Below are 71,633 nucleotides of genomic sequence, written 5' to 3' on the forward strand. Positions count from 1 at the left end.
AACTTGGGAGTACATTTTCCGAGGATTTCGCCTATTCTTAGGAAGCATAAATAATGTAGATGTCCGTTTCTTAAGATTTAGTTCCTTGATTCAGTTACAATTGTCATCTTAAAGAAGAAAGTTGTACAAGGGACCATCACACCTCTACCTAGGACGATATGGTTAGCTAAAAACGCGACTAATCTGTGTTTAACGCTTTAACCTGTGAGGTTTTTGGAAGGTGTTGGGTGTTTTTTTTTTTTTTTGGTTGTAGGATCCATTCGAAGAAGTGCAGTGGTGAAATATTCAGCTGAGCTGTGGAGTTTTGAGTATGTGATTATACTGTCTATTGATTCTTGAAATGAATTGTAACGTAGAGAGGCTTATTTTATTACTCGGTCGTGTGTTACATAATAAATACTATAAAAGACTAAAAGATTTGAGTTAAATTATGCATTAAGAACTTATTTTCGAGATTTGAACAAGGTAACCAGTCTAATTTTGATATAAAATTTTACTTTTTTAACTTGTTAGAAGTATTCTCAGAAATTTTTCGTTATATTTACAAATAGATTCGATTGTTTATAAATATTGTAAGTGATAACTATGTTCAAAATTAATCGAATACCATCGATATTTATTTATGTAAATTGAATTAACTTGTGACTAAAATCAAATTACTTGTAAGATATTTTAAATATGTGAAGTTCCTGGCAAAAAATGGCCTAATGTTGCAAATAGGACCATTCCAACTGGAAACGGCGTCTAACCCAGACCACCTTAATTTTTTAGAATATAAACCTATTTAGTTTATTGAATTAAATTGTTTATCGTTGATTGGCGCGTTGAATTTGGTTTTGGATGTTTATTAATGACTTGAATTGAAATTTTGAGTATTTTTTCCAATAATTTTTATTTCAAACTTGGTCTTTTGAATATCCAAATTACAAATTGATGTTTTTTGAAATATGGGCGACTTTTAACACATGTTGTGTGCGTCTATGTGGTATTTTTTTTAAAAATATTTTTAATGTAATATTTTTTTAATAATTTTTTATATCAAGAATGATATAATCATTTAAAAATTCAAAAAATTTGAATAATTAAAAAATATATTTTAGCAAGTTTAAAAATTTGAAAAATAAATATGATATTGATAAACGAATACATAAATTTACTAAAACAATTTTTTATAATATTTTTTTTATGAAATAAAAATGGAGTATATTTATAATTTTACGAGGCTATTGTTTTATAAAAATCAAAATTAATTATTTTAAATATCTCAAACTTAATAATATTATCAAATATATACAATCTTGTATTTTCATTTTTGTGAAAATATAAGTGAATTGGACAACTCCATGCATTAGCTATGAGATTTGTTTATATTTTTGCTTCATGTAAGCTCGAACACTCGTTCACTTACTTTTGTTTCTATTATAATTACGTCTAATTTCGATCAATAAAATTAATTATATAGCTTTTTTTTTTTTTTTAAAAAAAAATCCTTGACATGGCTAAAGTTACCATAATAGCTTTCATTATTATCAAAATTCCTGAACTATTATCCATTACTTATCACATGAAAAGCATTTAACTTCTTATTTCCATTATAAAACTAAATTTTATGCATGTCGTAATAAATTTAAAACCCATTTCATTCAAGTTGATACTCACGGGAAATTTCGGGTCCGATCCCAACGAGCGTCACTAGTTCAGACGTGGGCTTTAATATTACCGTGAGCCTGAAATCAAGAATAAGACCGTTAGAAGGGGGCCAGAAGGGTGTCCTGGCGTAGCCCCTCCGACGCTCAAGTCAGAGACTGAGGATTCATGGGGGAGCAGCTAAGGGTGCTGCTGAAAACAATATAGTGAATGCCTGAATTAAACACTCGAACCTGATATTTATAGGAGAAAGGGCCTGTCTTCCATTTGGGCTAGGGATGGACCAGGGGTAGTGGGCCCATCCATGGGGTATCACCAGTCTCCCCCTCCCGAGTCGAACAGAATCGTAGGTTCAAAGTTCGATTAATTGTGTTGTCCTCGATTACCGGGCGCGAATTGTGCGTTTTCTTCCTGCTGCTCGTCAGTTTCATTATCACTTCTCCCATATAGAATTTTCTCCCTGCTTCATTCCATAACTCTCCTTTGCACAGCTGCCGTACGCCCTAGCTCACCCTACACCCACAGCCGCCCTCATGCCCAGTGCCTACCTCACCGTCCGTCTCGTCACTTAGCATGCAGCCCCCAGCGCTCAGCTAGCATTCTCGCCAAGCTCTCCCAGTCACCACGCTCGCCTCTTGCCCTGCCCGCGCGCTCCCTCCCACACACTCACCTCTCGCCCTGCCCGCGCGCTCGCTCTTGCACGCTCGCCCTGCCCCGCGCGCCCTCGGCCAACACGCATCCTTAGCCCGCACACTCATCTCCTCCCAGCCTGCCCTCGCCCAGTGCTCCTTCCTCCAACAGCTCACCCAGCGCGCAGCCTCAGCCCGCACGCTCGCCTCCGCCCTGTGCGCTCGCCCAGCGCGCCCCTCGCCGCCTACACGCTCGCCCAACCAGCGCTCGCCTGGCGCGCCCTTGACCGCTTACACGCTCGTCCAGCCTCGTGCTAGCCTGGCATGCACGTTCGCCTGGCCCGCGCGCTCGCCCAGAGAGCCCCTCGCCGCCTACACACTCGCCCAGCCCCGTGCTCGCCTAGCGCGCCCCTCACCGCCTACACGCTCGCCCAGCCCCGTGCTCGCCTGGCGCGCCCCTCGCCGCCTACACGCTCGCCCGGCACAACGCCTCGCACTCTCCCGTCGCCCGCAACCCTTGGTTCCTGAAGAGCTTTTGGGGGCCCCCCCGACCTGACCGATCAGGTCGATCCCCGCGACCTGAGCCGTCAGGTCGATCCCCGTAATTTTCGCAGCAGCAAACATTATTCGTTAACGACAAACGAAATAAATTTTTCTAACACAGTATGCCCTCGTCGCCCCCATCTTCAAGGTCCTCTACTAAGCTTTTGAAGGGAAATAGTTTCCACTTCCCCGCGCCCTTGATTCCTCTGCTAAAATAGTCCTTAGCAAGAAAAATAAAGCTTCAACCTCTTCACCTTCTAACTCATCTGCTAGGTGATGTCTTAGAAGGAAAATAAAAATTCTCCACCCTCATACTCTAACTCCTTTGTTAGGCAATGCCAAAGAAGGAAAATAAAATTTTTCTCCTCCCCAACTCTGCTCCTCTGCTAGGCGATGCCTTAGCAGGATAATAAAATTTTTCTCCTACCTAATTCTGCTCCTCTGCCAGGTGGTGCCTTAGCAGGAAAATTTAATTTTTCTCCTATCCAACTCTGCTCCTCTGCTAGGCGGTGTCTTAGCAGGAAAATAAAATTTTTCTCCTACCTAACTCTGCTTCTCTGCCAGGCGGTGCCTTAGCAAGAAAATTTAATTTCTCTCCTACTCAACTCTGCTCATCTGCTAGGCGATGCCTTAGCAGAAAAATTTAATTCTTCTCCTCTCCAACTCTACTCCTCTGCTAGGCGACGCCTTAGCAGGAAAATTTAATTTTTCTCCACCTCAACTCTGCTCCTCTGCTAAGCGATGCCTTAGCAGGAAAATAAAATTTTTCTCCTACCTAACTCTGCTCCTCTGCTAGGCGATTCCTTAGCAGAAAAATTTAATTCTCCTCCTCTCCAACTCTGCTCCTCTGCTAGGCGACGCCTTAGCAGGAAAATTTAATTTTTCTCCATCTCAACTCTGCTCCTGTGCTAGGCGATGCCTTAGCAGGAAAATAAAATTTATCTCCTACCTAACTCTGCTCCTCTGCTAGGCGATGGCTTAGCAGGAAAATTTAATTCTCCTCCTCTCTAACTCTGCTCCTATGCTAGGCGACGCCTTAGCAAGAAAATTTAATTTTTCACCACCTCCACTCTACTCCTCTGCTAGGCGATGCCTTAGCATGAAAATAAAATTTTCTCCTACCTAACTCTGCTCCTCTTCTAGGCGATGCCTTAGCAGGAAAATACTCTGCTCCCCTGCTAGGCGATGCCTTAGCAGGAAAATAAAATTTTTCTCCTACCTAATTCTGCTCCTCTGCTAGGCGATGCCTCAGCAGGAAAATATTATTTTTCTCCTCCCCAACTCTGCTCCTCTACTAGGCGATTCTTTAGTAGGAACATTCAATTTTTCTCCTCCCCAACTATGCTAATCTACTAGGCGATGCCTTAGTAGAAAAATTCAATTTTTCTCCTCCCCAGCTCTGCTCCTCTACTAGGCGATGACTTAGTAGGAAAATTTAATTTTTCTCCTTCACGATGCTCCTCTACTATGCGATGCCTTGTAGGAAAATTTAATTTTTCTCCACCTCAACTCTGCTCCTCTGCTAGGCGATGTCATAGCAGGAAAATAAAATTTTTCTCCTACCTAACTCTGCACTTCTGCTAGGCAATATCTTAGCAGGAAAAATGTAATTTTTCTCCTCCACGCTACTCCTCTACTAGGCGATTCCTTAGTAAGAAAATAAAAATTCAACGCCCTCGCTCTCTAACTCCTCTGCTGGGCGAGGTCTTAACAGGAAAATAAAAATTCAACACCCCCACCCTCTAACTCCTCTTCTAGGCGATGCCTTAGCAGGAAAATAAAAAATTCAATACCTTCGCTCTCTAACTCTTTTGCTAGGCGATGCCTCAGCAGGAAGAGAGAAATTTCACACCTCCACCCTCTAACTCCTCTGTTAGGTGATATCTTAGCAGAAAAATAAAAATTCAACACACTCACCCTCTAACTCCTCTGCTAGGTGATACCTTAGCAGGAAAAGAGAAATTCAACACCCACACCCTCTAACTCCTCTGTTAGGCGATGGCTTAGCAGAAAAATAAAAAAATTCAATACCTTCGCTCTCTAACTCCTCTGCTAGGCGATGCCTCAACAGGAAAAGAGAAATTCCACACCTCCACCCTCTATCTCCTCTGCTAGGTGATACCTTAGCAGGAAAATAAAAATTCAACACACTCACCCTCAAACACCTCTGCTAGGTGATACTTTAGCAGGAAAAGAGAAATTCAACACCCCCACCCTCTAACTCCTCTGCCTTAGCAGGAAAAGAGAAATTCAACACCCCCACTCTCTAACTCCTCTGCTTGGCGATGCCTTAGCAGGAAAATAAAAAATTCAATACCTTCGCTCTCTAACGCCTCTGCTAGGCGATGCCTCAGCAGGAAAAGAGAAATTCCACACCTCTACCCTCCAACTCCTCTGCTAGGTGATACCTTAGCAGGAAAATAAAAATTCAACACCCTCACCCTCTAACTCCTCTGCTAGGTGATACCTTAGCAGGAAAAGAGAAATTCAACACCCGCACCCTCTAACTCCTCTGCTGGGCGATTCCTTAGCAGGAAAATAAAAAATTCAATACCTTCACTCTCTAACTCCTCTGTTAGGTGATACCTTAGCAGGAAAAGAGAAATTCAACACCCCCACCCTCTAACTCCTCTGTTAGGAGATACCTTAGCAGGAAAATAAAAATTCAACACCCCCACCCTCTAACTCCTCTGTTAGGTGATACCTTAGCAGGAAAATAAACTTCTCCCGCACGCTGCTCCTTTACTCGGCGCTGCCTTAGTAGGAAAATAAAATTTTTCTCCTGCACGCTGCTCCTCTACTAGGCGATGCCTTAGTAGGAAAATAAAATTTTTCTCCTTCATTCTGCTCCACTACTAGGCGACGCCATAGTAGGAAAATTTAATTTCTCTCCTGCCCTCTGCTCCTCTACCTGACAATGCCTTAGTAGGAAAATAAAATTTTTCTCACTTTCATAATACACCAGCATTCAAGAACTGAAAAGAAGAACTTGATTTTATTAAATTCTAACTGATTACATGGGAAAATGCAAAGATGAAATACATCGACGATAAAATCCAGAATGATACTCCATAAGGTGGTAAGCCTTCCAGGGTCTCTTTAAAGCATTTTCTTGAGCATTCTCCAAGTAATGAGCTCCAGAATTAAATTTATCAATCACTCTGAAAAGTTCCTCCCACTCTGGGTCCAACTTTCCCCTTTGACCTTCTTGTACCTTCAACAGGAGCAATTCACTCACTTCTTCTTTTCATAATCATGTTAACCTTCACACGCGCTCTCTTTCCTTCCTCCCTCACTACCCCTTCATAACACCGACGCGCGAATTTTTGGTCCCCGCACAAGACTCCAACTCCTTTTCCCACATGAAACTTAAGCTTCTGATGATATGAGGACGCTACTGCTCTGAAATCCTTTAGGGCTGGTCGCCCCAGAATTCCATTGTAAGCGAATGGGGTGTCCACCACGGTAAATGTTGTCATCTTTGTTATACGTCGAGGTTCGTGTCCCAAAGATAGAGGGAAGAACATCTGACCCAAAGGCAGGATGGCGTGTTCTGCAAACCCATACAGCGAGGTGGAGACCGACTCAAACTCAAATCCTTCCACCTTCATTTGATCCAACGTGCTTTTGAACAAGACGTTCACGGAGCTTCCGTTATCAATAAATATCCTCGCCACATCATAATTGGCAATGGTGGCCGTCACCACCAAGGCATCGTTATGTGGAGTCACAACGCCTCGGAGGTCTTCAGGCCCAAAGCTGATGACGGGGTCTTGTGGTAAGTCTGCACCCCTAGATATCTCAAAGTTATCCAATCTTCTCCCATGTGCCTTCCGAGCTCGCTCAGAGTCTCCATCAGTAATACCCCCCAAGATCATATGAATCATTCTTCTCGTAGGGTGATTATCCTCATTCATTCCCCTTCTCGGTTCGACGGGCTCTTGAGGAATATCTTGACCTCAATCTTCCCCTCTCTGTTCCCCGACCCTGTTCCCCGACCCTATGATTTATCCATGGAGGGCCTTGACCACGCCTAGGGGACGGGTGAGACCTCGATCTACTCCCGGATGCGGATCCTTCTCGTCTGTCCCGCGAAGACAATCTATCACTGCTCTTAACCCTTCGCGATTTTTCCGACCTCCATCACCTCGTCACGACTCATATCCAGAGGAACATGTGATGCGAATTGTCTTATGTCCCTAGCTTTATCCTCCTCCTTCTCACCCGCACCTCTCTTTCTACCTCTTCTTTCCGCTCTCTCAACTCGACTTCCCCCATGTTGCTGCTCCATCTTCTTATGCCTCTGGACATTTTCTAGATTTATATATTTTTCCGCCCGAGATAACAAATCATCATATTTTGATGGAAGTTTCTTGACCAAAAATTTAAAGAACTCCCCTCCTCTCAGTCCTTGGGTAAAGGCACTTATCATGATGTCAGGGGTAGCCGCTGGTATTTCCAGCGCTGCACTGTTAAAACACTGGACAAATTCTCGCAAAGTTTCTGCATCTTGTTGTTTCACCACGAACATGCTCAAATAGTTTTTCTGGTGCCTTTTGCTGCTGGCGAATCGGTACAAGAAAGCCGTAGAAAAATCCTCAAAAGACTGTATGGAATTGGGCTGCAAGGTGTTAAACCATTGCTGAGCTGACCTCACTAGCGTACCTAGGAACACCCTGCACATGACCCCATCTGAATATTGATGTAACAGAGCAGCATTCTCAAACCTCCCCAAGTGTTCATCAGGGTCAGTATGTCCGTCGTACTCTCCCACATTTGATTGTCGGAAATGTAGAGGAAGCCCTTCTTCCAAAATGGCAAGTGAAAAAAGACTTCCTCTCTTGGGTGCCCGCGCTCTGCTTCCCACCTGCTACCTCAACCTCCGTATTTCCTTCCACATCTCTCCCATCTCCATATTCCCCTCGCCTGGGAGGGGCTGTGTCTCTTCAACCCTGCCCTGGTGGCCCTCAGCATTTTCCTCTCGCTGCTGGCGAGTGGACTGCTCTTCAGCAAACATGCATTCTTGGTTTCTCTTCATAGCTTCACCCACTGTCCGAGTGATAAATTGGCTCAACTGTTACAGGGTCAAGTTCCCCACATTCTCATTGGGAAGGGGTTGCTCGACCCTTGTCTCGTAACAGGGCTGCTCGGCTCTTGTCTCTTGACGAGGTTGTTCCTGTCTCGTCTCAAGATGTCGTTGTTCCTGTCTCTTCTTAACATGAGATTGTTCTTGTCCCCTATGAGGACGCGATGATGCTGAGGTAGCTCTTCTACTCCCTCTCTTGCCTACCATCTCTACGTCTCAACTCAAATTTCTCACATACGGCGCCAAGTGATACTCACGGGAAATTTCAGGTCCGATCCCAACGAGCGTCACTAGTTCAGACGTGGGCTTTAATATTACCGTGAGCCTGAAATAAAGAATAAGACCGTTAGAAGGGGGCCAGGAGGGTGTCCTGGCGTAGCCCCTCCGACGCTCAAGTCAGAGACTGAGGATTCATGGGGAGAGCAGCTAAGGGTGCTGCTGAAAACAATATAGTGAATGCCTGAATTAAACACTCGAACCTGATGTTTATAGGAGAATACCTGGGCCCTTGATGTGCCTGTCTTCCATTTGGGCTAGGGATGGACAAGAGGTAGCGGGCCCATCCATGGGGTATCACAAGTAAAGGAAAGCTTCCCTAAATTAAGGGATGTTTTTAACTATGTCTATCAATATCTACTAATCGGTGTTCATTAATTCCGAGGTTGTATGAAACTACGACAATACATAAAATAAAATATATTGTGAGACTGTATTATATGTTAATTTTGTGAAACAGATCTCCAACTCGACCCAATTCATTAAAAAAATTAAATTTTAAGCTAAAAGCATTTCTCTTCACATTAATTATGAATCTAATTTACCCGTATTATGAAAATAAATACGTGAGATCGTACCATTATAGACCTAAAAATTCAAATTCCTCTCGCAAACCGCAAATAAAGCATTTCCTATATACTGAAATCATCTGAGACATGAGAAAGCTATTTTTAAAACCAAAACACAAAGTGAGTCAATTGACCATAATTTCCTCATATATATATAATTAACATTCTATTAATTATTTAGGATAAGTTATTAATTATTTATTTTATCTAATTCTGATTGGAAAAGTGCAAACAGTGGAAAAGCTAAAGAAAAAATTAACATTCCTTATGGAAACATCATTATTATTTTTAATATTCAATTATAAATCTTATTATTATTCAATAATACTAATAAAAAAGATAAATATGGGCGGGGTTCATTGCTCACCCGACGAGCAACCCTATTTTACGACAATAATCTGGATTCTGGGTTGAATTCCAATAAATGTTACAAAAAAAGCCCCGTCACTCTACATTTAGGCCTTTATTTAGCGTTCCCACATCGCAATTTCGGAACAAATATTTGTTTTATATAAGCTGATTTCCTCAGATTCTCTATCGCCGGGCTCAGTTGCGAGGGCCTGTAACCTGTGCAGGGGCATTAAGGCAGAGGGAGGTGGAGAGTGGAATTCATGTGCCGATGAGGAGTGCTCGCTCACAACCAGATTCATCATCCTTTTGAGCGAGAAATCCATGCGATGGATCTCTGCAGCGTTTATGTATGTCGGCCGGCAGGTGCCCTGAAGTTTGCCGGCCGAGTGTATGTGGAGGCACCCCACTATTGTAAGAGATGTGTGCGTTCTGGCCAGGGCCCCTCCTCTTCTGGCGAGGACGACACACATCGAATTTAAGCTGGCTTGACAGAGCAGCAGCTGCTAGTGGATGGATCTGCTTGTGAGTTTGCAATCTGCGCATGGTGTTCTACTTCTTCGTCCGAACCCCTGACCTTTTGGGTTCATTTTTCAGTCTTGATGATCGATCCTTGTTGTTGTCCAAAACAGACTCAGTTGGTTCCTGATTACAAAATTGATTTTTCTTTTTCATTTGGCTCCATTTAGCATATCTCCATTAAACAAAATCTATTCTTTTCACAAATTTAAGGGGCTTTGAGGGACAGGCTGTTTCCCTGTCAACGTTATTGGGGTGAGCTTACCCGAGACGATACAGTCGAAATCAATCTATATGCGAAGGTGAGTTGCCTCTCACCCTTCCCGTGTTGGATTATTTTACTCCTACAGGAACTGGGGAACCACCACTACAGAAGAAGGGGGTATTGCCATGAGTTTGTGCTATAGACAGAGGAACAATTTGTTAGTTGCACCAATTTAGTGTTTTAATTATGATCACTCGCTACATGATTAACCTTTAAGAGCTATGAATATGCGTGTTCTTGTTTTCAGTCGACTCTTGTAATTTAGACCAAGTATCTGTGGTTAGAGCAGCTGTCACCTAGTGATAATTTCTAAAATACTAGCTCTACAAATGGCGTTCCAGCTCATTTCGACCCCTACATTTTTGTTCAACGTTGTTTCTCCCTTAGTTTTGTCCGTTGAACATGATTCTCTGTTCTTGTCAATAATCGACAGATATTCGTGTGATATATATGCCTTGTTCCAGCAAGACCGTCAATGCTCCGGTCATGATTATACATAATCGATATGCCAGAAGCTTTGATTCGTTTGATTCTATATATGTTGCTTTGAAGCTGATTTTGTTATTTTTCATTTTTAAAGCTTAGATTCTTTGCAAGTTAATTTCCTTATTTTCCTCATTGCCTATCATCGTGTCTCTCTATTTTTCTTGTCCTTGTCTGATTGTAAGCTCCTTTCGCCTTGAATCTTCTGTGATGTTATCCGCGTAAATCGGGTGAGCTGGTTCGAGCAATTTACTGGATCGAGTATAAAATTGATGAGAGATGAGAGCACAACGAGATATATCCAAACCAAAGGCTTTTCTTTTCTCCCGGAAAAAGCCGGTGCTGACCTGCAAATACGAAGTTAATCACGAGAATTCTGCAGCAAAATATTCTTACTTTTTTTGAATGGTTTGAACCAGGAGATTTTTGATCGGGTTTCTATCTGTGACAATCCTTATTCGTATGAAAGATTAGTGAATCGTTGTCGTCAAGAAGATATCAATATTGCTAGGAGGAAGGCTATGCAAGCTAGCAAAAGTTCTAGTTCGTTGAGACCGAGGGATCAATCTTTCAAGAAGTCCGTATCTTATTCTTCCAACTCTGGAGGGGTGCACAGCTTTGGTAGGAAAAAGCTGTAATGTGGCCACTGCAGAGTCAATCACTAGACGGAGAATTGTCGAAAAGTAATAGGTGTTTGTTTCAATTGTGGTGGTTTTGGTACATGAAGAGGGATTGCCCTAATTTGGAGAATCAGAGTGGAGGCGGAGGTTCTATGGAAGGGTCTTACAGTGGAAAATAGTCTGAGGCCACTGTGCAACAGAAATGTTTTCATGCTCAAGGTTCTCGTCGTGGTGGAATATCACAAGGATCTCAGCAACGCCCACGAGTTCAAGAGCAAGTGTTTGCCATAAACCAAGAACAAGCTGAGGAGCAAAACGAGAGAGTCATTGCAGGTAATTTCCTTTTATGTGGTATTCATGCATATGTATTAATTGACACTAGGGGTATCACATTCATTCATAGCATCAATGTTAGTTAAGAAGCATAAACCACCCTACGTGTCATTAGATGTTTTGATGTCGATGTCAACACCGATGGGACAAGAGGTTTTAGCTAAGCGACTTGTAGTACACTATTTGTTAGAGTTTGAGGAAAAATACTTATATGTCAATTTGATGATATTGACTATGAAAGATTTCGATTGTATTATGGGAATCGACCTATTGACTAAGTATAGAACGACGGTAAATTGTTATCAATGTCTCGTTCAGTTTCGTCCAGAAGGAGACAAGAATTTGTTCTTCTTCGGTGAAGGAGCTCGATCTCCAATGCCAGTAGTGTCTGCTGTAAAGGCACAACGGGCTTTAGCGAAAGGAGGAGAAGGATACCTCATTTATGCTGTTGACGTATCGAATGATGTAATCGATGTGAAGAATATTCCAGTTGTCGATGAATTTCCTGATGTTTTCCCCGATGAAATTCCTGGATTTCCTCCGGAGAGGGAAGTGGAAGCGGAGATAGAGTTCATACATGCGTTGATGAAAAATGTATGTCTTGCTCAATTGAATCCAAAGGAAGTTCTCGAAGATCAATTGGAATTACATGAAATGGGTAAAAAAATGTGAGAAGGCAGAAAAAGAAAAGGACAGAGAAAGGCCGAATATGATAAAAAAAAGATGAGAGGAAAGAGGCCAATAAAGACGTGGAAAAAAATACATTGATGTTAAAAAAGAGTGAGATTGATAGATACTTGTTTTTGCATAAACTTATTTGATACAGTCATGGATGAGCCTCGAAGTGGGCACGCTCCTAAGAAAGCGCGGGATCCACTAGTGCGATGGATAAAACTAACCACTAGATGGCCCTAACTAAGTGGGTAAGAGTAACATCTATACGGCCAGGTGGGGTGAGAATAACTGTTATATGACCCTAATACAGTGGAACAATTGGAGGATGAAGAACAAGATTGGTTTTGGGATGGTGTTTAAGCTTCTTATTGTGAAGAAAAGCAGTGTTCTTTCAGTTATTTTTTTAATCATTGTACGCTTCTACACTTTTGTTGATTTCGAACATTTGTACATGTGATTATCTATTTTACGAAATAGATTGATATAATAATTTGATTTACTACGAGGCTTTTTTATGATTATATGATTCTGAAACAACGTTGGATATCACCCGACCTTACCCGGTTTCGGGGCGTGACAAAACTTGGGACGAAAAGGTTAATGAAACCAAATTATAATGTTAGAACTAATAATATCAAAATCTTGTTATAATTTCATTTAATGAATTAAATTAGAACAATGGTTGACCAAATACAAGCGTATATCCCCGTGGAGTAAAAGAAAGCTGCCCAATCCCAGTAGCCGCCGGAGCCTTATTATCCCCGATTAAGCCACCGTCTCCAGCTCCAGAGCAAGGTGGTGCCACCCCCAAGAGCTGGCGAAAACAAAGAGCTCTCCACCACTACCTGCTTCGCCTCCACCTTCTCCACCTGTCGGCGAACATTATTTCTAAGCTTCTCCATCGCCGCCTTCAACTGCTCCAGATCTTTCAGCCCCATCTCCTCAACCGGAGCCTCCCACCACGACCCAACCCCGTGCGTAGCTTTCCTCAGCCGCCTCACTTCCTCTCCCCGCCGCTTCTCCGCCTCCAACTCACCGACCATGTCGTTCAAGTACATGTTAAGTTCCCTCACACGTGCAACACGATGAGCCTCCACGAGCTGCATGGAACTGGTGGCGCTAGGCAGAGTATCTGCATTTGATGACCACGACAAGTAGCGATCTATGATTGAATCGACAGCAGGATGCCCGAAAGAAAACACTTTCTTTCCCGGAGAGAAGACGATGATAGCAATCTCCGCGCCGCAAAGGGTGCATAGTTCGCTCGCTTTCTTGAACAGACCGGTTCGACGCTTCGAGAAGGTAACGAGTAGATTTCTTACTTTCGACATCTTCGCCATTTCAATCTTTTGTCGACCCCTGGTTTTTCCGGTCATGCCTGAGGGTTTTGACTTCCTTTGTAAACAAAGGCAGATAAATAATAAGAAAAATAAATAAACAATATAGGTTATAAATAGGGTTTGGTGTTTCGTAATACTATGTCAATTTTAATTTCCCTTTTGAAAATGTTTGATATTTTTCCTTTTAAGTTTTATATTCATTGTATTTGGGAACATGAATATTATCTATTTAATACACATTGCATCTTAATTTCGAATTATATTTACGTAATAAATTTCATATTTTGAGAAAAATATCAATATTTCGCAATAGTAATATAAAAAACAATAAATCCTACGCACATGAAATGCTGTCCCATAAACAAGTACAATGTACATGTGTTGAAAATATCAAAGATAGCATTTTTCAAGTTTGGAATTTTCATTTCTTGTATTGATTTTGGATTCATATTTTGGAGTGTTTTGTCTTGGAACGAAAACTATTTTCTTTGATATATATAATATATATAACCAAAAGTAGAAATGTCATCAAATAAGCAAGAAATTATTAATATGTTCATGTGTTCTGATACCCATGGATGGGCCCACTAAGATCAGACTCAAACCAGATTTTGGACCTGACACATCCTCAACCAAGGTAGAAGGCCCATGATAAACTCATGTATTCTTCTATAAATACCAAGTTATTCATTCACTATATTGACTTTCAGCAGCACCCTTAGCCGCTTTCTCATTATATTATCAGTCTCTAACTTGAGCGCCTGAGAGGCTACGCCGGGACACCCTCCCGTCCCCGTTCTAACGGTCTCTTTCGTGATTTCAGGTTTAGAGTAAATTTGAAGTCTGCATTCGAACTGCTATCAACTGCTAGAACCGAACTCTAAATTTTCAATGAGTATCACGTTCGTAAGATTATATGTCACATTGTATACATAGAATTGTGTCATCTGTCACAACCTTCTTGATCAAGTGACACCCAAATGTACCAACATAAAATATAAGATAAGGTCTTAAGTTCGATCGAGACTCGTGTAAACACTTCCCATCTCAAATGTCCAAAAAACAGTGTCTTCCAAGAATGGATGATCATGAAGTGATTCAAAAGTTTGTCTATAATCTATATATTGTTCCAAAAATCAATGTATTTGGATGTATCTATTTGATTTAGATATAGATATTTGTCTTGAGAAAAAAAATTCAAATCTGTTTTTCGAATGCCACCTATATCGAATGTATTTAAAATACTAGACAATTACTAATTAAAATGATTAGGGAGAAAATTTTGAAATTAACCTAAATGGACTTGAATGAGTTTTTTCCCCATCTCCAGCAAGTTAAATAAACGTGGAACAATTAGTTTGAATGTTTTTAGCAACCTCGAATAACATCTGTTATAATGTTTAGTACTATTAAAATCATACGATTATCATTAATTTAATTTTAATATTTATAAATATAAAAATAGCAACATGAATGGGTTTTTTTAAATTAATTTTTTAAAAATAATTTCAAAANCGTAGAATCACAAGTTTCTTTACAGTTTTATATGGATTCATGTTTCAGATTTGACATTTATTTCTGATATTTACTGCATGCTTTTATATTGATTATATTATCGCATGTTCGTTGATTTATACTGGGATTATATTCTCACCGGAGTTATCCGGCTGTTGTCTTGTTTGTATGTGTACATGACCACAGGTGGGACAGGATCAGGGTCCAGGAAATGAGGAGAGATCGTGATTAGAGTGGAGACTTCGGACTTTGATGTATATAGGGTTTTTACACTTGACATTAGTAGTTGAACCTTAGTTTGAGATGTTTGTATGTTGTATCAGATTTATACTCTCATACTGATATGTATAGGAGTTTGATTCCATTACGTTCCGCAATTAAAGAAAAAAAAAATTTATGACCCGAATTACTGGATTAGTAAATTGATCCTAATGATGATTAAGAATTGATTAGCGTCCGGGTCCCCACACAAGGATTGTTATATTCCAACTATTATTATTATTATTATTATTATTATTTATTAATTATATTACTAGTAATAATAAAATAAAAATAAGTTGATGGATACACGTATACATTTTTTCTTCGAAAACTAAACCTACACCTATTTAAATAGATACTTTTTTTTTAAAAAAAATAAATTCAATTTTTTAAAATTAAATAAATTAATGTCTATTTTTTTAAATTATTAAACTTGAGTTTCAACTATCATTTTTTTTTTTGCATTTAGTCTTCCTATTTTACTAATAAGATATATATTTATATTCAATAAAAAAATAAAAAATAAAAAACCAGAGACAACATATTGGAAATTGCACATGACAGCTCGGACGCTTGCAGCATCAGATGCTATTAGTGGCGGACGCTACAAAATATATTGTGTGTCCGTCATTCATGGTGGTATTTTGCTTTAATTTTGCAAAACATCGTCATCTATCTTATTTTTGAAATTGCTTTTTTTTAAAAAAAAACCCACATGAATAGTTGTCACCTCTTCTTATCAAACTCTACGCAAAACTATATTATATTGGAGCACACGGTGTTTCAAAAATATTTTTTATTTGATAAATATTAATGTAAAATAAATGTATTTTTTTAATGATTTTTTCTTGCTGTCTATTTAATTTGACCTAATGTAAAATCAATATGTTTTGGTTAATGTTGCATGTTTCAAGGATTATGATTTTTAAAGGATTATGGAAAATAAGATACTTTTGGAATGTATGATGATAAATAACCTCGTGATATNTATATATATGTACACAACTGGCAGTTCACCTAACCACCTTCTTGTAAAACCCGAAAATTTTCCTGATTTTGTAGAAATTCTTGACGGGTTTTCCAAATACTCTTTGCTGGATCATCAGGGAGTTGGGTTCTTGTAGTTTAGTCCTTTCATTCTCTTGATTACAGGAAATCTTTTGTTTTTGTGGTTCATAGTTCTAGATATCATTCATGACTGCTGTAGGAGATTTGGGTTATAAGATTACCCCGATTATGGTTAAAGATACGATTTTTTACTTCAAAAAGGGGGTATTTGGTGTTCCAATTTTAAGACATGAGGTTTGGTCTAGTGCTAGGAAGTTTAGGAGCGGTGAGTTGAGAATTGGAGTTCAGGCCGTGATGCAGGTTGGAGCGGAGAGTGCTGAAATCTCTAGGAAGAATTCGAAAGAGGCTCTGGGGATTGATGTTGTTTCAGAAGAAGAATTGAGAAAGAAGGGGTTCTTGGGATTAAGGAAAACGAAGCTCGTGTGTACGATAGGGCCGGCTTGTTGCTCGTTGGACGATTTGGAGAAGTTGGCTATGGGGGGGATGGTTGTGGCTAGGCTTAATATGTGTCACAATACAAGGGAGTGGCACCAAGATGTAATTAGGAAGATCAAGATGTTGAATGAAGAAATGGGGTATTGTGTGTCCCTTATGATTGATACAGAAGGTAGCCAGATTCACGTGGTTGATCATTGTGCTCCCTCCTCTGTCAAAGCAGAGGTAATTTTGTATGTTCTTTTTCAAAATGATGCTGTTGATTTGTGCGATTTATTTCGAATAAGCAAGAAATTTGGTGAAATCTTGTGGTGTTTCTGTTTATTTTTCATTGTTAGGATGGGTCTATTTGGTACTTTACGAATGAGAAATTTGAGGGCTCGCGTCCTTTTACGGTTCAAGCTAGCTATGAAGGTTTCTCTGAAGGTTGGTTGATTAAATGAAAGTGAATTTCTAAGTTATTTCTTCCGCTTCAGAAGTTTTTTATATGTATGCTGTTGATTTAGGTATTGATGTGGGAGATGAAGTTGTCATTGACGGAGGAATGGCGTCGTTCGAAGTGGTGGAAAAGGTTGGGAATGATCTGCGTTGCAAGTGCACTGATCCCGGTTTACTCTTGCCTCGAGCTAAACTGAGTTTCCGGAGAGATGGAAAGCTAGTAGGGAAGAATTATGAACTTCCAACTCTGTCAACCAAGGTTAGGCACCATTTTAAGATTTATTCGAGTTGATGGATATTAGAGATATTTTCGGAAACATTATATTTGGTAATATAATTATCAATCTTTCATTTTGACATGTAGGATTGGTCTGACATCCAGTTTGGAATTTCTGAAGGCATTGATTTCATTGCCATATCGTTTGTGAACTCTGCAGATGCTGTAACGCACCTGAAGAATTACATTTCCTCTCAAGCTTCTAAGTAAGTGTAGTGAGTAGTTACCTGTCTAGTTTTCCTCAAAGCATGTCAAAGTACCGACATATGGCATAGTATCATTTCTATTGTTTCATTTTCTACAATCTAATCTTGTATCCCGTATAGATTTAAGTTATACTGCATTCGTCTAGAGTATAAATCATGTATGAAAGCTGATCTCCGATCCACAGATCAATAAAAGTTTTGGCAAAGATAGAAAGTTTAGAGTCCCTTCATAAACTGGAAGAAATTGTCAAGGCTTCTGACGGAATCATGATAGCAAGAGGAGACCTTGGAGTTGAAATCCCACTCGAAGAGATCCCCGCGATTCAAGAAAAAATAACTTCCCTGTGCAGACAGCTCAATAAGCCGGTCATTGTTGCTTCTCAGCTTCTAGAATCAATGGTCGAATATCCTACCCCAACTAGAGCCGAGGTGGTCATGGAGCCTAAATTTCTTTCTTTTGAAACCATAATGCTACTGCTCTTCTTCACTTTGAAGGCACTCTTTGTCCTAAAAAAACTGACCCGCGATTTATTTATTTAGGTTGCTGATGTTTCTGAAGCTGTTAGCCAGTACGCAGACGCGCTGATGCTCTCTGGAGAGTCGGCAATCGGACCCTACGGGCTAAAGGCTCTTTCCGTCCTGCGTATGAGTAGTAGTAGAATGGAACTATGTAGCCGCGAAGAGAATAAGCAAAATGTCTTGTTTCAACACTATCTTGGCGCGTCTTTTCCTGATCAAATCGCTGAACAAATCTGCAATTGTGCCGCACAAATGGGTATGTCTGCTGTTATTTATATTTGAAGGCTTTCAGTTACAAAGTCTGCTGTTGCACTTTAAGTAACCGAGTATTTCTACGCTTCCAAACAAACATATAGTCCTATTTTAGCACTCAAAATACATAACATTCTGGTCTTCATTAAGTCGAAAACAGGTGGAGAATGTAAATTGTCGAAATCAGAAATCAAGAATTTGTTTAGATGCACTGTTTTTATATACATCCACGCTTGTTCTTGCTGACTAATTTGTTACATCTGCAGCCAACAATTTAGGCCTCCATGCAATATTCGTGTACACGAGACACGGGCAGATGGCATCTCTTATCTCGCGAAACCGTCCAAACTCTCCTATATTTGCATTTACAAACGACAGCAACACCAGGATGATGCTTAATTTGCAGTGGGGTGTAACTGCGATTCTCGTCGATCTTTCGGATGACATGGAAGCTAATATCCAAAGATCCATTGACCTTATGAAGACGAAAGTACTTATCAAGGAGGACGATACAGTATTAGTGGTCTCGGATATCATTCCGACTTCGGCTACACAAACTGTGTTTCAATCTATTCAAGTGAAAACTATCATGTAGAGGAAATTATTTTCTAATATTGGATCATGAGAGACGAAAAACTTACGAAAACTTCATGTAGATGATGAAGTTTTGTATGTTCATACATGATTATTCTTGCGATTGAAACATTCCTTAACGCATCTATGGATCGTACTTCTCTTCAACAATATACTTAGTTTCAAGAATGCATGTATCAATTGGATACTGTTGTTCTTTAGCGTATAGAATTTTATCAAGAATTGCAGCAGAAACTTGAATACACTGTTCAAGAACATAACTTTATTAAGAAAACCACCACAGCAGTGTCTGAATAAAGAAGAAGATACTCACAGATACATAAACCAATTTGGTTCAAATAATTTTTCATATCCATGAATGGGCTAAAGTTTTATCATTAATGCATCCAAAAACGTGATAATTCATTTTTTTTAATAATAAAATGTAACGGCCCAAAAAATTATTCAAATTAAATTAAGAACGTACGGAAAGAAATATTGAGAAGAACTCACCCTTTTGCTGAATTTGGCATTCCTCCAATGTCTGCATTCGATCAAACATAAAAGACAGCACCAAATTAAAAACACACGCACCCAAAGACAGGATGGGTTGTGCCAGAACAAGAACAAAGAATCATGCCCTATGGACAAAGCAAAATAAGAATCTATAAATAGGAGATGATTCTCGTTATTCAAGACTCTCTTGATTTTATGTTTAAACTCTTTAGCTTTCACATAACATCTTTAATTGTTTTCTTACTTGAACGTCGGACAAACCCCGACTTCTCTGACGTCTGTTTGTGACGCGGGTGATGACCCACAAAATACTCTCCTCCACCAGCTACTTGGATCCGTTTACGAGTTAGCTAGAATATCCGTCTACGATTACTTGGATCTGTTTACGAACCTGCAAAGTAATCCAGATAATCACAATTTTTTGGCTACATATTAGTAAAAATCATAATCATATTCCCGAGAATTGATCTTCTGCACTCTTCCTGTCGAAATAAAATGAAAAAACATTAATAAATCATCTGATAATTACTAAATTTCTTACAAATAAAATAAATTCAAACTTAATTGGTTTTGCATCACCAATAATGTGACACTAATTGAATTTTACAAAAATGTCTATTTAATTTTAAAAAGTAATCTTTCTCATTAAATAAAAATATCATAAAATTTTATTCTAATAAACTTGTATTATTTATTAATAACTACCACATCTCTTATATTTTTTAAAATTTAAAAACTTTCACAATATCTGTAAATATAATATAATTGCATCATTAATTTTATAAAAAAATTCTACCCATTTCAGTAGCACATCTATACATGAAAATTTGAGAATTTGATTTCTAATCAGCCATCTGCCTCCCCCTGCCATCACCAATACTCCAAGTACCACTGAAAATTTCTTCTACAGTCTGGACAGGACTCAATATAATCAGTTAATGTCCATGTTTGCAAGTCAACTCTCAGCTGTGGACAAATCCAGTGACTATCAGGAAGAATCTGGTCCATCATACTCTACGGGATTCTGTAGTTACATTGCCAAATCACACACAAATCGTGGTTAATTTTGTGGAGATGTCAAGCTGAGTTCACAATTAATGATTCTTAAGGATGTCTTATTAATTTGTTCCGGAGTTCAGATTCAACTTATTTTTCGTGAGTTCCTTTATTGCAAGATCACAACTTACTATAAGCTTTTTCATTGACCATTTCATCATCCAAGATCTTCATTTCAAGACGACGATTGGCAAGGGTGGAAAATCTGTATGTCTTGATGTTAATCAAACCCATGTATAGTTTCTTACCAATAATGTCTCATTTTCGGTATAGCATAATCGTCTTGTACACCCATCCCTAAAATCATCGTATGTCTCAATTTCTTTTTGATTTAATACACTGTGATCTAATACTTGTACATTACATGATCAACGTTTCTTTCTAACCCTTGTGGATGATTGCAGCCACTCTACGTGGGTGTTTCTCCTTAGCAAAAAATCTGGTTCTTCAAGTGTTATTTTAAGGTTTTATACCATGGTTGAAACCCAGTTTCAGCGAAAAAATACGGCTTTTTGGACTCATAATGCTAAAGAGTTAGCATTCACGGAATTTTTTCACCAAAAAGGAATTTTGCATCAATTTTCTTGTGTGCAAAGGTCATAACAGAATTCCGCGGTAGAAAGAAAACATCAACTTTTATTGAATGTGGCAAGATCTTTATATTGTCAAATTCTAGGGTGAGTATCTCTGGGTTGCCACATTTTTAATCAATCGAACGCCTTCTCCTTAGCTCAAGCATCAATCTTCATATGAACTCTTGTATAAGAATATGTTCGATTAATCATCTCTCAAGGTGTTTGGTTGTTTAGGTTTTGTTTCCACACTTCCTGCTCATAAGGATAAATTTCAACCTCGAGCACGAATTTGTGTGTTTTGATATCTTGCTTGACCTATTCCCTGATCTTGTGCTTCCGACACCAACAGCTGGTCTTGGTTTATCATATGTTAATTCTCCAGTATCTCAACATGTTTAATGTTCACTTACACAAGAACATCCACATACAGAAACAGATGCCCTAATTCGAGCCTCATCAAGAATCTTATCTCAGAGATTACCAAATATTGTAATATTTTGTCCTGCAATACACTCGATGCCTCTCCTGTCATGTATCCCTTGAGTGATTAAATGTATCTAAAAAATTATTTTTCAAAAATAAACATATGCGTATATATACTTATAATGATTTTTCATTCAAAATATATCTCGTACAGATATGGCTAAAACCACTACACGCACAAGAAACTTAAACTAATATAATGTCAATCTCATGAATTATAAATTGATACTGTTATAATTATCTCATGTATCATGTGAAATCAGACATTAAATCAAATAATTAAATCACTCAACAAAATAGTTTTTTGTATTGTTCAAATATTAATTACTCTAAATAATTAATCAATAACTCATCCAATAATTATCTACCTTCTCACCAATCAAATCAAATAAATTATAAATTAATTGGTTTGGAATCACTAATATTTATTAGACATTTATTCTAAAATATATTTCTTTTGAGTGCATTTGAGGAGATGAATTATGATTATAGTTTTATTCTAATAATGAAACAATATATTAAATTTTAAATTCATATGTTACTTATTTATATATTAACTACAAAAAGCAGAATGAATTACAAATGAAATCATTATTGAGTGAATTTGAAATATATCATAATTAACACGAAACATTATATAAATATGCAATTGTGGATTTGAAGTTCAATGTATTGCTTTTTTATAACAACAAAATACATTTGAAATATATATATATTCAAATGCAACTTTAAAAAAACCAAAAAAAAAACATTTATGATTTATTACATATCTAAATTATATATTTTTCAAAAATATTTTTATTAGTCGTAAGAGTTATTTAGGTCAGTGAGAATGATCGATCATTCTCCCTCCTAATTTACTCCTCATTTTATATTTTTATAAAATGCTTTTTTAATTTAGTTTAACCAATATAAATCTATATCATAATAATAATAACAACAACAATATTATTATTATAAAAATTAAATACCAAAATAATAACCATGAAAATAATAATATTATCAAAAAAATTCACAATCATTTATATATATAAAATAATTATTATAATATTAATAATTAAAATAATAACTTTATGATCACATAATAATAATATAAAAATATATAATAAAATAAAATAAATGTTAAATAATAACTATTATAAAGATGCTCTCATACATGTGTTAAAATTCATCGAATTTGGTCTCACCATCACAGCATGTTATGCACTCATTAGGAACCAAAGTTCGCTCAAAATCGAACATTTTAAGATAGAAGCAAATAAAACTGCTCACATAGATCCGTAAAAACGGCTCTTCAACATTCTTGTTTTGTTATTTTTTTATGTAACTACTAATGTATTAGCACATCATTATCGAAGATTGTAATTCTCCAATTGAATATTAAAAGTTATGGAGTTTTGAGTTAAAAAAAGAAAAAAAAAAGAATTGAATACGAAATTTTTCGAGGGCCAATTTAAGAAATGATTGTGGAAGATTTTTTGTTTATTTATACCTTTATTTGACTAAAAATACATAATTCCAAGCTTGGGACACACCTATTTAATTTAGGGACAATTATTAAGAATTGACATATGTGTAAAGTTGTTGGCCGAATCTCCTTTTTATTAGGATCTCGTATTTGAGAAAAATCGAATTTTATGGAAAAAAATATTAGATGGTTAATAAATATGTTTTTATTTTGTAATAATAATAATTTATATATAATAATTGTGGAGATCGGGACGCTAATCATGTTCTTAATCGTCACTATGACTAATTAATCAATTATAATAAATAGGGTCTAAATTTTTTTTTTAAAATATAATATCAAATGCGGAACGTAATGGAATCACTCTACTATACATATCAATATAAAATTAAAGTACAATTCTTGTACTATATACAATCATTTACATACTAAGGTTCAACTACTAATTATCAAGTGTTCGACCCTATCTCAGATCAAGTCCGTAGTCTCCACTCTAATCACGATCTCTCTCTTCATCTCCTCGACCCTGAACCTGTCCCACATGTTGTCATGCACACATACAAACACGACAACAGCCGGAAAACTCCGGTGAGAATAAATCCCAGTATAAATCAACGAAACATGCAATCATATAATCGATATAAAAACATGAAACAAATATCAATCACATGTATTAAATCCGAAAACATAAATCGATATAAAACTGTAAATAACTCGTGACTCTATAGCTCAGACTAGACTCATTCCTAGTCTAGGGAACCCGGTTTCCAGACATTGGCATACTATATCGAATCTCAGCAATAGAAGTAACTCCACTCCTAAGCAAACATCGATATAAATCAAACATCCAGTGTCTTGATCTATCTGTCAAAGACTTTGGCACATCCGCCAATTACTCCTCTGTGACAATGTGCAATGGGCCAGTGACTACTTTATCACACTCTGGCACCTCTGTCACAAGACCAATCGTCTAAATTATGCTTTCTATAAATCAATAGAACAAGCATATCAATGCAGTAAATTCAAATAACTGAAAACAATAGCAATTAAGTATGTGGTTTAGGAAAACTCAAGTTCTAACTCACTTGAGTCATTCTTCCCGGTTTGACATTGATCTATACCTTTCTTTCGTACTCTCGGTCTGAAGCAATATAAGTGCTGAACTCAAGACTGTCTCTGTAAATCTGAAATGACATATTGGGAATAATAATATCACCATTCCATTCTCAAGTCAATATTGAATCTGATTAATCTGAATTTAATTCAAATCAACAGCATAACGGCACAATCTCGTAATCCCCGTCAATACAATAACAACATATATCAATTACAAACCATAACCCATATCCGTTACAATCTGTAATCAATCCATAATCCAAATCTGTTCAATTTCAATCGATAAAATTAGAAAATCATAACAATTCCAAAATCAACTTGTTCTTCGACCTGACTTCGATTCTACGATGTCTAGTATTCCCAGAACACATAATAATGATCAAATAATAATTCTTCCAAAATCATAATTTCAAATCATGCTGGAACATAATAAAAGTTACGTCCTTGTGTAGCTCTTGACGAGAGGATCTCAGAACTGTGCTCGGATTAAAAATCAGATCGCCGGTACTTGAAAAATCAAATTTCTAACACATGAAGAAGCTTGAGGGTTTAGGCTATGATTCTCTCAATTCTAGTTGCTGGAAATCTAAATGGGATGGATGGGTTTACACGTTGAAGTGCATGGCAAGACATGTGTCCCACTCAACTTCCAATATTTGCACTTTAGTCCCTCAACTTTTCACTATTTGCAAAACAGCCCCCGCTCAATCTTTTAATTCAATTTCAATCCTACTTAATTACAAAAAAAACCGTGGAATCTTATTCATCATTCCAAAATGCGTAAATTAAATAATCTCGAATTAAGGTGATATAATTTCGGGCCTTACAATTCTCCCCCTCTGAGACATGATTTCGTCCTCGAAATCTCAAGCAATCATATCACAAGTAATCAAATCAGAAATACCAGAAACTAAAATAGTAAACTCACATCAGTGGAATAACTCTGGGAATTCCTGTCGCATATCTGATTCAGTCTCCCAAGTAGCATCTTCAATGCCATGACGAGTCCACTGGACTTTCACAAGTGGGATGGTCTTCGTTCTGAGTTGCTTTTCTTTACGATCAATAATCTGAACCGGTTTCTCAATATAACTCAGAGACTCGTCAAGCTCAGCCTCGTCTGGCTGGATAATATGGAATCATCGGGGAGATATTTCCGTAACATAGATACATGAAAGACATCATGTATTCCAGATAGAGAAGGCGGTAATGCACGTCGATAGGCACGATCTCCTATCTTCTCGAGAATCTCATACGGCCCAATATATCGTGGAGATAGCTTCCCTTTCTTGCCAAATCTGACAACTCCTCTGAAAGGTGAAATCTTCAGGAATACTCGGTCTCCTGCCTCAAATACCAACGGTCTCCGTCGAACATTGGCATATTTGGCTTGTCTGTCTTGAGCTGTCTTCATTCTCTTCCGAATCAGTTTCACTTTCTCAGTCATATCTCTGATCATATCAGGTCCAATCTCAGGTACCTCAGAGACATCGTCCCAATACAAAGGGGCTCTGCATTTCTTGCCGTACAATGCTTCAAACGGTGCCATCTCAATACTCGTCTGATAGCTGTTGTTGTACGAAAACTCAAAAAGTGGCAATGCATCTTGCCAACTAATGCTAAAATCAAGCACCACGGCTCTAAGCATATCTTTCAATGTCTGGATAGTCCGCTCTGACTGTCCGTCAGTCTGTGGATGATATGCGGTACTCAGATGTAATTTCGTAACTAGAGCTTGCTGCAGACTCTGCCAAAAGTGCGAAGTAAACCGAGGATCACGGTCTGATACAATCAACTTTGGCACTCCGTGTAATCTGACCACTTCTCTGACATAAATCTCTGCCATCTGGTCATATCTGTACGTCATCTGGTACGGAATAAAACATGCTGATTTGGTTAATCTGTCAATCACAACCCAAATCGCATCACAATCTCTGGAAGATTGCGGTAACTGCGTCACAAAATCCATGGAAATGTGATCCCATTTCCATTCAGGAATAGACAAGTTGTGCAGTACACCTCCTGGTTTCTTTCTTTCTGCTTTTACCTGTTGGCAATTCAGACACTTTGACATAAACTCTCTGACATCAGATTTCATCTANCGCGGTAACTGCGTCACAAAATCCATGGAAATGTGATCCCATTTCCATTCAGGAATAGACAAGCTGTGCAGTAGACCTCCTGGTTTCTTTCTTTCTGCTTTTACCTGTTGGCAATTCAGACACTTTGACACACACTCTGTGACATCAGATTTCATCTGTTTCCACCAAAACTGTGCCTTTAAATCATTGTACATCTTTCTGCCACCAGGATGAATGCTAAATCGACTGCTGTGCGCTTCTGACAATATCCGATGTCTCAAATCTGGAACATCTGGCACAACAATACGATTATTCACATACAGTACATCATCACGTACCTGATATTCTGATCGATGACCTGATCTGACCATCTCAATCGATTTCTGCACATTCTGATCCACTTCCTGAGCCGCTTTAATTCTCAACATCAGCTCTGGTTCAACTTGAATAGCATACAATCTCAGAGGCTGACAATCTGTTTCAAATGCTAATCCAGACAAACAGCATTCTTCTATCAAATTTGAAACACCTATTGTCGATAAGGATAAAGAACATACCTTACGACTCAGTGCATCAGCTGCTGCATTAGACTTTCCCGGATAGTACTTGATTTCACAATCGAAATCTTTCAGCAAATCAAGCCATCTTCTTTGCCTCATATTCAGTTCTGATTGTGAAAACAGATATTTCAAGCTTTTGTGATCAGAATAGATCTCAAATTTCTCACCGTAGAGGTAGTGTCGCCATATCTTCAATGCAAATACAATGGCCGCCAATTCAAGATCATGAATTGGGTAGCGAGTTTCATGTGGCTTCAACTGTCTCGAAGCATAGGCAATGACATGGCCTCGCTGCATCAAAACACAACCCAAACCTCTGTGAGAAGCGTCACAATATACAACAAATCCACCAGTACCTGAGGGGATAGTCAGTATCGGTGCACTGGTCAATCTTTTCTTCAATTTCAGAAAACTGGACTCACAGTCTTCTGACCACACAAACGGAGCATTCTTCTGAGTTAACTGAGTAATCGGTTTGGCAATGCTCGAGAAATCTTTAATAAACTGACGGTAATATCCTGCCAAACCCATAAAACTGCGAATCTCTGGCACTTATGTCGGTCTCGGCCAAGAAATCACAGCCACAACCTTCCTGGGATCAACTGATATACCATCTCCGGATATGATATGACCCAGAAATACTACCTGTCTCAACCAGAACTCACATTTTGACAGTTTAGCATACAATTTCTCAGTTCTCAGAATTTTCAACACGGTTCTCAAATGTTCTGCATGCTCAATCATATTCTTGGAGTAAATCAGAATATCATCAATGAATATAATCACAAAATCATCGAGATACTTCTGAAACACATGGTTCATTAATCCCATAAATACAGCCGGTACATTCGTCAAACCAAACGGCATGACAATAAACTCGTAATGTCCATACCTGGTTCTGAATGCTGTCTTTGAGATATCGGAATCCCTGACTCTCAGCTGATGGTATCCAGATCTCAAATCAATCTTGGAATATACAGAAGAACCCTGCTACTGATCAAATAAATCATCAATACGAGGCAAATGATATTTATTCTTTACCGTAGCCTTGTTCAGTTGTCGATAGTCAATGTAAAGTCTCATAGAACCGTCTTTCTTCCTCACAAATAATACTAGAGCACCCCAAGGAGATACACTCGGTCTGATGTAACCCTTGGCCAGTAAGTCCTCCAACTGTTCTTTCAACTCTTTCAACTCAATCGGTGCCATTCTGTACGGAGCTCTGGAAATCGGAACTGTACCTGGCATCAACTCAATGCTGAAGTCTATCTCTCGAATCGGAGGCAAATCAGGAATCTCATCTGGGAAGACATCAACAAACTCGCAAACCACTGGCAAATCCGTCAATGATGGACTCGATTTCAGTAAATCAACTGAATAGACAAGGAATCCATCCGCTCCTTTCTGCAATAATCGAGTCATATTCATAGCAGATATCAAAGAAATTCGGGCTCGATAACCCTTACCGTAAAATTTCCATTCCTCAGCCATCTCAGGTTTGAATCGTACAATCTTGTGGAAACAATCAACTGTAGCTCTGTACGTGGTCAGCATATCAATACCGATAATACAGTCAAAATCAGACAACACAAGTACAATGCAGTCTAGCTCAATCCCATGTCTGTCATACTGCAACAACGTCATCAGGTGCGTCCTGTGCCTGCTCATCAGTCAAAGCGAACACCCTGGCCTGCTGTCTAGGAGGCTGGCTCACTGTATGGCTTCCTCCTGGCCTCTGCTGTGACTGGGTAGATGGTGCTGGCTAGAAAGAATGAACAGCTGAGGGTCGTCTCCCTGTCTGAGCCACTGATCCAGATGACTCTGCTCCCTAGGATCCCTGAGAACCTCTCTGGGGACATACTCTAGCAAAATGTCCCTACTGTCCGCAAATACGGTAACTGCCAAACACTCATCGGCACTGCTCTGTGGAATGTCTCCCTCCACACGTGTTGCAATAAGGTCCTGTATAACTTTGGCTCTGACCAGTCTGTCTCGAGCCACTGGAACTGGAAGAACTGCTGCCAGACTTCTTAAACTGTCTTCCTCTGGCTTTCAAATAGTCCTTCTTTCCACCACTGCTGCTACCACTCTCAAATCTGGGAGGGGGTTGCTGTGGTCTCGGTGCAGGGGCAACAAATGAAGCTCCTCTCTGTCTCATCAGACTAGCTTCTTCTCCCTTTGCTCTGTTCAGGGCGTCAGCAAAGTTCTTTGGTCGCCCAGTGTTCACCAATGTAAATATCTCCGGATTCAAGCCATGGATGAACTGATCAGCCATCGCTTCTTCATTCTCGGCCACATGTGGAGCAAATCTCAGTAATGTAGAGAATTTAGACACATATTCCTCAATGTTCAACTGCCATTGTCTCATATTCGCAAACTCAGCACCTTCATCATTTCTGTATGACACAGGGAAGAATCTCTGAAAGAATTCGGTTTTGAAGACATTCCAGGTAATAGGCGTACCTCGTTGCTCCAAGGCCCTCTTGGTCGTAATCCACCAGTTCTTGGCAACATCATGCAACTGGTGTCCTATCAGTTTCAGTCTCCGCTCATCAGTGTAGTCCAAAGAGTCAAACAGCATCTTAATGTCATCTAACCAACTCTCGCAATCAACTGAAGTCTCAGTACCCTTCAAAGTCGGTGGATGGAACGACTGAAATCTCTTCAGCAAGGTTTCCATTGGTGTTGCTGTCACATCCATCGGATTTGCAGAGGTACTGCCCTGTTCTGGGATTCTTCGAGGAGGCATACCTGATTATCAAAAGGATTAATAACTCAATACAACAAATCTGTTTCAATTCAGTCTCCCCTCCGATCATCTTACTGCTGATCAAGAATCGGTTCTGATTCATTCTCAATTAATACAGTTTACCAATCAAATCAGATAATCAGGTAAATATGTAATAATAAAAGCAGTAATCATGCTAGCAATCAAAAGCAGGAAAGAAAACTCAATCTACCCCGCTCACTAGCTTCTATCTAAGGAACCTACTGCTCTGATACCAACTGTTGTGGGGACCCGGATGCTAATCATGTTCTTAATCGTCATTAGGACTAATTAATCAATTATAATAAACAGGGTCTAAATTTTTTTTTAAATATAATATCAAATGCGGAACGTAATGGAATCACTCTACTATACATATCAGTATAAAAGTAAAGTACAAGTCTTGTACTATATACAATCATTTACATACTAAGGTTCAATTACTAATTATCATGTGTTCGACCCTATCTCAGATCAAGTCCGTAGTCTCCACTCTAATCACGATCTCTCTCTTCATCTCCTCGACCCTGAACCTGTCCCACCTGTTGTCATGCACACATACAAACACGACAACAGCCGGATACCTCCGGTGAGAATAAATCCCAGTATAAATCAACGAAACATGCAATCATATAATCGATATAAAAGCATGAAACAAATATCAATCACATGTATTAAATCTGCAAACCTAAATCGATATAAAACTGTAAATAACTCGTGACTCTACAGCTCAGACTAGACTCATTCCTAGTCTAGGGATCCCGGTTTCCAGACATTGGCATACTATATCGAATCTCAGCAATAGAAGTAACTCCACACCTAAGCAAATATCGATATAAATCAAACATCCAGTGTCTTGACCTATCCGTCAAAGACTTTGGCACATCCGCCAATTACTCCTCTGTGACAATGTGCAATGGGCCAGTGACTACTCTATCACACTCTGACACCTCTGTCACAAGACCAATCATCTAAATCATGCTTTCTATAAATCAATAGAACAAGCATATCAATGCAGTAAATTCAAATAACTGAAAACAATAGCAATTAAGTATGTGGTTTAGGGAAACTCAAGTTCTAACTCACTTGAGTCATTCTTCCCGGTTTGACATTGATCTATACCTTTCTTTCGTACTCTCGGTCTGAAGCAATATAAGTGCTGAACTCAAGACTGTCTCTGTAAATCTGAAATGACATATTGAGAATAATAATATCATCATTCCATTCTCAAGTAAATATTGAATCTGATTAATCTGAATTTAATTCAATTCAACGGCATAACGGCACAATCCCGTAATCCCCGTCAATACAATAACAACATATATCAATTACAAACCATAACCCATATCCGTTACAATCTGTAATCAATCCATAATCCAAATCTGCTCAATTTCAATCGATAAAATTAGAAAATCATAACAATTCCAAAATCAACTTGTTCTTCGATCTGACTTCGATTCTACGATGTCTAGTATTCTCAGAACACATAATAATGATCAAATAATAATTCCTCCAAAATCATAATTTCAAATCATGCTGGAACATAATAAAACTTACGTCCTTGTGTAGCTCTTGACGAGAGAATCTCAGAACTGTGCTCGGATTAAAAATCAGATCGCCGGTACTTGAAAAATCAAATTTCTAACACATGAAGAAGCTTGAGGGTTTAGGCTATGATTCTCTCAATTCTCGTTGCTGGAAATCTAAATGGGATGGATGGGTTTACACGTTGAAATGCATGGCAAGACATGTGTCCCACTCAACTTCCAATATTTGCACTTTAGTCCCTCAACTTTTCACTATTTGCAAAACGGCCTCCGCTCAATCTCTTAATTCAATTTCAATCCTACTTAATTACAAAAAAAACCGTGAAATCTTATTCATCATTCCAAAATACGTAAATTAAATAAACTCGGATTAAGGTGATATAATTTCGGTTATATAAGAATTAAAAGTGTAGAACATCTTGGTTTCTTATATTTGTATCAACGAGTAAGATACTGCCACGCGTAATACTAGCATCCAACGGTCAAGCCCCACACGGTATCCCGTCCACGCACAGAAAGCCGCCACAAATCTCGCGCAGAATAGTGGCCGAGTACCCGCCATTTCTAACATACGCCACGGGCGTGGCATTTACTGGAGTAAGTTCCGCCACTCCTCCTGTAATAAAAAACTTCTGGTTGCACTGGTTCGAGCCCTCTCTTTCACAATTAGCTTCCGTGATTGAATTTGAAGAAGAAGAGAAAACGAATTTGATATTTGGAAACGGATGGTTTCGACTGCAATGGCTTCTTGCCTTCAGCTGTTGAAATCCAGTCCGTCGAATTTTCTCGCGAAATTCGGGTGTTCCTGCTTGGAAAATAACGGGAAATCATCTGTAAGGCGGAATCTCAGGCTTCAGAATTCTGGGAACGTATTTGATTATAGGAGGTTTTGGGTTACTTGTGAAGCTGGAGCAAATGATGATCAAAACAAAGGCGAGTACGATTATTTTTAAAAAACATTTATGCAATCTACCGAGTAAAATTACTTGAAATTGCTCAGTTTTTGCGGCTGATTCCGTGATGTTCTTGGTTATTTTACCTATTGTGATTTTGATATGTATGTTGATTTTTAAGCAGACGTCAAGTATCCTAATGAAAATACTAGATTTATAAAATATATATAAGGACCGGGGATCCCAGAAAAATCTGGTGAAGGAAGATGAATCGAGATAAAAGGGGCGATGCTATGTATTTGGGGTGAAGTGAGGATTTATTTTGGAAATATTGTAGAAAATTTTAAAAATTTAGGAATAGTGATCGCCCTTTGCTTATTCAATACCTTAAAAGTGCTTTTATGGCGATAATCTATTGCCAAATAGCTTACAGATTTTGCATTGGGGAATATTATTATCTTTCAGTGGTTTAACTACACAGAAATCCATTTATGAATGTTTTAGTTCTGTATGTATCAAAAGCCACTGATTCGCCGGTGACGATTTACCAAAACATTTTATTTTTCTGCTGCGTATTGGCCCAGTTTCCGGCGAATTCCAGCAGAATTTTGTACTAGTTCCTGTGGGTTAAAAACGTTGAACGGAAATACTGTTACCTGATTTAACAGTTTACTTCTGTGATATTTTAACTTATCATGTTATGTTTTAAATAAACCGGTTTCTTTTTTATAACTTTCCCCATAGGCCATAACTACTTGATGCAATACTTCACTGAATATAAACGCCCGAACTAGTTCATATGGGAAGATTGTTGCTATAAATCTTTCCTTCTTGAGGCATAGTGTAAGTATGAATTCTTTGCACCGGAAAACTGTTACCCGATTTAACAGTTTACTTCTGTGATATTTTAACTTATCATGTTATGTTTTAAATAAACCGGTTTCGCTTTTATAATTTTCCCATAGGCCATAACTACTTGATGCAATATTTCACTGAATGTAAATGCCTGGACTAATTCATATGGGAAGATTGTTGCTATAAATCTTTCATTCTTGAGGCATAGTGTAAGTATGAACTCTTTGCACCGGGTAAATTGATACACCCAGCAGAAAGATTTGCCTTGCTTATGTGTTCCTTTAGTTGCTGTCATCGATTAAGTTAAAACATGCTAATTACTATGTATGTTAGGTGAGGAACCTCCCGAGTCTTTATTTATGAAAGAATTGAAGAGGCGGGGGATGAATTCTTCTTCTTTGCTCGAGGAAAAAAATAGAAACATCGACAGAGACAAGGAGATAAAACTCAGGGAAGAAGATGGGGGTTGGAGCTACAAAAGAAGAAACGGGGTTACAACTGATGATGAAAGAAGCATATCGAATCAGAGAGAAAAGTCGATGGCAATCAATAGTGAAGGCCTAGAGGTTGGATGACTATCTTTTTCTGATTTATTGATTATCATGGGATTTTTAGGAAATTTACTATGGTGCAGAACTGCATTTTATACCGAATAGATATATAATATTAAAATTTATTTCTGGGTTTTCTACATGGATCCAATCCTTCTCAGTCTACCCCTTAAGCTCATTTTCTTGGAAGCAGTGCAGGTTCTTCGTTTAACAATTGTTTGGGGATCTGTATATAAGTTTTGCTTTATGATACAGGGCTTGATCCCGCGGGCTAAACTTTTGATTACCCTGGGAGGAACATTCTTTCTTGCGTTCTGGCCGTTGATTCTTGCAACTATTGCATTCTTCTGTGCTTTGTATCTGGTAACTTTCTTCGGTAAACTTGCAATATTTGTTGCCCCTATTTGTAAATACTCACTCCATTGTTACCATTTCAATAGAATCAGATGTGGTGGGGATACTTACTTCACTTTTGGTTCTTCGTGCTATTCGAACTAACCACGTAAAGAGTGAACAAAATTACCTGAAGGGAAAATGCCACAAGACGTTTCTATCTGAATTCTGTGTCATACAGAAGCATTATCAGATTTCGGATTCTTAGCTCTTGGCTTTAAGCCAACTGGATTTGTTGTCAAAACTATTGATATTAGCTGAACTTAAGGTTACTTGGGCTTATATGTTATATCGTCTATTGGGTGGTTTTTTTTTATCCTAAATTCGCGTTTCATCATCACATTGCAAGTTTGGAACAATGATCATTGGATACATGCATTGCTGAATTATCGCATTTTTGGTGTCTTCCTTGTTTCTAGTTAAATTTGTTTGATCGGTTTTAGATATTCGGATATGGATATCCTGAAACTTAGTCAAGCCTTGACTAATTCTCCTCTCTTTTCTGCAGTATTTTGGACCTGAATTCGTTCATGATGGAAGTAAAACTTCAATGGCTCCACCCCCGTATGTCGACCCGTATGAACTGCTCGAAGAAGAAAGGATATACAAAACAGCTCCACTTCTAAATTGAAGGACTGAAACACCTTCGTGTATCACTATTACCCACTGTGAAATTGGATCATTACGTAATTCTTGTTCTGTTAGAAATGGGATTCTATTTTATAGAACCAGGGCTTGTTATATAAATTCAAGATCATCCTCGTAAGTTTCAAGAATAAATACCCGACTGGCACCATCTTTCGAAAACTGAACCGAAGGCTTTTTTTTGGTTCGGTTCTTAAACTAACTCTCAATTGGATTTTTTTTAATATATTCGTCAACTATTTATTTAAGAAAATGACCTGTTAACCAAGTCTATTTTTCAAATTTCCCCCTCAATTACCTACTTAAATTATATAAATTAAATTTGATTTTGTTTTTATTTATTTATAATAAAAAAGCTCAATATCCATAATATTTTGTAATATAATTATCAAAGAATTAATTTTTAATTAGTTCGAAAACTGTACTATTTTACTCTTGATACTTAGAATTTAAAATGAATTAGTTTTCAATTGGAAATAAATTGTTGTGTGAACCATTGATTTGAGAATAGTAATCAAACTTACGTAAATACTATCTATATTCAGTACAAAATTTTCAAATAGAATTAAGCATCCCAATAAACCTCTGAATTTCAAATGTTCAGACATTTATTCAGGGAACATGCGACCAATTCTTGTGAGATTCACACTTTGTTCATACGGTCCCATGACGTCCTAACATATCATACTTTAATATATGCCTTCTTTAATATTTAGTGCCCAAATTTCAAAGTTTTCAAACTAAGGATGTGACATTATACACATGAAAACTAATGGTCTTTTATAATATATATATAACGTTGGCTTTGGTTTGACAAGAAAAATTACATATGTTTCTTGATGTGTTCATAGTAGGTAAGATGTAAACATATGTAATAATTTAGTACATGGGGTTACATTTAAAAATTCTTAAATTTTATTACATGCATATATCATGCTTATGCTGGAGCATTCATTAAGAGATTGATCAAATTGTTGTGTCGTTTGACAATTCAAATTATAATAATAGTCCATTATAGTTTTGAATGAAACTACAAATGTTTTATTCAATTCTCATCAGTTGTAAGATACCAATATTATTTGAAGTCGATTGTTGGAGATGAATAATCATTCATGCAAGACGATCGAAACATGACGTTTTGATAGTTATATCGTTTAAAATATTTGAGTCTCACTATCATCATCTGCTATAATTTTAAATAAAACAACAAGTGTTTGAATCAAACTCTTTATTTATCTTGATAAATTATGAAAATATTGTTTGGTTCAAAGTAAGCCAATCATCCAAGCCTATGAATCTGTCCCGGTTCCCTCGTAATGCTTTATCCATTCTCAGATTATTAATAATCGTAAAAGCCAAGAAAATCAAATTGGGAATCATAACTCTACAAAATAATAATTGAAATGCATAATTGTAATTCACCATTCAATCAAATTGCCATTCTTTAAAATTTTCATACATCAAATTTTATTATTCAAGTACTTAATTTGTTGTTTAAAATTATAATAACGTGACCCGAATAACTCGAGTTCGACGTCGATTTAAATGAATCACAAATAAAGAACAGAACTTGTAATATTTGAAATATGAAATGATATTAATAACTAATTTGTGGAAGATATTACCCAAATAATAGAAGCTTCTCACCTGTTTATTGCCAAAATGTCTTATTTCTCTCTTTCAAACCAAACCACGTAATTAACTAAAACACGATTTTGTCAATGCATACTTTTCATTGCTTCAACTACAAAATCTTTGTCTCTTCGATACTCAAAATTTTATTTTATTTTATTGTTTCCCTTGGGGATATTTAATCTTATAAAATCAATTTTGTTAATTAATTTTATTTATCTAAAATCAACTCGATATTTGAAATCAACGATAAAATTATTTCGAAATATTTGAATTTTATACCAAATTAGATTATTATTTTTTAAAAAAAAACTACAAATTAAATTTGAAATAAGTTTAAAGTGGATATTTAATCTAAGCAAAAATTTGTGTGAGACGGTATCACGGATCGTATTTTGTGAGACATATATCTTATTTGGGTCATCTATGAAAAAATATTACANTTGTGAGACATATATCTTATTTGGGTCATCTATGAAAAAGTATTACAGTTTATGCTAAGAGTATTAATTTTTATTGTGAATATCGGTAGGGTTCTCACAGATAAAAATTCGTGATACCGTCTCACGAGATACATACTTATTTATCTATATACATGGATTAAAAATGTGACATGTGGATTTTTTTTTATTTTTTTTTAAACCTAAATTAATCCAAACTTCTAGAGGCCAACCGTTCTTTTAGATAAAATCTACGTTGGGTTGTCCGAATTCTATTACGGCTTACTTTTCTAGTTGACCAATCGATATTTTTGTAATGACGGAAATGCCCCTGTGTGACTATATAATTTATATAAACTACATAATTTTGCTCAAGAACAACACAGAGAAACATGACTAAGATCGTCGCCCTTTCTTTGGCAGCCCTCCTCCTGTTTCTTGCATTGTCTCGTGTCGAATCCCGGCCGGAGCCTTCATTCAACGACGTTACTCCAATGGAAACTTATCGTGGGGTAAGTTTTGTTTGGTTGAGATGATTTTTGTTTTCGAGTTTCTTTTGATCAAATAATTATATTTATTTTATTATTTTGTGTATATATTGATTGTAATTTGTAACATACATACGATTTGATTGAAATTTACATAATCTTTCGGAAAATCATTTTTGTTTTTTTTTTCCACCAACTTTCACCGAAATTTAAGTAAACCAGCCTTTTCCCTTTCAATCTATAGAATGCATGTGCCTGATTCATTATATGAGATGTGGAAATGCATATGTCAATTTTCATTTCGTGAAATGTGTTTATCTGATTCATATTTACAAAAAATAGTTAAATTTTTTTTTATCTAAAAATATAATATTTTTTAATGAATCGATTTAATTGGAGATCCGTTGTGTTTTTTTTATGATCATTTATTGCTGACAACAAAAACGTTTAAACTTCAAAAGTCAAGAAAACTCTTTGAGACATCGCATATAAAAAGGACTAAATGAAATGTAATAGGCCAAGCGAACACACAAAATATCTTATGAGATCATCTCACGGATCAATTTTGTGAAATATTTCTCTTATTCTTTCTGTTTCCACTCTGAATATTAATCGGGTTGACGTCTCACCTAACCAATAGAAATATATCAATATGTGTTTGTGTGTGTGTTTTTTTTATTATTTAATTTTAAATTTTTTGATGTGAATTGATTTTTTTTTTTATAATTTGTGTTTTTAATTATGGCTGCAGGAAAATGAAGTGCCAAAAGTAGATGTAGGTAAAGATAGCTGTGATGGCCTGCGAGAAGATGAATGCATGATGAGAAGAACACTTGAAGCTCATCTTGATTATATATACACCCAAAAGAAGCAACCCTGAGATTTAAATTTTTTTATTAATAATATCGAGTAAATAAATTTTTTTTTATTTAGGAAATTTTGTTATGTATAATTTGTGGTGATTTGTAATTACTCCTAGGTTTAGATACATGGGATGTAATAATTTAAATAATAGATTTTAATTTACTTGTAATATATTTTATCATTTTATAGTGCGTGTAAATAAATAACTTATTTGATTTTTTTTATTTAAATTTATATATAGCGATCATTGAATATAAATAAAAAATGGAAGAAGGGGCTTGGTAATTTTAATTATTATATCTAAATTATATAATTTTAATGTCAAAGGTGATTATATTAAATGCTTCTAAAGTCTACCATATTTTCTTCCCAAAAATACTCTTATCTCCAACCATATTTCTTTTTTATGAAAAAAATTACACAAAGAAAAAATAAAAAAAATCTAATCTAATGTTTTTTGAGAAAAGTTTTAAATTAATACAATTAGAATTTACAAGAAATTTAATTGTATTCAAATTATTCTATATATATGTATAATTTAATGTATATCAATCCTGATGACAATTAGTATTGTGCATATAAGCTATTAATTGGGGATTTTTAAGGGAAAAAGTACGTATTTTTTAAAAATGGGAAAATTACATATCTGGTTATGTAGTTTGTATTTTTTTTGGTAATGTTAATAATAAATTTGTATTTTTAATCATGCAATTTGTATTTTTTTGTTATGTTAACGATGAATTTTTATTTTTAATCATGTAAATTTTATTTTATTTTTTCAATTTTGATTTTTTTTTACTGGAGTTCGTCATATTTTCTTTCAAATAATATTCTAAAAAAATCACAACACATATATAATTTTATTTCCAAAAATCTATGTCAGCATTCATGTCCATAACTAAAAATACAAATCCACAGTTTACATTTGAAAAAAAATATATAAAAGTACAGTTACATGATAAAAATGTAATTATCCCAACATTTAATTACAGTGGTCGGAATATGAGGTCGCAATACAATAATATCTTGCCCAATTTAATGGGATTTTCATCAATTAAAGAGTTGGGTCTAGCTATCAAATTCAAGATTTTAAAAAAAAAACTCTATGTGTCAATTTTATGATACATATATTTTATTTAAGTTATCGACGAAAATATTATTTTTTTACGTCGAAAATATCACTTTGTTTTTTACTAGCTTTGTTAAATTATTGTTTGCAAGAATTTATTTTAAATAATTTTTATATTTAAATATAATTTTCAAAGATTTCAATAATTAAAAATGTGAAATAAATTCTTATAAATACTATTTGAAACTAGTTCGAGAACTTGAAAATTGATAGGACCTAGGATCTCAGGTTTTCACCGACAATATCTTGGCGGTGATATCAAGAGGTGTCACCCATCCTCAACACCCAACAAGGTCAGGCCGACGTGTGTAAGATCTATGTGGAGACGTGTTGGTGGATGCATTTAAAGCATAAGATAATTGAGTGGGTATCATGTGAGACCGTCTCACGGATTTTAATATGTGAGACAGGTCAACCCTACTCATATTCACAATAAAAAGTAATATTTTTAGTATAAAAAGTAATATTTTTTCATGGATGACCCAAATAAGAGATTTGTCTTACAAATACGACCCGTGAGACAGTCTCACACAAGTTTTTGCCAAGATAATTTGTAAGTTTTACGAATCAATTATTAGAGATAAATTTTTTTATTTAAATTACTGATAAAATAATATTATTTTATTATTATAAATATGAGTATGATTGATTTATCTTATTGATACTCACGGAAAATTTATGGTCCGTTTCCTGTAAGTGTCACTAATTCAGACGTAGGCTTAAAAATTACCTTGAGCTTGAAATCACAAATAAGATCGTTAGAAGGAGGTCAGGAGGGTGTCCTGGCATAACCCCTCCTACGTATATGAGAGAAGCAGTTAAGTACACTGTTGAAAAATCGAAATCTGTTGAAAAATCGAAATCAAATCGAATCGACTAATGAATACCGGAAATCCTAATCCCGAGAAAAATTATAATCCCCGAGTCTAAGATCTTTTGAAAAACGATGTTAATGATTTAATATTTTTAGTAAGACGCGCCAAAAACATATCCCGCCTTTACGACTTCCGCCTGGTAGATAATAAAAAATGCCGAGAATCATTGTCAGACGAAAACAAAACTAGTAGAAAATTCCAGTGGAATTCTCAAGAAATGGGGAAGGTTCGGAATTACTGGCTGCTGAAGACGGAGCCGGGCGAGTGGTCATGGGATGACCAAGCTGCCAACGAAGGCTTGTCGAAGTGGGATGGAGTGAAGAACCGGCAAGCGCAGAAGAACATGAAGAGCATGACGTTGGGGGACCTGTGTTTCTTCTACCATTCTGGCGCCAAGTCACGTTGCGTGGTGGGCGTGGTCTCTGTGGTGCGCGAGTGGTACGAGGACGACGATGGCGGCGGCGCTGTGGATGTGAAGATGGTGGGGGAGATGAAGGCGGCGGTGGGCTTGGCAGAGATGAAGAGGGACTTGAATGGGATGGAATTCGGTCTGTTCAGGCAGCCCAGGTTGTCTGTTGTGCCGGTGGAGAAGGCCGTTTGGGATAAAGTCTGTGAGATGGGCGGAGGATATGAGGCCGATGGCCGAGGATAGTAGGGTTCCAATAAGGTGTTTGTTGTTTTGCCCCAGAGGGACTAGTGTGTGAAATAGCCGTCGATGGGAATTTGTAAAGCTGGTTTTTTTGCCCCCATTCGATCTAACAACGACGGCACTGTAATTATTAATGAATATTTTATAAATTTCTGTATTCATATTCCTAATTTTGATTTGTTAAAGTTCAAAATCTTTAATATAATCTCTACGAATTGCACTCAAATTCATTCTCGATACTAAAAGAATGTATGTTTTTGGAGCTCGAAATCAACAAACAAAACTCAAATAAGGGTAGAACTCAGTCCTCTCGTTAAACTTCTGTTATTGGACCATGTTTTGGGCTCCTCCTACGCTACTAGAGAAGTGAATGGATGGAGTATTGGGCTTGAGCGACCATCTTCTTTGGAGCACCGATCAAAGCCCAACATAGAGTTTGGCCCAACACTTATCCATGCAGCAAACCTAGCCCTGGTTCTAGATTCATATGCATCTTTGGATGCCCCTACCTCACCATGCCTCTTAGAGGGTATCAAACTAGTACATGTTATTTTGATAACATATCCCCTATCTTTCTACCAGTCTCGCAGCTTCTCTGTCTTTACCAGAAGAAGAATCCATGATGGTTATGCACCAGCTGAAAAAGCTCTTGCCCTTTTTCATAAAAAACGAAATGAAATGCAGGTAAGCTTCGTAGCTCCAACTTAATAAAAGGGCTTTGATGCCCTTTGTATAGGTTGTCGGTTTGACTCAGATGTGAAACTTGCAGACTTTATTGGTTGTAATATTGATCTTACGGGAGGCGGCTATGGGGTCGAGGTGCTGGTCCTTTTGCTGACGTGTATAGGTATATTTTTTCTTGACTGGTACTACACTGGATACAAACTCTATAGTTGTAGGAAGTCCTTTACCTGCCGATCAAATCTCTTCAAGTCAATTATGGCGAAAAAGAAGAAGGTTTTCTTGGCAACATAATTTAATTTTTGTCAGCTTTTTGTATCTAAATTTAAATTTTTGAATGGAAGTATTAAATATCTATGATATATATTTAAAATATCTATGATGCGGAAAATAAACAAATGCCAGATATTTTTGTCGGATAACATTCTGATTATGGTAAATTAATTAATTTATATATATAAATTAATTTCAAAAATAAACTCAATATAATATAAGGCAAAAACTTGTGTGAGACGATCTCAATGGTCGTATTTGTGAGACGGATATCTTATTTGAGTAATCCATGAAAAAGTATTACTTTTTATTGTGAATAAGGGTAGGGTTGACTCGTCTCACAGATTAAGATCCGTGAGACGGTCTCACATGAGACCCACTCTATAATATAAAACATATATTTGAATATCTCTCAATTAATTGGAAAGATTTCGACCATAATAAAGATTAATTGGTATTTATTCTTCTGCTGTATATATTCAAAGTACTATTTCAGGCATGTTAATAGATTTTAGCAGATGATCTCATTCCTACAGAAAGAAAATTGAGGTATTTCGAAATTCAAAGAGTTTTCAAGGATCGGTTTTCGAAAAGATTTATGCCATTAATTTCGCAGCTATTAAAACCCATATAACTTGCTACACTTTTTTTTTTTAACTATACAAATAAAAATGGCAAAAAAATATATATATTTGCTTCTTGTTTCAATCTTTCTCGCAGACATTGCAGAAAGATGTCATACCCAAGAACCAGTAAGTTGCTAGTGTTCTTACTTTGATTTTTGTGATTTTCTTTCTTCCTAGCTATCCTTTTTGCTACTAGTAACACAATTATAAAATAATTATTTCAAATTTATATTTCAGCCACGTACATGGTGCTTGGTGAACCGCCTTGCCACTGATCGTGATTTGCTAAAATTTATGAATTTCGCGTGTTCCTCGGTTNTTATTTTAAAATATAAGCAAATTTGAACAATCTTGAATTTGAACTTTAGTTTGATGGGATTAACTTGTATGTCTTAATTTTTTTTTTAAATTAGTATATATAGTATTTGTAGAATCTTTTCTTGCAAGTCAATTGGAAATTCTTGAATTTGATTAATTTTAATGTTAAAATTTTGAGTAGGTCTCTTGTGAGACGATCTCACGAATCTTTATCTGTGAGACGGGTCAACCCTACCAATATTCACAATAAAAAGTAATACTCTTAGCATAAAAAATAATATTTTTTATGGATGACCCAAATATGAGATCCGTCTCACAAAATACGATCCGTGAGACCGTCTCACACAAGTTTTTGCCTAAAATTTTTTATGGGATTTAGTATATATGAAATTCTGTTGCGTTAGTTAGCATTTATACAGTATTTTGGATAATGAGTAACACAATTTTTTTTAGTATATATATCATAAGTTTTTTTCTTGATAACCTAATTTTTATTTTTATGTTGATGTTTTGCAGCTTATGGTGATTGCCATTACGAATAAAACTGAGGCGGAATTGAATTATTACCATTATATAATTGATATAGCACCGATGATCATTCCAGGCTGCAATTAATTAATAATTGTGTTTCCCATTTTAGTTGTTATTAATTATATTTATTTTCTGTAAATGGAATAAGATGCATCTGTTTTATATACATGTATGTGTATATTTATAAATGAAATTGTTTCCGTATTAAGCTCTAAAGAATCATACTATTATGTTAACATTTCTCGTAAACTATCTAATTTATTAAGCTCTAAAGAATCATAATATTATGTTAGTATTTCTTGTAAACTATCTAATTTAAGTATATGATTTAAAACAAATAACAATATTTTAGGAATTTCTAAAAAATGTTTTTCCTATTTTGATTTCATAAAATAAATACATTGAACTAAATAATTATCACTATATTTAATATGTTCACTAAAAATACATGTAATGTTGTAATAATGTGTTAAGATTAAATAAGAAGTAGGATAATTGGTCACTGACATCATTGAACATTTAAAATTTCACAAATACTGGTACATATGTTTCGTTGATTTGCTAACAAATAAATATCATGAGCTTGAACATGTTGATTAAAAAATAAAAAATAATAAATCTTTATATTCAAAATAAGATAATAACAATTTATATGTTGAATTTCAACATGTTGGAACGTCCCTTGCAAATCGTTTAGGTTTGGGGATGTGTCAATAGATAATGAACTGCAGTCCTGATTGGTTTAATAGGTGATTTTAATTTTTTTAGTTAATCTTGAACACACAGATTAAAAATATGGCATATGCACCTAATAAGAAAAAAATTATCACTTTAATTGTGCGTTTTAGTTTGTTTCATTAGATACATTTAATATATAGAAGGATTGACGCTTGTTGAAAGCTAATTTACTAAAGATAATTTATTACAAAAACTAAAATAAAGTTGTTCAATCACACAATATCTAGTTGTCTCTTCTCTAAATTTAGATTTACAATATTTAAATAATTGATAATCGTTACTCCTTTGAGACAAGAATGCTGACATTTGAGTTAGAGAGCGATCAATACCAATTTTCACCGGATGATTTTTCTCAACGTATCGCGTTAAAGTTCTATAACCACATCCATGTTGAAATTTGTAAGCTTTCAAATAATATGTGCATTTGGCTTGCAAATCACCGGTGAGAAGCGTTATATTTTCAAAATGTTTGTGAAGACATAGATGTATAGCGAGACATAGCTCGAGTTTTAGGTTACGTCGGATTGCTCATACTTTATTGACTTGGATGATGATGTGTTGGTTGGAACTCCTTTTGTTCTTTTTTTCTCCTCATTAGAAAAAATCAAAATCATAATTGTCAACAATGAATGAAGAAAAATCGCAATCTTCAAATTCGGCATGATATTTTTCCCTTGCCCTTACCATTTCGACTTGAACCAACAATTTGTGTTAAAATAAAATTGAAGTAATTAGAAAAATAAATGAAAAATTAACAATAATCGAAAATTGATATTTTGATAATAGATAAATAAATCATGAATCGAGAAATAGAGATTGAGAATTGAAAGAGAATTATGTGGGAAAAAAAAATGAAACAGGCCTTGTATTTACGGGGTTGAGTTCGAAAGTTTTATTATTTTATTTTATTGAAAATATTAAATTCTTGTACTATTAATACTGAAACTGTTTTTCATTTTTTATTTTTTATTTTTTATTTTTTATCAGGCGTATGTACTTAAAACTGTTAACAATATATGGTTTCGACTATTTTTTATTTACTTTAATTTAAACAAATAACTGAATTTTATATTTCTTTTCACACTCAGTCTCACTTATTCGTGGCTTAATAATATCACGTTTTAGAATTATATATATGTTTTGAATTAAAACATTTTTTAATAACAAAATAATTCAATAATTATAATAAACCACATGGTTCCTCCACGTTACTTGGTCGCGTGGATGTTAAGATGTCAATTGTATTAATTTCCCTACATTTAAAGAAAGTATTTTACCTATAAACCATGCAAAGTTTTACATAAAAAAATAAATGATTTTAGCATAAGTCAAATCATAGACTTCAAGAAGATAGAGATAATATAAATATCACTGGAGTCGAATTTTTTTATATTATCAAATTTCAGTCAAATATTTAAAAATAAATTGAATAGACCACAAAGACCGGTACTCCCACCAAGCCTACTATATATTTCATGCAAGTGTAGACTTCTCAACCCGAATTAATTGAACAGCAAAGAAAAAGCAAACCATTTAACCTTTCATTTTCTCACTGGTAATTTTTTGGTGCTGGTAGACTCGGGAAAATGGCGATTCAGCTGGAGAATCTGGTGGAGTCCATAAAGTCCAAGGTTCGATCGTTGAAGAAATCCAAGAAACCTTACCTGAAGATGGACAAGAGCGCGAGCGTTAAGGTCGAGATCCGAAGTCGGAAAGCTCGGAAGATCATCGAGAAAACCCTCAAATCCGCCGATCGTCCCGGCAAGCCTTCTTACTTGGCTCGATAATTTTTTCCCTGCTTTTGATCCTATCCATCCCCTTCATGTGTGCTGGGAATCGATTAACTTTTTATGAACTGGTAAAATTCGAATCACATCTGTAAAATAAAGAAAGTGTGGAAGATTTTGGATTTTATGGCCGATTCTGGGTTTCTGTCGTCTGAATGCTTTGGGTTCTTGTCATATCTTTGGAATTAAATTAACAATATATTGACCTTTATTTTTGTTTTAATATCCTATCTATTTTTCAAAATTTTCTAAATAATATTATCTATTTTACATATAATGAATATCTCTTCGTGTATCTTTTAAATTTCAGAATATAATTTATTTCATCAATAACGTAGTACGACGAATTTGAATTCTAAATATGTGAGTGTAAATTAATATTATTGGCCTATTAATAATTTCGGTATCTTACTTTAATTTAATAAATTGACAGTATAATAATTTAATTACAAGTTATTTTTAGCGAAAAAGTTTTAAATTAAGTGCATAGCTGTTACTAGAAACTAAGTACGTACTATATATAAATACATATTTATTATTATAAAAAAATAGTGGAAAATTTCAATATCATCCCTATAATTTAGTATGTTTTCGTTATTGGTCTCATCATTGGTTAAAATTTGATTTAGTCTTTATTTACACTTTTGCTCTTTTTACACCTAAATGTTATTGTTGCACCACCACTTCATTTAGAATGATGCTACATGTAAATCCATATTTGTACATCAATTTGTACAACACAAAAAATTCAGTGCAAAAATTCAATTTGTCAAAATCTCACTATACATTGAATACAATATCTCGCGATATAATAGTTGTAAATATCGCTGTAACGATATATTGGTTGTACCTTTAGCATTATTTGTTCATTTATATCTAGTATCATATCAACAATTTTCTTACATCATATCATTAATATTTAACATCAGATTATCAATTTTTGATGTTATGTCAATACGTCAATAAAAAAAAAGATCAAAAATGAAAATAAGATCGATTAATTGTATTAAGATAAATTTTTCCCACTTTTATAACTAAACATAAATACATAATGTATATGATGAATTTTATAAATTTACTTAATTTATTCCTGACAATGTAGACTAAGAGTGTCAATTCGGGCGAGTTGGGTCGAGTTGAGCAATAGTACTATTCAAAAATTTCTCAACCCGAACCTGAACCAACCCGAAAATTCTCAACCCGAACCCGAATCAACCCGATCAACCTGATTTTGAAATTTTTTTAAAAGAAAGTTAAATAAAATTAAAAAAAATTTAATTTAAACACATAATAACAAAATCGCTCTTATATATATGATTTAAATTTGAAAGTCTAATTGTAAAAAAATAAAATATATTTACTAAATCAAATAAACAATTGTTTAAAAAATAAAAAATATTCAAAATAAATATTAAATTATGAAATTTTATGACATAAATATATAATAAATATTTTTTCAGACATAAAACATATAAAAATGTAGGTAATATTTATTAATTATATTTTTTTGAAAAAAAATTATTCACCCGAACCCAGCCAAACCAGATCATTTTTTTTCGGGTCAGCTATCGGGGTCCAACCCGATCATAATTGGTTAAAATTTGATTTATTCTTTATTTACACTTTTGCTCTTTTAACACCTAAATGTTAACGTTGCACCACACATTTCATTTATAGCTATTATCATATTAGCAATTTTCTTACATCATATCAATAATATTTAACATCACATTATCAATTGCATTAAGATAAATTTTTCCCACTTTTATAACTAAAAATAATACATAATTTATATGATGAATTTTGTAAATTGTCTTAATTTATTCCTGACAATGTAGACTAAGAGTGTCAATTTGGGCGAGTTGGGTCATGTTGAGCAATAGTGCTATTCGAAAATTTCTCAACCCGAACCCGAGCCAACCCGAATACGAATCAACCTGATTTTGAAATTTTATTAAAAGAAAGTTAAATAAAATTCAAAAATTTTTTAATTTAAACACATAATAACAAAATCTCTCTCATATGTATGATTTAAATTTGAAAGTCTAATTGTAGAAAAATAAAATATATTTACTAAATCAAATAAACAATTGTTTAAAAAATAAAAAATATTCAAAATAAATATTAAATTATGAAATTTTATGATATAAATATATAATAAATATTTTTTCAAACATACAATATATAAAAATGTAGGTAATATTTATTAATTATATTTTTTGAAAAAAAATTATTGACTCGAATTCAACCCAATTCGATCATTTCGAACTCGAAAACCTCAAACTCCAACTTGATTTTTTTTTTTTTTTGGTCAAATCGATAGATGATATCTGATTTTGACATATCTAATGTTTACTCGATTGAATATGTCAGAAATTTTGAAGCACAAATTCTAATGATGACGTTCTACTCAGCCGTTTGATTTGACTTTGTTAATTCAAGCTAACCCATTATTAGGTAAAGTTCTAAATTTTCTAATAAGCGTGAAATTTTGGGGAAGATGGAGATTAAAGTATTGGATATTACAAAATTAAACGTGTGTAATTGAAGTTTAAACGTAATAAAATTATTTAATTCTTGTATGATTTGGATTTTATTTCATCAGGCCAAGTGAGAGTTTGAATAATTTATAAATCTTTTTGGTTTGAAAAAAAGTATAGTAAAATCCTACATGCATATATTCTGGTTGGTTTTAAAATAATTATTATTATGACGTTATGGTTATAAAACTGTTTGTAATGTACCGATTTGTATGTATATTTATTTATGACAAAAACTTGTGTGAGACGGTCTCAAGGATCGTATTTTGTGTTACAGATTTTTTATTTGGTTCATTCATGAAAAAATATTATTTTTTATGCTAAAAGTATTACTTTTTATTGTGAATATCAGTAGGGTTGACCTGTCTCACATATAAAGATTTGTGAGATAATCTCACAAGAGCCATACTCTTTATTTATAGTTTTGAAATAAAAAATGTCACTATAATTTAAGAGAAGTTCTTTTTTTTTTTTTTTTTTTGAAGGAAAGAGAAGTTCTTTTTAAAAACTTATATTCTAAATTTTAAATTTGTGGCTATTATTAAACAAATGAGCCATAAGGTAGGTTTTTATTTATTGGGACTTTGGGTCTATTAAAATTTATAACTATTAATGATGAAAAGAAAGTGCATCCGACTTTTGGTGTAGGAAAAATTCTTTTATACATTTCTCTCTATATGCAGTGTAAGGGCTAGCTGAGCTGGCGCCCTGACGTCCAAGTATATTTTTTTCAAAAATAATTTTTTTTTTATTTGTGATAAATTTGACCTTTCCAAAACCTCAACTCCATCGTGTTAGAGCATCTACATTGATTTATTATTCGAGTGTGATAACATAAGTAGGATGAGATGGGGTCTGGCCAATTGCTGGCTAATGCATAACTTGACACAACCTTTGGTGTTTCTTGGGTAAGAATCTAAATAATTTAGGGAATATCTCGAGATTTCCGGTTAGGCACATGCATCGTAGAGTTCAAATAAATAAGAAAGCACTCATAAAGATTTATAGTAATATATCAGAAAACTAAAAAAGTGAACGATATAACTTTTCATCTCGAATTTGACTAAAGTTTTACGATAATATAAACTAAAAATAGTTATGTTATGTATTTGACTAAAGTTTTTCAATAATATAAACAAAAAATAGTTATGTTATGTTATAATCAATAGAATTTCAATGTATTTTCCCTTTCATCATTCCATACCATGACAGTGCATAGCACCCATTAGATTCTGAAAATATAGGATAGATCATAGCCGCTAACATTAGGTGTAACGGTGCGAGATTGAAACGACTCATATTCACGGCGGCATCCGATCAAATCCATCCCGGAGAAAAAGACAGTCCATCGCTAAGTTCAAAAATATCTTCGTTTCGCCCTCAAGGGATAGCTTCAATGGTTGTGTATGGTGACATGCCTCTACCAAGAGGTTAGTGGTCAATCCCTCACTGTATCTATCATCTCAACTTTGAGTATGTCACACGGAATTTGTTCAGCGTAATTTACCTAGTCAGCTTGATTTGCGTATTACTACAAGTTCTGAGGTTTAAAAAAAAAAAAATCTTCAGCTTTCATCTTAAGTTTCATAAATTTTGCATCATATCAGCATAAATAACATAACTATTTTTTTTTGGGCCATATCTTAAATCTTGAATTGGACAAAAGTACAGAATTGGGGATCAAGGCCCAATAAGTGTCTTTCTTTCAGGTCCACAGCTGACACCCTACGACTACTGTCCGTACTTCACATTAATTGGGCCGAACTGATGCCAATTCGATTCGGCTTATTTTTTGTCCTACCTTATAAATATTGACATGGAATCTTGCCACGCTTTAAAATCAGGTTTGGTTGATGGTTTTCTAGTTCAATCAGATCAGGTTTGAGACATTATTTGATTCGAAAAGTAATCGAGTTCGGATCAATCCGAGTTGTTCTAGAGTAAATGTCCCGTAAGCTAACGGTTGACTAAATAATTTATCGACTCAATTGTAATTAACTGTCTTTATTTTAATATATAATTTACATTTCATGCTTTCATTTTACTTTATCTATATACTCATGCAATCAGTATAGATAAAGTTCTTGATTATAATACAAATGAATTGTAATTCGATCTTGAAACTAATTTGTAAACATTGTATATTCTAAATTTGTTTCTATTCGATTTAGCTGCCTAAAAACGAGGATAAAGGCCGCTTGAGCTTGAGACTAGCATCTGTGATGTTGTGTACCGTGTTTTATGATAAAAGCATAGAGATGTCCAATCACACAGATAAGTAATCATACGTTTATTGTACCGAACAGCCCTCAATCGGCTTTTTCAAGTGGTTATCATTCATCGAGAGAAAAATTTCATTGTTGTGATTGTACATCTGTGATGGGAGCTTAGAGGTGAAGTAATGGAGGTAGTCGAAGGGAGTGACGGAGCGAAGTCTCCAGTCGAGAGTCTCCATTACGCAGAGCTCCATTCTCTGAACTGTTTTTGGCTCGAAAATATAAGTGGGTTCGGAAATTTGCAGGTCCATTAGCAAAGGAACGTACATCTCCTCCATTTTCGCTGCCAGGGAGAGGCACGCCACCGATAGAAGCTGAAACGGCCACCCACTTTCCTGAAAAGTTCCAGTAATACTCAATAATCCTGTATAAATACTTGAAACTGCCATAGATTCTGAGACGATATATAAAGTACCGGAAGTGTATGGGAAGAGAGGAAACGGTCGAAGTAGTTGACGGAAAGGAAGGCGGTGAGTGGTTTGAATCGATAGGCTGCATGAACCTGAACGGGATCCATGGAATTTCAAAGCTTTGTTAATAATATCTCGCGAGTGCAGATTCAAATGCACATACCTTGAGTATATAATTGACGGAACTCTGGCGAGATGTGAGGTGATTCGGGCGGCTATGGAAGAGGCGAAGGTAATCTTGGCCGGGTATGTGGCGGCGCTCGGAGTCAAGCAACCTTGCGATGAGTGAAGAATCATCGGATTCTGATGCCGTTTCCGGATAATATGTAGGCGGGTGCGGGGAGGTAGGGGAGTCGGCGTCGGATAATTCTTCGTTGCAGTAAAAGCTATATGAAGAGTGGTCGGTCATTGTGGCGATAGAGGATGAAGTTAACGGCGGCAGAGGAACGGCATTGGTGGGTGGCGGGGGGCAAGGGGGAGTTTGGTCGGCAATGTAAACTCGTGGCAGGTTACGGTATGTGGAGAAGTACTCGAGGGGACATTCTCTCCCTCACTGGCACACATTCACTATGTGTGACGTAACATTTGTTTTCTTCATGTATTCTTGTCTAAAAATACGTGTACAATGAATCCAACTAGGCCATAAATTATCTAAATCGACTCGAATATTACGAAAATTTGAATGTTCGAATTTTGGCTCGAATTAATTTTATCCGAGCTTGATTTAAAATTCAAGAATGTAAAATTTTTTTCTCGAGTTCGATTCGAAAGACTCGAATATATTCACGAACTATTTGAGTTATTGCTCGAAAATAAATACTCAAAACGTTTGAAATTTATTTATTTAATAGATAATTATATTATATTAATAAAATAGTAAGGCTCACGAATTATCGAACAAAATAAACTGGGCTCGAGTTCGGCTCAAAAAAGTTCGAATATATTCAAGTTCGGATCGAATTCGATAAGCTCGAATACTAATTAAATATTTTAGAATTGGCTCGAAAAATTAACGAACCGATTCAGTTTGTTTACACCCTTAAATTGAACTAGATTAGTATTTATTTGGTAATACGGGCTTTGAGTATTATAGAATTTGAAGTTTATATTATATAAAATTTTTTTTATTGAGAAGTTTATATCATTGTTTTGGAGCTCCAACGTTAACTTGTTATTATTGTGCGGATAAAATTAAAGAACTTTTTAGGTGTTAAGACAGTTTCGCCGTTTTCTATATGACGAAAACTTGTGTGAGACGGTATCACGGGTCGTATTTTTGATACAGATCTCTTATTTGGTTCATCTATGAAAAAGTATTATTTTTTTATGCTAAGAGTATTACTTTTTATTGTGAATATCGGTAGGGTTGATCCGTCTCACAGATAAAGATTCGTGAGACCGTCTCACATGAGACCTACTCTTTCTATATCAAGAGATCAATTAATGAAGTCGCACGTATTCAAACAAAATTTTCTATTTCTTCTCCTTTTTTTGTGGGTGTATGAGAATTTCGCTATTTGGTTAACAAAACTTTTACATGACGATTTGCATTCTTAATAAAATCTACAAGTTTTTCTTGTCAAAAAACATTAGTTAATATTAGGGGTGGGCGTTGGGTTGGTTTTCTCCGGTTGGGTTGCCTGAAAAATCGGATAATGTTTTTACTATCGGGACTTTTAGATACCAGAAAAAAATCACTACCCAACTTTCGAGCTCCAGAATTCAAGTATTGTCAGGTACCTGGTATTTTATAGATAAAAATCATAAAACAAAAAAGAAAAATAGTTGATATTTACATTTCATTTTGTGTTATCTACACTCTACCTAAAATGTGTCAAATTGATTAACAAATAGAGTGTAAAACGCCCACCCCTACTTATTTGGAATTTTTTTCTTAAAAAAAAGTGTTACCTAAGTAAAATTTTTAAAGGACAATTAATATGTGTTGTTTGATGTTTTTAGAAATGGAGAAAATGATGAAAATAAAAATATATTATTCTTTAATTGTATAAATTTTTTATATAATAGTTGTCCAAAAACATATTTATTCTTAAACCAACTTTTAAAATATTTTGTAAAAACTTTTTTATAAAAAAATATATATATAAGTATCTGTCCAAACGGAACCTTATCGACATTAGCTTCATGTCATCTTCTACCTATTACTTTATTTAAGTGCAATTACTAACTTTAAAATAGTATAATTTCTGCGCCAAATTGAAAAAACATCTTCATCCCATAAATTCTCAACTCCACTCTAAAAGAAATATTTCCTATTATTTTATCTACAAAAACTGATTTATTCCATTAAATACTTATTCACACATTCATTAAAATATCAAAACATTAATTTTATGCTTAATTAATTTCTATAATAAAATTGATTAAAACAATCATCATCATGACACATTCTTGTTAGTTGTGATGTCGGCTACATAGTGCAACTATGTATAGCTTTGCTCCAACTTAGTGCTATTTCAGCACTATGTTTAGCTTTGTGTTCCGAGTCGATCTATTCGGAGTTGTTTCCATTTTTCAAGCTGATACGAAGCATGAATGTTCTTTTTTGTTCTCTTTAAACAAATACTTAGATTCAGAATTTATAGACAAAGCAGATAGATTAAGTTGAACCAAAGTGTTGTTAATTCAAAAAATTGGTCAATGCGTGGTGTGACCGGAGGAACCAATACAAGGTATAAAAGGCTCAAGAAAGGTGATGAAGGGCAGATTAGCTGAAATCAGATCAACTAGAATACACGAGTTTTTCGAAGAAAGCTTTGAGATTATTTCCTATAGAATTCAAGAGTGTTCTTTTCTGTGTAATTGAATGAAAGTTTTTTCATTCATTCACCATTCGACTTCAAGAATCGAGTTTCTAGATTAAAAAGAAAATGATTATCTAAAATTTGTTTTTTAAAAATAAAATAAAATAAAATAAAAATAAAGTATAATTAACTTATTTAAAAACTTATTTCTCATCTTCACCCGTTTTCTTTTTCTTTTTTCAATTATCTTTTTCAATCATTTTTGGCATTTTTGATCGGCCTTACTGTCGCCACCAATTGTCAAAAATTAAAAACAACTATATTTTCGGAAAGTTTTCGACGTATGCTACATTTTGACACCATATTAAGGTGTTTCTCAAAAATTTATTATTATACCATCACTACTTTGACTGACAATATCTCATTGGCGCTGGCCAAAATTTCAAACCGAGTCTGGATTTGGAAATTTTGACACAACTAGAAAATCGTTTGTCAGTAATTTTGTTCAGCTTCCAGCCGGTTACCGTAGCTTCCATAGCCGACCTTCCAAATTTAGAGTAATTTAGGTTCAGTTTTCAGCTTTCTTTGGGTCCATTTTTTGAGATTCTCCTCAGACCCTGTGTAACAAAGGTCTGGCTCTGATTAAAGCAAACATCGTATGTCATAATTTTATTTAAAACATTAAATGCTTGATCCGTTATCTAATAATTTTTGTTGGTATTTGGGATTGACTGGTCTTGGTGCTTTTTATATACATGTCTCTCAATTCCATATAGTGTAAGCATCATTCACTTTGTTTTGTATGATTATAAGTTGTAATAATAGTTTAAGATTTTTAAAAAATTTCAAATGATAACAATGTGATCCAAATGTCGTTCCTTAACTATACAAGAATCAATATATTTGACGAATAGTTTTATAGATTGACTCGACTGTTCTTCCACTTGTTTAAAGTGATGGAAAATACTTGGAAAGGTCACCAGAACAATATAAAAGATTTAGATTCACATTTATTGCTAGATTGACTCGAACAGTTTTATAGATTGACTCGACTGTTCTTCCACTGGTTTCAATCATTTTTGGCACATTTGATTGGCTTTATCGTCATACCGGTGTCAAAAATTAAAAGCAACCATATTTTCGGAAAGCTCTTGACGTATTGACACCATATTAAAGTATTTCTCAAAACTTTACGATGAAACCGTCACTACTTTGACTGACGATATCTCCACCGATGCTGGCCAAAATTTCAAACCGAGCATGGATTTGAAAATCTCACGATGAGAGCTATCTTTTCATATCAATTTTGTGAAATTTTGGCACAACCGAAAAATCGGCCGTCACTAGTTTTGTTTGGCTTCCGGCCAGTTACAACAGCTTCCACAGTTGACCTTCCGAATTTGGAGTGATTTAGGTTCGATTTTCAGCTTTCCTTGGGCCTATTTTTCGAGAATCGCCTCAGGCCTCATGTAACACAAGTACGGCTCGGATTAAAGCCACATAGTATGTTCATAATTTTTTTTAAAAAAATTAAATGCTTGATCTATTATCTAATACAATATTAGTTTTTGTTGGTATTTGGGATTGACTGGTATTGGTCTTTTTATATACGTCTCTCAATTCCATAGTGTAAGCATCATTCACTTTTGTTCTTTAGGATTATAAGATGTAATACACAATAATCAATATATTTGACTAACAGTGTGTATAGATTGACTCGACGGTTCTTCCACTGGTTTAAAGCGACGGAAAATACTTGGAAAGGCCACCAGGAAGAGAGTAAAACTCAGCACTTCTTGGATCTCTATCAAAGTACTTGAACTTAGCCCACCAATGCCTCCCACTGTCACTTCGAGTCGAGCTAAGTCTCCGTCCAAGCGTTAGGTCTAAAAATAGAGCGACGATTCCAGCCACCGTGGCTGGGGACGTAAAGATTACTAGCACCATTTTGTTAAACTGCAGCACATTGTGATTTACATGTCATTTCTTGGGCTAAAACAAAGCTTGAGTTCTTGAAGAATTTGATGATTTTTCGTAGTACGTACCCAAGTGGAGTGGGTGTGGACCGGGCCACGACCTGATGTGATCACATGGTCACTGAAGTACCTCGGAACAGAAAGTCCCATGAAGATCGAGAAACCTATGATGAACTTTGTTCTGAAGCTATTGAGGTTGCAGTATTGTAGCAAGCCTAGACTTGCAGAAGCTGCATGTGGGATGATGTACACACATACATAAAAAATGTACGTAGTTAGGATGTCGTTTGGGCCAAGTGACGCGTGATTGATACTCGATTCGTGTGATATAAGACGTTAAACAGAAGGGATATAACAAAATGGACATGATCAGAAAGTCGTTCGAACCATATGACGAATATTTAGATTCGTGGAGAAATGGTAAGAACAGAGTAATACAGTACATACACATAAGGGCGAATAGGACGCAATAGAGAGCTCCCACGATTGGCAACGGAATGGAAGCAACAATTGCTCCAAACTTGCCTGTACATTGAATTGATGAATCTAAAGTAACATAATCATTCTTTGACGAGAATATGAAATGTGTGCCAAGTAACGAACCTAATACCGCAAAAAACAACATGAAAACTGCTGATATTTGGATCACTCTTCGGCTTCCAGTTCGTGTTAGAGCCAACAAGCCGACGTTTTCACTAAACAGATGATGAAAAAGTAGACCAAGTGTCAAGAATGAAAATATTAGTTACTTGTTTTATCGAGCAGGGTATAAGATATATTTACACTGATACGGTAGATCCAGTTCCTGTACCGAATAAACCATCCAAGAAAATGCCGATTCCCTGTGTTTCAGGATCCGAGGAAAGTAAGAGTCAAAACAATATATTCGAGAAAAATGAACACAGATAAATATATAGTGATGCATAATGAGGTCTCCTCCCACCAGCCAGCCGACGCCTCGGCTCATAACTGAAGCTGGTACATGTGTAGCACTCCCATATCTTGATGCAGCGATAAACGCCCCAGTCGACTGCCAAAATGAAAAATTATAGCAGTTTAAACAACAGAGCTTAATTTTATGTACTCGAAATGTGGGAGAACAAGATTCAAGTGTGCGCTTTAAAGGGAAATTAAAAAAATTTCATTGATCAAGAAAACTTTTTGTTGTGTGGGAAATTTGGGATTAATCGACTTGAACCTCAACAAGAGCGACAAAAGCTGCTGCTAGTGTAACGAGAGCCTCCCCAACATGCAGACTGGGTTGACCCCATTGAACAGGATATGGAATGCTGATCCTGCATGTATTTTTTGAGCAGTAAAATAATCACACGAATCCGACACCTAGTTTTCGAGTAACTTGTTCTCTTAAACACGTACCACGAGGCTCCTCCCACGAGTCCGGATCGATCAACTCGACAACTTAACTGAGTGTTCAGGGGCCGATTTTTGTATGCACCAGCAACAGTCAAAAGAGCTGCATATGCCCACACTATTCCTACCGATATTAGGACAGCATAGCGATCAAAAATGGAACGTTTACTGCTCCAGAATCCATGTACATACTGCCACAAAATCATGAGCGGCAGGAGGTCATAAACATCTTGAAGAATTGTTTTGTCACCAAAGCATTAATGCAATACAAGAAGTAGGTAAAGCTAGTGAATCTTGAGATAAAGGCGTCTACCAGACTTAATCTTTGATATAAAGTATCTAGGAAAAATATACTCACTTGAGAAAAAAGAATAAGAAGAATCAGCTCTGGAAGCCCAATCTCCACACATTGTGCAAGCTATAAGCATAACAAGAAAGATGAATAAGTGAATTGAGTTGCAACTTAAATCTCCATTTCCGTGCAGTGAATACAGCATTTTGGGTAGACAGTATACTGATAACCGAAATCGATTATAAATATAAACACGATATTAATATCATTCGTATAAATTCGTACCAGAGGGAATCCTTGTTCATAGAGCCCAAGTCCAACAAGAGCTACTAGAGGCACAGCAGAAAGTGGACTCAAGAATCTACAATGTTAGACTAGGTATGTTGAGCTACAAAATCGATAAACGATACCAACTAGGAACGAAACAAGATTTTGCTTTAAATTGACGAAGAATATCACAACTTAAAATCGCCTACCTCACAACTATTCTCCAAACTCCCAGAAAACCAAGCAAGATAGGCAGCACGGATGAAACCATAACCGCTCCTTGAATGGCCCTTATCGTTCTTAAAAACCTCTTAATCAACAATAGGATAAAATTTTTCACGTTAACAAGAAGAGCATAAATTTCGTTATATAGGAGTAAGGAGATGTTGCAAGCTAACCAGATAAGGAGTAAGATAAAATATGTAATATCTTTGTGCGAACGCAACGTAAAGAGATGGGATGATGAATCTAAACGAGCTGCCTATCACTACTGGCAACCGGCTGCCGAACCAGGTCTGCAACAGTGTATTGATACCAGAAACAAACAGCGAAGTTTGTATCAATTGCGCTTTTTCGACCTATAAAAGAAGTGTTTTCGTTTTAAGTCTAAATAAGTCTAAACGATTGAGAATCGCCGGATATCAAAATGATGGTTCTGAAGTAAATTTTACATTTCCACCACCCATGAAAGGAACAATGATGGTAGAGGTAATGACAGTAGTCCCCAGCATTACTAAGTAATGCTGAAATCCCAGAACAATGGCTTCCCCTGCATCAGATTAGTAGCTAAAATTAAGCAGAACATTAATACTTAAATATTGGCAAATGGTAGAAAAAGATCAACAGTTATGATCATCTATGATCTTGATAAAAATATTGGACCAACCAAGTTAAATTCACAGGGTTTCATGACATCCTGGGAAAGATAAACAAACAATAACGCGTCGAATGAACATGTGTTGGGTGCAATAGTAACAATCGAAACATGGTGTTTGAGTTGCTGTACGGTTTAAAAGATTTAAATCCTATCGTTACTGTAAGTTATAGCTTTTGGTAAGAGTTCAGTTCTACAATTGATATAAGAACCAAGATCACGTGTTCAATTCCCATTGATTGGAATAAATTCAATTATTGACAGAAAGATTGTTGGTTGCAATAATTTTCCCAAATGGTAGAATAAACAAAGCATTGGTGCCGTTACCATCTCACTTAAAATTTAAAGTGTTCGTCAATCAATTTCTAGACAAACCATTACACAAATTCGTCTGAGAGGGAGCTCAAGAAAATTTTTTAAATCAAAGTACGCGAAGCGAAGAGATTTACCGACCCCATGAAGGGTTGCTGTTAATGCAGTAATCTACACCGGGGAGCTGTTCTTTCACCGGATGAGGCACGAATTCATCCACCACCTTTGCCGCCACCGCCATCGTCTGTTATCTTGCACTTCTGTTTCCTACCAAAAAATTCATTCAATCCAAGCATGAAATTTGCAAGACTGGGAGCTAAAACAGAGCCCCCTTCTCCATTTATAGTAATGTTTTTGTTAACTAGTGTACTTCTACGTAGATATATGTTAGAACTTCGTGTGTAAGACCATCAATTTTCCATTCATTAACAATAGATTAATAATCATCTGCACAAATTATTCATATTATTTTTAAATAATTTTCGTGTAAAAATTTAAAGATTACAGCAAAATTAAGAATTTTAAAAAAACCCGTTTTAAAACTGCTTAAAATAAATGTAATAATTCTTTTTCGCACTTCTTAGATAATTTAAAAATACACGTTTTATATCGTGGAAATATTGCATGGCATAGATCAAAGCTATTTTGAAATAGTACAATATATTATTTGTCCGAAAGAAATAATCCCAATCTGGAGGATAAAGTTAGGCAAGGAAGTTGAGAATTGTTATTTAAAAAAAAAAAAGATGAGTAACAATTATACGTTACTTATATTTCCCTGAACCGGAAACCTAACGTACCAACCAAGGATTTTCTTCCATGGAAATATTTTTAAGAAAAAATTAAATTGTATATAAACACATAATTTCTTTAAAATAAAATTTTTAAAAAATTGTTAGAAATTAGTTTTTCCTTTTTTTTAATGACTTTATATAGTCATGGTGGGTTAAAATTAAATAAACGTTTAAATTTAATGAACAATGTATATATAATACATTATAAAATTTTAAAATAAAGAGAAACTTTGAATTTGAGAAAATTTAAAAATTCAAAACCTTTAGATTTTTTTTTTGGGATAAAAAAACCTTTAGATTTTAGAATATGTTTGGGCTGAGAAAGACAATGTAAGTAGTCAAAAATGGAGTTGACCAACCAGCATAAAACTAGTTATATTATATATTATTTTAAAAAGATTTTTTTTTTTAGAATTTTCTTGTTAATGTTGCCGTTCCTCATTTTAAATGCTACTTTAATATTGTTTAATTATATTTGTCAGTGCAATAAAGAGCAATTAAATTAATTAAATTACATCACATTACATTGTTATAAAAGAAAGAATGTTAAATCTCATGGAGACTGATGGGTGCAAGCCATTACATAATATGTAAATCATGTATTCTGTGACCAAAATTTTAGGTCAGAAAAATGTAAATTTGGATATTTAATTTTATATGCCAATATATATTCAGGCATGCTATCATGGCTTTTACTAGTTGAAACAATTTTTCGTAATGTTAATGATATGAGTTGATTAAAAAAGGGAAAAATATATTTTTGGTCTTGTATATATTATTTTTGCGATTTTTATTATCAATGTTATCAAATTTCAATCTAGTCTAATATCTTTGTGTTTTTTTTTGTTTTTGATAATTTTAGTTCACGTGCTTCTGATGTGACGGTGATGTAGTATTGACGTGTATATTGCACATCAACACTCATAATGAAAAATGACTAAATTTGTCAAAAATTTAAAAAAAATATATGATTGAAACAGAAATTTGATAACAAAAATAAAAAGATTGCAAAAAAACAAATATACATAACTAACATTACAATTTCCCAAAAAATATTTTGTTAATGCTATCCAGTTACTCCATTTCATGACAAACACAGTAATAAGTTTGAATACCCGATAACAAAAATAACATCAAACCGTTTCAGGTTCAGCCCAGTATTTACTATCATTAAAACTCTAGCCGTTCAAAGTTTAGAGCATTGAAGATCTTGTTTTTGGATTAGGACTTCAATAGTCACTAAATTAATTAGTAAAACTGTCTGAACCATTTAACGGACAGAATTGTGGCTAGAAGTTACAATTAGGCAGTAAATAAGTTCTAAATTGGATCGGATTGGGTTATTAAAGGAGTCGTACAGATCAAAGTCTTTTGGTAGTTGTTAGGAATTTCGATTAGGCAAGGGATAATACATAAATCGAAGTGATTTTATGCAATTAGTCATATAAATCAAGTCTTCTAATGGTATTGAGTAGTTTCGATCAGGCAAGAGATAAGTCCTAAGTCAAGTTGGTTTGTGCAAGTGGTTATAATAATCAAAGTCTTATATTGTATTCATTTCTGAATGAAAAAATGAGTGACGTATGAGTTGTTAATATCTGAACATCTATAAACTTGGTGTGTTATTTGCTTTGAGCCACATTTGCCATTATTCATTTTTTAATACACTAATATCACTAGACTTGACTGACCGTTTCCCCACTTATGTAACAACTTATCGGTCCAACAAGTTTAGCCGTTCAAAAAATATACATTAATAATTAATAGCTATTAAGGCCGGCTCGATTGGCTAAAATATTTTGAATATAAGACATGTCAGATCCTGACACGTGGTATTAGGAGTGAACAATAAATCGTATGGACCAAAATTTTTTTATGACCAATGGAACTAATTCACTATTGAAACTGAACCGATAAAAACCATTTTTCTTAAATAAATTATTTTACGTTTTTCAAGATTTTTTTATCTGTTTTTTTAATTACATAGAATATAATATTTCTTGGACATGAGAACATATACAGTTTCATTTTCAAATTTAGGTCATGCTACTAAAATATAAAGGTAAAAGCTAAACAAATTTTATTATTTTAGGCCCTAACTAAAACATAATTCGGTTTACTCTGTTAACCAAAATTTGAAATCCAAAACTGAAATATCTATTTTTTTTAAAAAAAAATTCATAATTAATAAAACAGAATTTTTGAATTAATTTAGTTGGGTGGGTTTGTTCGATTAAACCAAAATTTTGCTCACACTTAAGGATGACAATTGGCCGGATCAAAACCCGACCCATTAATAAACCCGCCTAATCGGGTTCCAAGTCGGTCCCAAGTTTAACTGAATCCGACCCGTACATATATATGTAAGTATATATTATAATTAATATAATTATAATTTTTCTGATATTTAATAATAAATATTTTAATCATAATTTTATTTTATAATATTTTAAGATTGAAATAAATATATCTAACATGAAAACAAGTAAGAGTAGGTCTCTTGTGAGACGGTCTCACGGATCTTTATCTGTGAGACGGGTCAACCCTATCGATATTCACAATAAAAAATAATACTTTTAGCATAAAAAGTAATATTTTTTCATGGATGACCTAAATAAGATATCTGTCTCACAAAATGTGAGAACCTGAAATTCCAGCAGTAGTTAGCATTTCAGCAGAAGCTAATAAATCCAGCAGCAACTAATTTTCAGAAGCTGGTATTTTTCCAGCAGACAAAATCCAGCAGATAGAATCCAGCAGACAGAATCCAGCAGCAGAAGAAGTTCAGTAGCGAGATTCCAGCAGATAAGCTACTGATTCAGATTAGAATTTGTAACTGAAGCATTTAACATGGAATAAAGACTGTTAATGACACATCATGACAGATTATGACCATTAATAGAGAGTCCAACAGTAAGAATTTGGCATATAAATATCACCCTCAATCTCTGAAATTGTTGCTACACAAATCTTGAGTTATCACTTGAATTTTCGAGCTAAGAGAGTGCCTATTCTCGAGCAGTAGAATCCAGTAGCTAGAGCAAGCTAATTCCAGACTTCAACCGAAACACTTTCTATCAAATTACTGTAAGTGGGCTTATGTATAAATATCTTGAAATCAGTTTGATAATTTCTGTTTTAAAGCAAAGTTTCTGTATGTTTGATTTCTGATATCTGATTTTTGAAGCACTGAAACATAGTGAAATAATGGTAGGAATATATATTCTGAACATTACTGAATTCTGATTACTGATTACCGGCCTCATCCCTTAGAGGAGAGAACATATAGGGGACTGATATCAGTTTAGCCATGAAATTCACAAACGTGCTCAGTGCTTGTTAAATTTCTGATTTCTGTTCTGAATACTGATTCCTGAATACTGATTCTTGTTCTGAAATAAGAGTTTTCTGTATAATATTGTATTACTGTTTCTGTTAAAAATGGTTTTGAAAACTGGGAGTTATTCCCACCCCCGCTTACTGAGTGACAACCATATCACTCACCCACCAAACCCATTTCAGATAAGAACGAGGAAGAAAAGTTAGAAGAAGAGCAGATTAAATTCTGAGGCTGGTGAAGAAGACCGTTGTTTATCAGTTCTGATTTATGTTTTATTTCCGCTGCATCTGTTAAGACATTGTGTATTTGGTTTTACATTTCCGCGGTAAAACATTAGTCATTTGACTTTGTATCAGACATTGAATATTCAGTATTATGAATAAAAGACTGATTTCTGAATTTTATACTTCTGAGGCTTGTTGTTTTCGAATGTAAATTTGAGAGCAACGCCGGTGTCGACCAACCCCGTCTCGGGGGCGTGACACAAAATACGACCCGTGAGACCGTCTCACACAAGTTTTTTAGAACAAATAATTATACATATTTATAGTTAATTATTAATTGAATCAAAATTGATAATTAATTTTTAATTTAATCAAAATTGATAGATTTTAACTTTGTGATAATATTTTTTTTACTAAATATTATTAATATAAATTTTGAAAATAAATTTAATGATTAATTAATTTTTAAAATTTGTATTTGAAAAAAATATATAAAAAAATAAATTTGATAGATTCACGAGTCCAACCCGGATTAGACACGCCGAGTTCATAAGAGGGGGGCATGGGCTTGTCCAATGAGGCGTGTTAGGTATCAAGTTTGGTCAAACCCAACCCGAACCCCAATTATCTTCCCTACTCACAACACACCTATATATAATTATTTATGTATATATGCTGCCGCTAGTTACTTTTAATAAAAAAGAGTAGGTCTCTTGTGAGACGGTCTCACGGATCTTTATTTGTGAGATGGGTCAACACTAACGATATTCATAATAAAAAGTTATACTTTTAGCATAAAAAGTAATATTTTTCATGGATGATCCAAATAGAAGATCCGTCTCACGAAATTGATCCGTGAGACCGTCTCACGAGAGTTTTTGTGAATGAAGAATGACACCTTAAAGTCATTGATTTTCGTATGAAAGCTGAAATCTTTCACACTTTATCTAAAATATTCTCATTGTTATAAACTTCCGATTCTATTTTAAAGGAGTAAAATTAATAAGTATATTTAAATTTATTTAAACTAATCCATCATTTATAATTTTATTTTATTTCATTCCAATATTTTTTTAATAATAATTTTTAAATTTAATTTAGAATATAAAAATAAACATATATATTTATATTGTATTCACTGTTTTGTACATACTAACGTGTGTGAAAAATACTAATATAAATTATTAATAATCAATCAAACTAGACCAAGCAAATTAAGGTTTTCAATCAGATTTGGATTGGATTATCCATTCTACACTTTGAGACTTGTTCAATTTAAATATTTCGATTATCTTTAAACATAAGTAAGATTGTACATAATCTATCCGTACAAATAAACCAATTACACCAAGTGTGCATCGAAGGTAACAGCTGCGAGTTCCTACATCATTAAAAAAAACCAATAACAATTTACAAACAAAGGTCAAGGAATTTAACAATACAATTTAATATAAGTTGTTCAATTTATTTGTCAGAGAGTTGTGTTATGTTGTCTGAACTTAGAGTTATAAAGACAACTCGCTTATATTTGTTGCTGATAAGTGTACTAGGAGTTTCAGTTTAACAATGAATAAGTCTTAACTGGAATGTGTTTTTTATAAAACTAAATTCTTCTAGTAAATTTTTTCATTGAGTGGAAAAAGGTAAAATGATTTTGTCTTCAAACTTTCATATATTTTGTGTTATTTACTTTACACATCATTATATTTATGCGCTTCAGTTCATTAATCTGTTTTATTTGTTAAAAGATCATCCAAGTGAACATATAACAGTTCACTAGTCCAGCCGGCTCCTTCAATTCTTTGAAAAACCATTTTCTTGTGGCGAGTTGTGTCTAGCTGGTTGAGAAAGAGATGTCAGCAACTAATAAGTATTAAGGCCAACTAATAATTTTAATTTGCGTGAATTAAATGATAGATTAGAGTATACTAATATCAATGATAGCAGTAAAGATGAGATAAATTTAAGAAAAACGATTGGAGTTGATCACGGACAAACTATATCCATTAATTATTGAGGAAAATCAAGCTGTTACTAAAGTCGAGCCGTTGGACAAATACTAGCCAGATTTACCACAAGGAGATGTTTTTGCAAGCTCAAATCAGAATCAAACTACCCAATATCAAGTTTCAATCCCTTTGGACCTAGCCTCCGGTAGAATAAGAATCATCCACTCGAGCTCGTCATCAATAATCGATCGCTCCTCTTAGAATTAGAAAGCAAATGATTGATGAATTATTGTATGATGCATTCATATCTCATATTGAACCTAAGAAAATAAATGAAACAATAGCAGATTCTAGCTGGATGGATATTATGCAAGATGAACAAAATTAGTTCAAGAAAAACAAAGTTTGACATTTAGTTCTTAGACCTTCTAATCAACACATCATTGGAACTAGAGGTGAGTTTAAAAACAAATTAGGTGAAGGTGGGATAGTTGTAAAAAAAAAAAAGGACAAACTATATGCCCAATGGTTTAGACATAAAGAAGGTATTGAATTTGATGAATCATTTGCTCTTGTAGCTAGACTTGAGACAATTAAAATATTTCTCGCATTTGATGTATTTAAGGAATTCAAAGTATATCAAATTAATGTTAAATCAACATTTATTAATGGACTACTAAATGAAAGAGTTTATGTTGAACAAACTCCTAAACTGCTGGATTCATTTATTATGTTTATCATGATTGTGTATTAAAACTTGATAAAGCATTGCATGATTGAATCCAGGTCCTTGAGCTTGGTATGACACATTGTTCAAGTTCATAATTGATCACGACTTTTTTGTTGGAACCATAGATACAACTTTATTTAGATTCACAAAGGGTGATCATTAATTGTTTGTACAAATATATGTTGATAATATAATATTTGGTTCCACTAACCCCTAGTTTTGTGAGAAATTTTCAAAGGTAATACATGATAAGTTTGAAATGAGTATGATATGAGAATTAACTTTATTCCTTAGATTACAAGTCAAACAGCTAGACGCTGGAACTTTCATTAAGCATGCCAAATATACGGTTTATTTCATCCTACCCATGTGGACATTGCCCCCATGATAGGATGGATAGTCAAGATTTGCCCATGCATATATATGATCCATTTTTTTTTTTGAAATTGTATGTGTGACAAGATCTTACCCGTTGAAATGAAGTGAGGGTAGTGCCCACATAAATATGATCTCATCTACCCAAATATGCCAAGGAAGTACTAAAAATGTCTAGGATGGAGAATTGTGCTGCTATATCATCTCCCAATGAGCTCATCAATTAAGCTATACAAAGATGAAAGGGGAACTTCAGTTGATACAACCATGTATAGATGTTTAATTAGGTCATTGCTATATAATTAACCGCTAGCCGGCCAAAAATCATGTCTTTGTGCAAGATTCCAAGAAAATCCTAAATTATCTCATTACATTGCAGCTAAACACATTTAAAGGTTACTCCTGGTATGGGTCTTGGGTGACTCTAGCTTCAATCTAACCAGTTACTCAGATGCAGATTATGCAGGTTGTAAGATTAATTAATAGGAAAAAATCAGTGGATCATGTCAATTTCTTGGAAATAGATTGATATCATGTTTCAGTAAGAATCAAACAACAATTGTCACATCAACAGCTGAAGCTGAATATCTAGCCGCTGGAAGCTGCTATGCACAAACACTCTAATTCAACAACAATTGAGAGACTATGAAATTCAAGCCGTTGAATCTACAATATTCTGTGATAATACCTGTGCAATATCAACCACATACAACCCATTAATGCACTCTCAAATAAAACGTATTGAAATCAGACATCATTTTATCTGAGATCATGTGATGAAGATTGATATTCGGCTAGATTACATATCAACAGAATGACAAGCTACTGATATCTTCACTAAGCCATTATCAGACGGTAAGTTCTCTTATTTTTTGAAATATTCTCAGCTTAATAAATTTAAATCAAATGCACAAGTTTAGAGGAAATAAAAGTCGAGCTGGTGAATTAATTTATTAAATTGGTACAAAACTCAAGCTGCTCCGTCTCGAGTTTGTGCAAAGGAGACTACACCATAACTTAAGCTGCTCCAGCTAGAGTTTATGGAAAGTTTGACCGAACCATAAGCTCTGGCTATTTATCTCTCTCATAAATAATATCAATATTTTGAATGGTCTGATTTTTAAATATTATAAAGTTTCTTTAAATATTTTAATGCATATTAAATTATTATCTACCTTTTATTATGTATTTAATTTCACGGGGATAAATTTGAACCACCAACAGTCATTCTCTGGCTTTTCAAATTTCAAAAAACAATCACAAACATTCAAACACTTGGACTAACATGTTTGTCTCACAGACCTTATATATTTTCAATGTAGAGCCGTTCTTTTTTCGAACACTTCGAATTTTTCATTGTATCTTGCTCTCCTTTGTTAGAATATTAGAAATTTCAGAATTTGACAAATATATTTGCAAGAGAACTGAAGAACCAAATTGATCAGACAAATCATAACTGAAAAGATTTAAATCCAATGTCGTAAAAGTTCAGTTAACAAATCGATATTTAAAACCGAAGACCACGATTAACAGAACTGGAAGAATCTTCATCAACTAAAGTATCTCAAACTAAAAGGACATTAGTTTGAACTAAAAATGTCCAACTGAACTGATCCGCTGATCAGTTGACTTCTGATCGGTTAGCCACGACATCAGTTGTAGTATCAGCCGACAGACCGACAGTTCGTACACAAGCAGAACAGATGTAAGAGAGCAGAACAGTTTGATATTTCATACCACTTTCAGATAAAGTCAACAACTTAAACTAAATGACGATTCAACACATATTTATCATTAAATGCATTCAATACTATTGTTGGGATCGGAGACTATATATATAGCTGATCAACTCAGTTGAAGAAGGTTGGTGAACATACTGAACACACTATTGACGATCATCGATCAGTTGCGATACTCTCTTCAAGCATTTTCTAAATCTACAAATCGCACACCTACGCTCTTATTTTCTTTGTATTAATTAGTAGCAGTCAGACTACTTGTTAAGTGCAAATCAGTTTTCTGTTGTAAGGAATTTGAAAAACTAAGAGTTTCAGTTTGGCAGTGTATAAGTCCAACTGAAGTGAATTATTACAATCTATTGTATACATCAAAGGCTTTTAGTGAAAAACATATCCTTGAGATAGAAGGAGAGACGTAGGAGCATTTGAAGACTCCGAACATCCATAAAATTCGTGTGTTCTAGTTGATTACTTATTCAGTTTTCACAATATTCTATGCTGAGTATTCAATCTATATTTCAGTCTATTTTCGCACTATTATTAGTTGACTGATTTATATCGACAAACAAGATTTCAGGATCAGTCAATCTAAAGACCAATTCATCAGTCAAAAAATACAAAAAGCAGAGTGTTTATTCAAGCCCTCCTTCTAAACACTGTCAACTGTATCAAGCGATCCTATCAAGTGGTATCAGAGCACTTCCGTGGTATTGAACAATTTTTGGGTGCGAAAGCTGACTTAGCAAAGCTATTTCCTGGTTCAGTTGCTTTAGGCTCTCCCTTGAAGATTGATCATCCGAGAAAACTTTAACTTCTTTAATAGCGCACATTTGCCCGTTCTCACTATTAAAACCGAGATAAACATGAACAAATGTGCTTCTTCCAAGAAGCTTTCCTTTCCTCCAATTTGAAGAAATACCACCAGGTCTTTCACGTGTTTCGGGACTTCTTGGGGTCGATAATGAGGAAAGGCTAATTAAAGAACCAGGTGGAAGGGGCAACTTATGAAATCTATTCCTTCCATCTTCCACTTTCCCATTTGAATAGTCCAAATTAATCTCATTAATTCGAGCATGGATAGACAAAGTGATGGTTGTAATACACATCAGTCCTCGAGCAGGGCTTCGAGAAAGTGGGCTTAATACTATGTTCTCAATGTGTCTTCTGAAACCATTTTGATCCGTAAAATGACCCGAATCGTCGGACGATCCTGACGAACTAACGCTTGAAACAGAGCCGATCTGAAATCAACACCATGAAAATGGCCTGGCTGCCCTGTTGGTGGTCCTAGAGGCAGCGACAAGGGGTGCACTCTATCTCTTTTGTCTCAACACCATGAAGACGATACAATTTCATCTAATGTTGCATATTTTGTAATTAACAATCAAATGGCCTTTTGTCTCATCTTCATTCAGTTCAATGTTTCTAATATGTACATTTTTTCAATGATATAAATCCATTTACTCCTGTATTTTAATTCACAATATAAATTATCTTGATAGAAATTAAAATACAAAAGATTGTATTGATCTTATGGTCGTCCTTCTCCCGAATTAGTAAAAAAAATATGAACCGAGATACCAAAAAAAAAAAAGTATCCTTAACGTTTCCAAATAAGAAAAAAATATTTTCATTGGTAAGATAAAAATGAAAGAATACTATCTGATATTTTGTCAAATATGTTAATTCTTTAAGTTATCGTCAATGGAATGCACAGGATTCTTTAAATAATATCACGCTTATTGCGTGAGAATCTTGATTAAAAACTATCAATTATAAACAATGATTGAGTTAAAAAAATTATTGCTCTGACTTTTTTTAAAAAAATAAATAGAAAGACTTATCCTATAATTGGTTTTACTAGGGAGATAATCCTATTTAAGAAAATTAGTACAAAATAAAACTAAATACTACGATTTAATTAATTTCATTTTCTTTTCAAAAAAATATATTGGCATCATTTTTAAAGGTTGTTATATTCTGATTAAATATATGTAAAGGTCGATCAATATATTAACAGAATACTTTGTATTTTCATTAATATCTACTTCTACATATGTTCATTAATGAGCATCATTAAAAAATTAAATAAATATTATCGTTACACAACCCGATACAATTTCACATGAAAAGTCAAATATAACACCAAATGCATGCCTATATATATTATTCAAGAAACTATTTTTATTTTTATTTTTTTACTTAGTTTACTCTGCAACACAGTATACAAAATAAAATTTTAAAATCACGTTCGATGCATGCTAATGAAAAACAAATATTATATTTAGTTTTGAAGAGAAAACAAATAGTATTTGATATTATTTTGTCCTTCAAACAATTAATTTCCTAATAATTTATCTATAACATGATTCACGTTAAATTATTCAAACATCCAATCCACAAAACGATGCACACGCAACAATCAAATGATATCGTGCTTCCTGAATTTTATATAATAATATAATATAAAAACCAGCTAATATTTTCTTAATTTATTTATTTAGTTATTTGAAATTGACTCGCCCGAAAGCTAATTTCCTCCTATAAAAAGGATTCATTTGGACATGAAATAATTCAACTAAAACTAAACTCATATATCCATGGAGAAGGCATTCATTAAGCTTGCTTTTTTCTGCCTCCTCCTCCTCTCAACACCTAGTATTAACTCTCTTACTTCATCATCTTCAATACTATTCTTTTCTTTTTCTTTATCACAATATATGTAGAAGTGCTGTAAATATTAATATTATTTCATGATGATTAGCTAAATTAATGTTCATAGTGATCATCATGCATGGTTTTTACAGAAATGTCGTGTATGATCATCGGATTGCGATATTTCAACTTGTTTTAATATGATTAACCGTCTCAATATATACATGCACTTATAAATTTATTTGTTGGTTGATTAATACTTAGAATTTATACCGTTTGCAGATTCGGGATTCATAAGAACGACGATGTCTTCAATGGTGATTACTGCAGCCCCATCTCGAAAACTCCTGCAATCTACATGCTCTAGAAATGTCGGTGCTCTCTGTTCAACAAGTGCAGAGTGTTGTCAAGGAAATTGCTTAACCTTAATAGGAATAGGGGTGTGCGTATGAATGAAACTGGCATCATAAATCCTGCCCGACCGGACTCTGCATGCTTTAATTGATTGCTGCAAACCAATAATAATTTGAATGATTTGTCTTTCATGCATTTAATTTTTCTTGTGGTATTTTATGTTTCGAGTCTCGTCTCTTCTATTTCTAAATTTGTATGGTGATTGAATAAAAATCTTGCCGTTTGTGTTGAGTGTGTTAATATTACAGTGCACTAACTTAGTTTATCACGTTACATATTTTGATCATACCCCTGGTGAAAATAGGTAAATCCACTTATACGTACATGATAGATTATTTTTGGTTGATTTGTTTCAACTTTCAAGTAGCTAGTGTGTTTACAAAAGATCGTGATTTCAGAGAAGCAATTAAATTCATAGATTGTGAAAAAATGAGGAAAAAAATCAAAAGTGATCAGTAGTACTGTTTGAGATTAAAAGTGAACGGCTGAATTTTTTTTTTTTTTTTAAGTAGAGTGTTTGATATATAAATAAGTGATTCTAATACTAACTTTTTAATTAAAAAAAATATTACCCTTATCATAAGCGAAAGATAGGGCTTTTTGAATACCATTGTCTAGAGAAAAAAAAAATATATTGAGGTAAGAGTGTAAAAAATAATCACATTATTTACCAAAATGTCATAAGCAATGGAATTCCAAAAAGAGTTCTAGCACTCACAATTTATAGCAGCAGCTGCGCGTGTGTCGAGCTATATGGTTGAAAGTAATACTCGATTCGTTGTATTGTTCTAAACACGTACGAATTATTCAGACAACATTAATTTGTCCGAATATCCAATATTTTTATGCCGTAGAAACAAGCATATATATAGTCGTGAGAAATATTTTCCTTTGTGATCTTACTGAAGGAGTCATC

General features: G+C 34.8%; 9 protein-coding genes and 2 long non-coding RNA genes across 11 annotated transcripts in view; 7 read left to right on the forward strand and 4 right to left on the reverse strand.

The window, feature by feature from the left end:
- Window positions 1-501, forward strand: part of LOC140956482 (uncharacterized) — a 10,103-nt gene extending 9,602 nt beyond the window's left edge. Inside the window, exon 9 of the transcript XR_012171480.1 lies at window positions 1-501. This exon is cut by the window's left edge and continues 1,270 nt beyond it. The gene's annotated coding sequence lies outside the window, so the exon portion shown is untranslated.
- A 5,331-nt stretch (window positions 502-5,832) lies between these two features.
- LOC140958058 (uncharacterized) lies at window positions 5,833-6,736 on the reverse strand. The gene is made up of 2 exons (XM_073415456.1): window positions 6,083-6,736; window positions 5,833-6,033 (listed from the first exon to the last, which is right to left on the reverse strand). The coding sequence occupies exons 1-2, from the start codon at window positions 6,734-6,736 to the stop codon at window positions 5,833-5,835; spliced, it is 855 nt and encodes a 284-aa protein (XP_073271557.1).
- Window positions 6,737-12,748: 6,012 nt separating this feature from the next.
- On the reverse strand, window positions 12,749-13,369 carry LOC140958059 (agamous-like MADS-box protein AGL62). The gene has a single exon (XM_073415457.1). It carries the CDS (start codon window positions 13,367-13,369, stop codon window positions 12,749-12,751), a length of 621 nt encoding a protein of 206 aa, XP_073271558.1.
- Window positions 13,370-16,094: 2,725 nt separating this feature from the next.
- Window positions 16,095-19,130, forward strand: LOC140957003 (pyruvate kinase isozyme A, chloroplastic-like). Its single transcript, XM_073414038.1, has 7 exons — window positions 16,095-16,837; window positions 16,951-17,038; window positions 17,119-17,309; window positions 17,415-17,533; window positions 17,719-17,962; window positions 18,074-18,308; window positions 18,571-19,130. Exons 1-7 carry the CDS (start codon window positions 16,304-16,306, stop codon window positions 18,897-18,899), a joined length of 1,740 nt encoding a protein of 579 aa, XP_073270139.1. The 5' UTR covers window positions 16,095-16,303; the 3' UTR covers window positions 18,900-19,130.
- Window positions 19,131-31,651: 12,521 nt separating this feature from the next.
- Window positions 31,652-34,550, forward strand: LOC140957004 (uncharacterized). The gene is made up of 4 exons (XM_073414039.1): window positions 31,652-31,979; window positions 33,128-33,360; window positions 33,601-33,708; window positions 34,247-34,550. The coding sequence occupies exons 1-4, from the start codon at window positions 31,772-31,774 to the stop codon at window positions 34,367-34,369; spliced, it is 672 nt and encodes a 223-aa protein (XP_073270140.1). The 5' UTR covers window positions 31,652-31,771; the 3' UTR covers window positions 34,370-34,550.
- Window positions 34,551-36,726: 2,176 nt separating this feature from the next.
- LOC140958083 (uncharacterized) lies at window positions 36,727-38,022 on the forward strand. Its single transcript, XR_012171719.1, has 2 exons — window positions 36,727-36,967; window positions 37,695-38,022. It is a non-coding gene; the product is annotated as an uncharacterized lncRNA (long non-coding RNA).
- A 1,835-nt stretch (window positions 38,023-39,857) lies between these two features.
- LOC140957614 (uncharacterized) lies at window positions 39,858-40,630 on the forward strand. The gene has a single exon (XM_073414942.1). It carries the CDS (start codon window positions 40,029-40,031, stop codon window positions 40,461-40,463), a length of 435 nt encoding a protein of 144 aa, XP_073271043.1. The 5' UTR covers window positions 39,858-40,028; the 3' UTR covers window positions 40,464-40,630.
- A 4,477-nt stretch (window positions 40,631-45,107) lies between these two features.
- Window positions 45,108-45,635, forward strand: LOC140957794 (uncharacterized). The gene has a single exon (XM_073415185.1). It carries the CDS (start codon window positions 45,214-45,216, stop codon window positions 45,412-45,414), a length of 201 nt encoding a protein of 66 aa, XP_073271286.1. The 5' UTR covers window positions 45,108-45,213; the 3' UTR covers window positions 45,415-45,635.
- Window positions 45,636-50,244: 4,609 nt separating this feature from the next.
- LOC140958061 (cyclin-D1-1-like) lies at window positions 50,245-51,323 on the reverse strand. The gene is made up of 3 exons (XM_073415458.1): window positions 50,804-51,323; window positions 50,646-50,732; window positions 50,245-50,565 (listed from the first exon to the last, which is right to left on the reverse strand). Exons 1-3 carry the CDS (start codon window positions 51,047-51,049, stop codon window positions 50,245-50,247), a joined length of 654 nt encoding a protein of 217 aa, XP_073271559.1. The 5' UTR covers window positions 51,050-51,323.
- A 3,712-nt stretch (window positions 51,324-55,035) lies between these two features.
- On the reverse strand, window positions 55,036-58,857 carry LOC140956615 (nucleobase-ascorbate transporter 4). The gene is made up of 14 exons (XM_073413426.1): window positions 58,639-58,857; window positions 57,983-58,080; window positions 57,710-57,889; window positions 57,521-57,621; window positions 57,330-57,405; window positions 57,111-57,170; window positions 56,759-56,943; window positions 56,580-56,676; window positions 56,325-56,411; window positions 56,165-56,223; window positions 55,985-56,076; window positions 55,829-55,906; window positions 55,451-55,611; window positions 55,036-55,361 (listed from the first exon to the last, which is right to left on the reverse strand). The coding sequence occupies exons 1-14, from the start codon at window positions 58,736-58,738 to the stop codon at window positions 55,143-55,145; spliced, it is 1,593 nt and encodes a 530-aa protein (XP_073269527.1). The 5' UTR covers window positions 58,739-58,857; the 3' UTR covers window positions 55,036-55,142.
- An 11,349-nt stretch (window positions 58,858-70,206) lies between these two features.
- Window positions 70,207-70,948, forward strand: LOC140956678 (uncharacterized). Its single transcript, XR_012171503.1, has 2 exons — window positions 70,207-70,306; window positions 70,586-70,948. It is a non-coding gene; the product is annotated as an uncharacterized lncRNA (long non-coding RNA).
- Window positions 70,949-71,633: the final 685 nt, after the last annotated feature.

Source organism: Primulina huaijiensis, chromosome 14 (assembly GCF_012295235.1).
Source record: "Primulina huaijiensis isolate GDHJ02 chromosome 14, ASM1229523v2, whole genome shotgun sequence".
Lineage (NCBI taxonomy): Eukaryota > Viridiplantae > Streptophyta > Magnoliopsida > Lamiales > Gesneriaceae > Primulina > Primulina huaijiensis.

Coding starts and splice junctions, on each gene's coding strand:
- LOC140957794 (XM_073415185.1), top strand. CDS start 45,214: ATGGCGATTCAGCTGGAGAATCTGGTGGAGTCCATAAAGTCCAAGGTT.
- LOC140957004 (XM_073414039.1), top strand. CDS start 31,772: ATGGTTTCGACTGCAATGGCTTCTTGCCTTCAGCTGTTGAAATCCAGT. Junction 31,980..33,127: donor AAATGATGATCAAAACAAAG/GCGAGTACGATT, acceptor TATGTATGTTAG/GTGAGGAACCTCCCGAGTCT. Junction 33,361..33,600: donor TCAATAGTGAAGGCCTAGAG/GTTGGATGACTA, acceptor TTTATGATACAG/GGCTTGATCCCGCGGGCTAA.
- LOC140958058 (XM_073415456.1), bottom strand. CDS start 6,736: ATGAATGAGGATAATCACCCTACGAGAAGAATGATTCATATGATCTTG. Junction 6,034..6,082: donor GAAAGAGAGCGCGTGTGAAG/GTTAACATGATT, acceptor CTCCTGTTGAAG/GTACAAGAAGGTCAAAGGGG.
- LOC140957614 (XM_073414942.1), top strand. CDS start 40,029: ATGGGGAAGGTTCGGAATTACTGGCTGCTGAAGACGGAGCCGGGCGAG.
- LOC140958061 (XM_073415458.1), bottom strand. CDS start 51,049: ATGACCGACCACTCTTCATATAGCTTTTACTGCAACGAAGAATTATCC. Junction 50,733..50,803: donor CCGTCAATTATATACTCAAG/GTATGTGCATTT, acceptor GATCCCGTTCAG/GTTCATGCAGCCTATCGATT. Junction 50,566..50,645: donor TCTCTTCCCATACACTTCCG/GTACTTTATATA, acceptor GGAACTTTTCAG/GAAAGTGGGTGGCCGTTTCA.
- LOC140958059 (XM_073415457.1), bottom strand. CDS start 13,369: ATGACCGGAAAAACCAGGGGTCGACAAAAGATTGAAATGGCGAAGATG.
- LOC140957003 (XM_073414038.1), top strand. CDS start 16,304: ATGACTGCTGTAGGAGATTTGGGTTATAAGATTACCCCGATTATGGTT. Junction 17,039..17,118: donor CTATGAAGGTTTCTCTGAAG/GTTGGTTGATTA, acceptor CTGTTGATTTAG/GTATTGATGTGGGAGATGAA. Junction 17,963..18,073: donor CTACCCCAACTAGAGCCGAG/GTGGTCATGGAG, acceptor TTATTTATTTAG/GTTGCTGATGTTTCTGAAGC.
- LOC140956615 (XM_073413426.1), bottom strand. CDS start 58,738: ATGGCGGTGGCGGCAAAGGTGGTGGATGAATTCGTGCCTCATCCGGTG. Junction 57,890..57,982: donor CTTTCATGGGTGGTGGAAAT/GTAAAATTTACT, acceptor CTTCTTTTATAG/GTCGAAAAAGCGCAATTGAT. Junction 56,944..57,110: donor TTCTTATTCTTTTTTCTCAA/GTGAGTATATTT, acceptor ATTTTGTGGCAG/TATGTACATGGATTCTGGAG.